The sequence below is a fragment of the Notamacropus eugenii genome, chromosome 1 (genome assembly GCF_028372415.1).
Source record: "Notamacropus eugenii isolate mMacEug1 chromosome 1, mMacEug1.pri_v2, whole genome shotgun sequence".
NCBI lineage: Eukaryota > Metazoa > Chordata > Mammalia > Diprotodontia > Macropodidae > Notamacropus > Notamacropus eugenii.
In genome coordinates, this window is record NC_092872.1 from 393933399 (window position 1) to 394005487 (window position 72089).

Sequence of the window (72089 nt, forward strand, 5' to 3'; positions counted from 1 at the left end):
TTGTGAGCATCAAATGAGATAGCACATTTAAAGTAATTTGAAAATTTTAAAGTACTATGAAATTGCTAGCTATTATTATTAATGATTTACATGTAAGATATGTCTGTATAACTACTTCTATCTATAATTATATATTCAATCCTCAGCATTTGCATATTTAACTTTTGTGACTTCAAGCATTTAGGTGATTTTGTTAGTAACCTCATTTAAAAAATTTTCTTTTGCATTGGCAACTGTGCACACTGGCAGCTACCAGCAATGTGTGAAAAAGAGAGAGAGAGAGACAAGAACGCATGGAAGTTTGTTCAGTGGCTGGTATAGCCATGAACAGTATTGGATGTAATGTTGAGACCTTGCCAATTTTTGTCTCTTTGGACAGCAGTGATTAAAAGTCCCAGCAATCTTTCTCTTGGTTTTCAGAGGGTGGCCAATGTAGAGAGGTTTGTAGCAGTATGGTCTGTTGTATAATGCCCTCACACTGCCTTCTGACAATGAAAGGTAAGATTCAGGTTAAAAAATAGTTTTAGTTTTCAGGATTTTATTTGTTGCTTAGTATTTATGGTACTGTAGATTTCATGTGCTATAGAAAGTGAATATTGTCTGAATTAAATTTTTTGAAATATTATTAGAAAGTCACAGAATTTTAGGGAATCCCTAGCAAGAAAAATATTTTGCATGTTACCAAATTTTATGTTGCACACTGTATTTTATGAGTTAGTTCATGGTTACAATGTTAGGAAAAGAGAATAATATCAAAATTGATATTTTCTTGTAAAGAATCCTGTATCCTCCAGATACCATTGCATTTTCTATGACTATTTGAATCTTTCCTAAAACAAAGAACTACAAACTCTGGGGAAACAGAATCTCAAAATAGGAGGGACTTCCATGATACACTAGTGCGTTGGTTCTCACACTTTTTGGTCTTAGGAAACATTTACACTTTTAAAAATTATTGAAGAGGTAAAAAACCTTTTGTTTATGTGAGTTCTAGTTATCGTTATTTACTGTATTAAACCTTTCAAACTGATAAAATTTAAAATATCTACTTATTAATTCATTAAAATAATAAACTCATTATATATTATTTTTTTAAAATGAAAAACAACTATATTTCCAAAGGAAAAATTATGAAAAGAGTGGCATTGTTTATACATTTCTGCTAATCACTTCAATGCCTGTCTTACTAGAAGACAGATGGATTTTCATATCTGTTTCTATGTTCAATTTATGTTTTGTGATGTTATTTTGTTTTAAGTATATTATGAAAATCTGTACTCACAGTGATATGTCCTTAGCGAATGGGCTATTTTATTAGTATTTCAGATAATTATGGATATTCTTCTTTTAAACTATGCCAAAAACCTATATTTATCTTTTTGAAATAATACCAACATTCAACAAGAAATAATTTCTTAAAGATTAGCTACAATGTGGAGTCTGAAACTATGTTAATAAACTTTTTATAATTTCATTAAGAATAATTGATCTGCCTTGCACTCTAAAAGGTTTTCATTCATATACATTTTGCAACATCTTATAGTGGTTGTTTATTAAATGCTGCTCACTGAATTGGGTAATTTTTTTCAAATGTGTACATGTTTCATTCTACAAAATCAAAAAATTAAATTTGTCATTATCACCACTGACTTCATCAGAAAGTATTTAAAGATGGGGACGTCATTAAACTCAGAATGATAGATAACACACTTTGCAAAATTCTGATTTTGGCATGAAAGTTCAAATTTTTTATCACTGAAAAAATCTGGCAGTTGTTTCCCTTAAAATGACTATTTTACTTCATTTTTGAAAATGTATGCAAAATACCAAAGTCAAAACAACCAGAGTCTGTCAATTGTTCTTTCAGGTAAAAATAATATTCTATAAAAAAAAACCCAAAACACTCTAGTGAAGCTTCCAACTCAAGCAATTAAACAAGTTCTTTTACTGGAGACAAACATCATGCTTCAATGAGCTGCAGAATGCTTTATCCTTACTTCTCACTTCATCATGCAGAATATTAAAAAATGTGTTTGCAGAAGTCAAGATTTATTTTTAAAAAAGTTGCTTTATCAAGGATATGTTTAAAGTAAAACTGGCATTTATATATTTGTTCATGTATTTATCTTTTTGTTTACTTGTTACAAATGCATGATAGTAAAGTGTAAAATTACTACTAGTATAATGAGGGACAGTTACCTTCATTTGTGCTAGCGTTGCAATATTTTTACTAACCATTGCCAATGTAAATGTCAGCATGGTTCCTCCACCTCTCCTCAGGATAAACCATGATATTCCAAATGGTATTCAACATCGAATACTTCAGCACTCCTTCTGTTTGGCACTAGGCTTTCACATGAAAGGAGATCTTCCTTGGATGATTAGGTAGCGCTGATACTAAACAATTACAAGAAAAATAGTAAGCCCAACCACATATGTAGATTTATTGGGCAGAAGTACAACTCTACAAATGGAATATTAATTCACTCTTCACATGTGTAGTCAGATCTTTAATTCACAGGTCATGTAGACTCTCAAAAAACTCCACTGTATGCAAGTGAGTGAATGAGAGCCAAAAAGTCAAGTAACACCTTAATATTACTATGAAAATAGTTCGGAACTTGCAATCTCCTGTAAAGTTTGTCCTGGACTTTGAGAACCACTGCTCTCATCCCACTCATATCTGACACATTCTATCTATAACAGCCTCAGCAAGAGACTGCTCAACCTCTACTTGAAGATTTCCGGGGAAAAGGAACCTACTGTCTTCTCAAATATCCTGTTCCACTTGTGTTTACAATTTACTTAGTGTCTATTTTCATTTCTAGGTACTTTACTGAACATTTTTCTCTGTATTTTTCAAAGGTTTGGAAGTTGTTGTTTATATGGCTATAGTCAATGAATATTCTGTTCTTTTGGTTGTGCTTTCTTTATCCTGTATCACTTAATATGGCTTCTCCTTTTTTCTTTATGTTCTTCATAATTGCCACTCTGGAAACAGAATATTCCATTATGTTTATATACAACGCTTTAATTATCTGTCCCCTAATTGCCAAATGTATAGTTTTCAGAGATTTTTTTATGTCACAAATAATACTGCTAGAAATAGTTTTCTATAGATTAGGTAAATGTAGGTCTTTTGTATTCCCCAGTCAATAATATTCTTAGTGTATAATCTTAAGGAATCTAAACTTTAATTCAATTCAGTAAACATTTATTAATCATATACTATGTTCCAGGTACTATGTTAAGTGCTGAGGATACAACAAGAAGACCTCAAGGAACTTGCAGTCCAGTGGGGGTAGGGGACAACATGCTAGCAAATATATACAAAGCAGATGTCTACAGAATAAATAGAAAATAATTAGCAGAGATAAGGATTGAGGTAAGCACTGAAATTAAGAGGATTTAGGGGAAGTCTCCCTCCTACAGGAAGATGGTACTTAAAAAAAGTCAGTAAGGTAAGTAGTTGGAGTGGAGGAAGATGGGCATTCTGAGCATGGAGGAAAGCCAGAGAGAATGCTCAGAGCCTAGAGATGGAGTATCTTACTCATGGAGCAGTTAGGAGGCAATGCTACTGGATCTAACAGTGCTTGTTGGACGTGTAAGATGTAAGAAGAGTGGAAGAGCAGTTGAAGAATACACAGAGTAGGACCATATTGAATGTGTGAATTTTGAGGCTGTTGAGAAATCAAATTTCAAGATACCTGAAGAAGGCAAAGATGACCAAATGACTGGAAGAAATTATGACTAATTTTAAAACTGGATAAAAATAGTGATCAAGAGAACATTAACTAAAAAGTATATTTAAAAAGAGGACATTGATGCTTCCTGACTCATATAACTGTTTCTTGACTACCATAAAATATTTATTAAAATCATCTATAGTCAAATTGAACATATTCTTTTTTTAGCTTTTATTTAGTATTTTATTTTTTGCCAGTTGCATATAAAACAATTTTAACATCATTCTTAAAATTTTGCATTCCAAATTCTCTCCCTTCCTCCCTCCCCACTGCCTCATTAAGAAGGCAAGAAATTTGATAGAGGTTGTACATGTGTAGTTATGCAAAACATGTCCATAATAGCCATGTTGTGAAAGAAAACACAAATAAAAACAACCTAAAGTAAAAAAAAAAAGTGTACTTCAATCTGTGTTCAGACACCATCAGTTCTTTCTCTGGGAATGAGCACCACTTTTTATCATAAGTCCTTCAGAGTTGTCTTGGATCATTGTATTGTTGAGAATAGCCAAATTATTCGCAATTGGTCATATTACAATATTGCTGTTACATTCTATACAGTACATTTCACTTTGCATTTGCCCATGAAAGTCTTTCCAGGCTTTTCTGAGAGCATCTTCCTCATCATTTCTTATACTACAGTAGTATTCCATCCTAATCACATACTACAATTTGTTCAGCTATTCCCCAGTTGATGGATTACCCTTAAATTTCTAATTCTTTATCTCCAGAAAAAAGTTTCTATAAATAAAAAAGGACATTTAGGTCCTTTTTCTTTTTTTCATAAATCTCTTTTGGGATACAGACCTAGTTGTTGTATTGCTGGGTCAAAGGGCATGCATTGTTTTTATAGCCCTTTGAGTATAGTTTCAAATTACTCTACAGAATGGATGAATCTGTTCACAACACCACCAAAAGTGCATTAAAGTTTCATTTTTCCCATATCCCCTCCAACATTTATCATTTACCTTTTCTGTCCTATTAACCAGTCTAAGATGTATGAAGTATTACCTCAGAATTGTTTGAATTTACTTTTTTTCAATTAATAGTGAGTTAGAGTATTTTTCATATGGCCATAGATAGCTTTGATTACTTCATCTGAAAACTGATCATCTTTTGATGATTTTTCAACTTAGGAATGGCTCTTATTTTTTATAAATTTGATTCTGTTCTCCATATGTTGGAGAAATTAGACCTTTATCAGAGAAACTTGCTTCAAAATTTTTTTTCACAGTAATTATTACTAACTGTATTTCCCTGCATCCTATTACCATCCCCATTTATTCTATTTTCTCTCCTTTCACCCTGTCTCTCCTCAAAAGTATTTTACTTCTAACTACCCCTTCTCCCAATCTACCATCCCTTCTAGTAGTTCTTCCCTTTCTCTTATCCCCTCCCTCTCCTATTTTCTTGTAAGTTAAGATAAAATTCTATTCTCAATTAAGTGTGTATGTTATTTCTTCTTTGAGCCAATTTTGATGAGAGTGCGGTTCACTCACTCCTCCTCACCTTCCCTCTCTTTCCCTCCATAGTAAAAAAGCTTTCTCTTGCCTCTTTTATGAAATAATTTGCCTCATTCCACCTCTCCCTTTCTCTTTCTCCCAGCACATTCCACTCTCCCCCCTTAATTTTATTTTATATAATATCCTTTCACATTCCACTCAGACCTGTGCCCTCTATCTATACTCTTTCTAAGTACCATAATAATAAAAAGGTCATATGAAGTACATTATCATTTTTTCCATGTGAGAATGTAAATAGTTTAAAATTATAAAGTCCCATTTGATTTCTCTTTCCTGTTTACCTTTTTATACTTCTATTGTAGCTTGTAGTCAAATATCTCTCCTTTACCTGGGAACTCTGGAATTTGGTTATAATATTCCTCAGATTTTTCATCTTGGGATCTCTTTCAGAGATTCCAAATCTCTCACCCTAGTGCAACAAACCTTTCCTGCCAACCTTCCAAGTTGTCTTGGGCTGGAAATTTGTTTCACACTGTCATTTTATGCATTTGCATCTCTAGAATTTGTTTGGGATCATTTTTAAAAGGTATTTGGAAGGGTTTGAGGATAGCTCAGATGAGTCACTGTTTTTACTGTGCCATTGGTTCCACTCCATGTGTATCTTTCTGAACATATTCTTAAAATATTAATCAACTTTTTCCATACACTTTTTAGGTACCAAGATTCTGAAGTTGTTTCTTCTCTGTTAGAACATTAGCCTTTCATCATTACGTGGCTGCTTTCTGTTTCTCAAATGAATTTACCTTACTCTTCTATCTAGACATATTCATATGTGAAATTTTTCATTCAGTTATGGTCTTTTCATCAGAAATTCTCTCTTCTATTAGAGTTCCATTTGCCCTCCACCCCCATAATTTTATACTCAACTTTGCAGAACATAGTTATTCTTCGTTATAAGACTGTCTATTTTACTTTCTGGAATATTGTATTCCAAGATCTCTTCTAGTTTTTAGTAAAAGCTTTCAGCTTCTTCTGTTATCCTAACTATGAATGCTTAATATTTGAGTTATTCTTTATTGATACTTGTGTTTTTTTTTGTCTGTTTGTTTTCCCTTTGACTTGGTAGCTCAGGATTTGGCTATGACATTCCTGGGACTTTTGCTTTTGAGATTTCTTCCAGGAGGCACATGATAGACTCTACCTTTATTTTTTCTGCTTTTAATAGATGTGGGAAGTTTTCATTTATGAATTTTTTAATATAGTAGTTATATTTTTTAAATAATGGTTTTCATGGAGTCTAATTATTCTTAAATTATTTCCCTTTCACCTGTTCTCTGTGTCAGTTTTTATATGCAATTATCTTATTTTTTCCCATATATTTAAAACTCTTGTTTTTCTATAATATTATTCTCTCATAAGGTAATTGATTTCTTGTTGAAGATAATTTTATTAATATATTCTTCATATTTCCCCATATATCTCTGTACCTTCCCATTGCCAGAGAATATCCCTTAATGTTACAAAATTAAATTACATTATAAAAATAACAAAAGCAAAATTGATCAATGAACTGGAATAATCTAAAAACATATGGCCTCATTGAAGAGATGTGAAATGATGCCTTTGCAAGGCAGCAGGATAAGGTGTGGTTTTATATATTTTCTTTAGAATCTTGTTCTTTGCAATTTTTCAACTTTTATTTTCAATTATGTTACGGTTGTTTTTTCTGTTTTCATTGTTGTTGTATATAATGTTTTCTTGCTCTACTTCATTTATATCAGGTAATGTAAGTGTTTTTCTGTATTTATCGTAATTGTTCTTATAGTACAACATTCATGTGACACAGTGTGTTTAGTCATTCCCCAATTGATGGACATATATTTTATTTCCAGTTATTTGATAACATACATGTGTTGCTATAACTATTTTGTTGCAAATCTTTGTTAATGACCTCTTTGAGTCAGTAGAATCTCTGGGCCAAAAAGATTGGTATTTTGGCTACTTTGTTTTCATAAATTCAAATTTCTTCCCAGTACCTTAGTTAATTCACAATTCTACCAACAATGCATTACCATGTTTTTATTTCCACAGCCACTGTAATATTGACCATTCCCACATTTTGTCATTGCTGGATTCCTTGGAGAATTTTTTTTATTTGAGGTGCACACTTAGAATTCTTAGAATCAGTGGAACAAATTTCAAATTTTGGTGTGATATTTATTGCCCATGACCTTGGACAAGTCATTTGATCTCCTTGGACCTCAGATCCTACATCTATAAAATGAGGCTAGAAGACTATGTATACATACATACGTATATGTATAAATATATGTTCTAAATATATCATATTGATTGCCTTCTCAGTGGGTTATGGAGGACCTGGGAGAAAAGAGAAAATTTTGAACTAAAATGTTAAAAAAATGAATGCTAAATAGTTTGCAAGTATAAAAAAAAATCTAAATATATAGTCATAATGTAGCAGGGTTTTGAGGAGATAGATAAGGTTCTCAGATTCTAGTTGCATAAGTCTCTGGGAAATGCAATCTCAAAGACAGTGCTGAGTCTCTCGCCATTTTGTAAAAGACTAAGAAATTCTTAAAGGAGGCTAGATAGGGACTTACATCAAGGTTTGGAAGATAGATAGCTAGAGTTAGAGATTTTGGAGGTATAGAAGATCTCCAGCAGGTGGAGGAGCTAAGTCAACCTGTCGCAGCTGCTACTATAACAACCCCCTCTTGCATCTGCAGAGGATAGATTTTGTCTTCATTGTGGAAAAATAGGTGAATGTGAATTTGGACTGAGTGCTGGGCAGCATTGCATTTAATTTTATTGAATACCAGAGTGATAAAGTAGAGAAAGGCAGCCAGCTGTGGCTGATGTCAAGTTTGACCAGACCAAATGGTCCATGACAGCAAGCACCTAAATCTCTCAATGCTAGAATGTAGGACACATCTAATCAGTAGTGAACTTCCTCCTTCGCCATTCATATAGAAAGTGAAGTGTCATTTTTTTCTTTCCTCTGTTCCTATTCAAGAATATGGATGACTAATCCAGATGTTTCTGTTCTTTAAAGTTTTTACTTGCTGTTTTATTTGTACCAAAGCCGACTGATTTGAAGTAAAGGATTGATTCTAACTTCTTGGTTGTGTACTTCATATTCTGTGAAAAGAAAGGCAGGGAGAAGGCAGGTAGATAGGCAAGTTATAAACATATAGATAGACAAAAAAGGATAGAATTTTGAAATCTCAGTACAAACTTTCATGCTTGTATATTGATTGGAAGCGATGAGTTAAAAGAGAATCCTTTTGCTATGAATTATCATATTTTATAGACTTCTCAAAGAAGAGTGGAAGAATGATTTATATCTAGAATTTTTATTTCCTTAGGTGGAAAGTAAGCTGATTACCATTGATGATGTAATAAGAAGGGTGATATTGTGTCATTCTGCCTTCTTCTACATTTTACCTATATATGCAAACAGAATTATTTCTATAGAGAGATAGGTACATCTGAAGATTATTTCTAGAGAGTAGATGGGGTGAAAGGAGAAAAAGGAGTGGGTGGAAAAAAGTCTTAGCATGCCTACAATCCAAGAATGAGGGCCCAAGAAAAAAGTAAATATCCTTTCCCTTTCACCTCCAAACCAGTTTCAACCTCAACTGACAACTATCTTAACAATGAATTATATTTTCACATGCTCTTTTTGCACTGAATCTCCAGAATCCATGTTTTTTGTACCTGGGAAGTTAATTTGTCATCTCTGAACTCCTAGCTGGGAGCTGAACTGTCTTGAGTGGTAACTGAGTTCAAACCTAGGCTGACCAGATCATCTCGTTGCCATCTTCCTGGTAGTGTACTCATACCTTACACCCTTCAACTGATGTCTGAGAGTACTAAACAAATCAATAGCACCATTATTTATGGAGGGAGCATGTCAATTGAATGACCTATAGAACAACTCACCAGTCCTTTGAACTTCTAAGCCAAAACCTTTTCCTTGGCTACAACTTCTCCATGTTTTCTCCCCCTTTAAATTGTAAAGTCCATCATTTCAAGGACTGTCTTCTTTTTAGTTTTTGTATTCCCAGAACTGAGAATAGTGTCTAATACATCAGTATTTAATAAATGGTTTTTCATTCATTCATTGGTTCATTTATTGTATAAAGATTTTTTTCTCCTGAAAAAAATTTGACCTGCAAATATGTTGTCACCACCTCACTCTTTTGATTCACCAGTCTTTCATCCTGGGGCATTAGAGTAGTCGATTTACAAAAGACTTGACAAAACTAATAGAAAAATCTCAGTTAAGAATCAAACCCAATGACCTTGTGATGGAATTGTCATATAATCAGTCTGGTGATCTGTCCACAAAGGTTTTACATTTTACTTACCTTCTAATTTGACCTTTCTGAGTCTACCCTAGTGACCCTTAGTCTAGTAGTTTAATCATTCAAAGATGTAGCTCCTTTAGATTAACATTTAACTTTCATACTTCATGAGTTATATATTTCACTGTTAAATGTTACTGTTCTTAACAAAGGATATAGATTAGTTGAGACTTTAAAATCTTTTAAAAATGCTAAATCTTGGCATATGAAATACACAATTTAAACAATCAATTTTCACATCTGAATGTATAAGCCCAGGAAGAAACATTCTGGCAAACTCTGTATAAATATGATTTTAAAATATCTCCAGTTTTTCATGCAATGCCATCTGTTGAAAGGCTCTGGGAATGGAACTGTAATCTCTAATTGCAAGTGTAGGGATTAAAAAGGTTACATATGAAATGTGCTGAGACCCAGCTAACAATTCCAGAAGAAGTAGAAAGAAAAAAAATCTGTATCTGCAGGTTTTTGCTGGCATGGATGTTTTCTGCAAATGATTACCTGGCATCAGATTTTCATGGTCAGAAGTAAAGCAGAGGTGGAAAAAATCCCCAAATCTCACTTTGGCTTGAACTGTCTGGGTATTGTCTAAACTCCAGCTGACTTTGGCTGTATAAGCACAGCTGGGATGGGATATGGTACCACATTAGCTCTCATTTTCTAGCCACAGAGACTATTATTTCAGCTGACTATTCTTTTTCTTTATTTTAATTTTAAAATGTGTCATTGCCAAATAGGCCCCTGGCATGTTTTCAATTGGGTTGGAAAGCAAAACAAAACCCCAAACCACAATTAAAAGAAGAAAACAAAACAAAACAAAAAGAATATTGTATCCTTATCACTGATAGAATGTGAATCTTAAATTAGGATGGAATTTTATGAAATTTTCTTGTGATTTTCAGTACCAGTAAATTTAAGAAATCTTCTTGATTTTTAAAATCACAATATGACATGATATTATGATACAGACTAGGACAGTGGAGGGTGGAATTGGAGGTGTCTGGACCTGGAATCAGATGACCTGGGTTTAAGTTCCAGTAATGATGTGAGTGAAGATGAGTCACTCATTTTCTCTGATTCTTTTTTATTAATTTATTCTAAACTTAAATATAAAAAATTTAAATGCACAATAAGAAAAGAAAAAAGAAGAATATTATAAACTTAAATACAAATTAGGAAAAGAAAAAATCATTGCTATGTACACAGTAGAACATGAGAAAATATTCAAAATATAAATCATTTAATTTCTACTTCAAGAAAATCTATATAATAAATACTATACATTGTGTTTTGAGCTATTTGTCTTTTCTTTGCTTCCCTGTAAGTTTTCTTTCGTTCTTTGTGTGCACTTTTTACTTTGTTCTTTTTTCCTCCTTCTCCCAGTACCCCCAAGAAGGTACAATTAAGTGTTGTTGTATTTATACACATGTACATATACATATATACATACACAAATGCATACAAAGATATATACATGCATGTACACATACACACCTGCACTTACATACACATAGATAGAATTAGATATCTATAATCATGCTCATATGTAGACATATACATTCATATGCATCTATGTAAGACTGTACTATAATTATTTCTCCTTTGTTTCTCTGAGGGTAGATAGCCTCTTCCTTCATGAGTCCGAATATTTTCATACTTTAACTAAGCCCACCAATTCATCATTTTCTATACCAAATCAATATTCCATTCCCCTATTATTTTAAATAGTCTAAAACAGTACTGATTATATTTTTCTCTTTTTTATTAATTTATTTTAAACTTAAAAACAATAAGAAAAGAAAAAGAAACAAATTTAAATACTAAAATTTAAATAGAAAATAAGAAAAGAAAAAAAAGCATTGTCATGTGAACAGCAGAACATGAGAGGATTTAAGTTATACAACAGTAAATTTCTTTTTCTAGAAAACCTATATAATAAATACTACACATTGTGTTTCAAGCTACCATCTTTTCTTTCCTTCCTTGTAAGTTTTCTTTCGTTCTCTGCTGTGTACTTTTTACTTTGCTTTCTTTTTTCCCCTTCCCCCAAGAAGGCTACAATTAAATGCAGATATATTTGTGTGTATGTATATATAAGTATGTATGTATATATGTGTATATATGTACATCCATATACACACACATATATACATACACACATGTACTTGCATACACATAAATCTACATTTATACATCTACAGTTATACTTTTATATAGATATATAATTTCATATATATCTATGTAAAGCCGTACTAAACCTATTTGTCCTCTATTTCTCTGAGGGTGAATAATATCTTCTTTCATAGGTCCAAGTCTTTCTGTTTTTCTTTTTTCTAATTCCATCAACTCATTGTTTCCTATACCACAGCAATATTTTAACTTTATACTGTTTAGTTATTTTAAATAGTATACAACAATATTGATGAATATGGCTGACATATTTTTCCTATTTTTCTTCTGATTAAATCTATTTTAGCTTTACCTTTGTTTGAAATCATGATTACTACCTCTGCTTTTTTTCCCTAATAAATTGTACTCCGGATCTTTATTTTGTTTGTATCTCCTATTTCCTATCCCTCTTGACTCTCTACTTTACTTCTACCTGCTACCTTGCCCTCCTGTTTCTTAACCTATCTCCCCACCAAGGATCCCTCCCTCATGCTCCCTCATAAAATCCCTCCCTTGTCCTCTCCCCCCATTCCCTAGTCCTTTTATTCTTTTTCCAAATTTAGAAGACTTTTATGCTCTTCTAGATATATATGTATTGTTCCCTCTTTAACCTATTTCCAAAGAAAGTAGGGTTCCAGAACTACCAGTTCTTCTCCCTCATCCAATTCCTGTGTCAGTTTTTCCTCTCACACCTCATTTGCATAAGAAATTCCTCTTTTTATATTTTCCTAGATGGTTTACCTGGTGCAGTGGATAGAGCACCAGTGCAGGTGCTGAGGACATGAGTTAAAATCTCACCTCAGGCACTTGACACTCATTCACTGTGTGATATTGGGCAAGTCACTTAACCCCACTTGCCTCATCCTGGGTCATCTCCAGTCATCCTGATGAATATCTGGTCACTGGATTCAGCTGACTCTGGAGGAGAAGTGAGGCTGGTGACCTACACAGCCCTCCCTCACTCAAAACAAGGTCAAGTGCAAGTCATGTCATTATTTCTCTGATGGCATGGTCTTCTTTGGCAACGAAGGATGAACACACACACACAGACACATACACACATATCATATCATATTCAACTCTACTCCAATCCTTTAAACTATGCAATTACTAATAACAATCTTAGGCATATTATTTACATTTCCTTATAGGAAACAAAAAAAGTAAACAGTCTGTCCTTATTGTAATTAATCTTTGATGTTTACCTTATGTTTCTCTTGGATCTTGTATGTCAAATTTTCTATTGATTTCAGGTCATTTTGCAACAAAATCCTGAAAGTCTGACTTTGTTCTTCAATATATAGTGTTTCAAGAATTGTGATCTTTTAGTGTAGCTACTACTAGGTATTGCATGATTATGGCTCTAATTTTGGCTCTGTCATATTTGAGTTATTTTTTCTTGTTGCTTATAATATTTTCCCTTTGAGCTGAGGGTTTCAGAATTTGATTATAAGTTTCCTGAAGATTTTCCTTGTAGGATCTGTTTCAGGTGGGGATCAATGGAATTTTTTCTATTTCTACTTTCCCCTCTTCTTCTAAATCTTCAAGACAATTTTCTGAAATTATTTCTTGGATTATTATATCAAGATTCCTTTTTTTATTGTAGCTTTCAGGTAGTCCAATTATTCTTGTTGCTTTTTTATAAGATGATTCATTTTTTCTTCTATTTTTTCATTCTTTATATTTTGTTTTATTATTTATTGGTCTCTTATAACTTCACTGGCTTGCCTTTGCCCAATTTTAATTTTCAAGGAGTCATTTTCCTCCTTAAGATTCTGAATCTCCTTTTCTAGTTTGTTGACTTTCTTTTCATAATCTTTTTCTTTATCTTGGATTGTTCTTATTTAAATTTTTTCTCAATCTCATTTGATTTTTAAAGTTATACAAATTCTTTTTGGGCAGGTGACCATTTGATGTTACTCTTTGTGATAAAAAAGTCTCTTTTTTTGCTTCAATATTCTTTTCTGAAGATGGTCCCCAGTCTTCTCTATTACCGTAATGACTTTCTTTGGTTGGATTCTTTCTCCATTGCATAAGCATTTAAAAAAATTATAGGAATTTATTTTTGTAATCATCTCTAGTCCTAGAGTATGGGGGATGGTATCTCTGGCCTCAGTTTTTCCTTCAGTTCTCCTCTGTGACCTGGGACAGAAAACAGGAACTCTGCTCTCCTGTAGGTATCCATAGTAAGAAGCATCCCTGCCCCACTGCTTGTGTACTCACTGGGAGTGTGCTGGCTTTTTCTTGCCCAGGGCTGTGTCACAGCAGCACAGCTGGGTCTGGTGATCCCTTATCAGCAGATATTCCCTCAATTTCCCCTGCTCAGATGCCCAACTCTTCACACTGTTCTGGAGGTGGAAATTCCTGGGGCTAAGATTAAGGCAATCTCTCAACCTAGCTAACCGTAGGGCTTCCCATTTGCTGTTTCTGGGGAACTAGAGTGGAGGTGTTTATTCTTCACAGGGACAAAACCTCAGTCCTGGGATTTTTCTTCAGATTGTCTCAGGAAAACCACCATTCTGTCCCAACTCTTGTTTGTTGTTGTTGTTGTTGTTGTTGTTGTTTTTTTTTTTTTTTTTTACTGCTCTTCATTCTCCCTGAGGCACTGTGGGGGAAATTTGGAGAGACTGGGATTTTTTGACCTACTCCTCCATCTTCCCAGAATCCTCTGATTCTTACCTCCTTTATCTGTAAAATTAAAATAATAACATCCATAATGTCTACTTTTTAGGTTTGTAGGGAAAGCATTTTTTTAACTTTTAAGTTTTAGTAAGTATGAGCTCTCATTACTGTTAGATAAATATAATGGATTTTCAGCTGGCCTCCCCAGATTATTTAGCTTTATGTTGTACTCTTTCCCAATGCAGATCCATAGGCCAGCCCTTTTCCTTTCTATATGCCATGCTTCTTTTCCCCTTTCTTTTGAGTCTTTATTCCCTGTGCCTTTTTTGACCTCATGTTGAATTTTCTCTCTTCTTTGCTAACCCAAATCCCATATTTCCTTTCCATTCCATGAAGCCTCTGTGAATAGTCAGACCCTATTATATTTTCCCCTTTCTTGAATTCTTATAGCATTCTAATCTGTATCATCCAATCTTATTTTGCTTGATTATCATTGCATTTGTAAGGGACCTTTGTCCTCCCTTCCCACCTCATGAGACTTCAGTACCCATATCTGTGGACAGCACAGGGGCCAAACGCAAGATCCACTCCTTTACAGCCCTACCACCTGCCATGCAGAAAGTTATATTTAAGGGACTTCTACCTGAGGAGAAAACATTACAGGAAATCAAAGTAACAAGCAGTGACAAGATTGTGGTGGTTGGACCTACAATCAATGATGTTTTAGCAGTAAACATATCCAAAGACACAACACAGCAAGGAGCAAAAGCTGGAAATACTAAGAAGGAGCTACTTTGTAGGCAAAGGCAGCACAGAAAAGTGTTAGATAAAGGGAAACCTGAAGATGTGAAATATGTTAGGGGTGCCCAGAAATGACTGCCAACAGTATCTTTATCAGTCATGCACAAAAAAGACAGGAGGGAAATGTGAGACTCACCTTTAAATTAGAACAAGATTGGTTGTGTATTGTCACTAACGAGTAAACTGAAAAATTACCCATGAACTTCATTAAAAATGTGGTCAATGAACCTATTGAAAGACATAAAGATTGCCACATGATAGCATTTCAGCTGGGTCTCATCAAAGCCTCTTCCTATTGGTTTCCAACTCAATATATGGACGCAATCAAAGACTGCGCTGGAAAAATGACAATATTTTTGAAACCACTTTCACCTCTGACACAGGAGACTGACCCAAAGTGAAGGATATTGCTGGAACAGGCCTATGTCATACCTGGATTTCATAGTCCTGAAACTTTTATTATTTGATATCTGAGGCAACATTAACTGAAACCAGAGGGGTTGTACTTTCACCATTAGTTTGCTTGTAATTTAAAATTGCAAAATCTCTTCCCTTCAGTCAGCTTCAAACCATATTTAAAGTGAATATGGTGGAAATCAAAAAATCTTAATTCAGAAAAAATAAACACAAAACAACAAAACTCTTAAATTCTAAAACTCTCTCCCAAGTGAGTGAGTACTTCTGGAAAATTCATTTTTAGAAACTTCTAATAAAATTGACCTTTCCCTCAAGTCCCTCTGGGAAATGTAGTCCAGAGAGAGTGTCCTTACCTATCCAGATAGTCTACCCAAAATCTTCCTGAGAGACAGGTGACTTTTCCATATTTTATAGTTCTTTAGTTGTTTCATATATGCACAGTCTCTCCAAACAAACTGAAAATCCTGGAGTTCTGGTAAAATTACTTCTATTTGTTTTGTTTCTCTGCCTCCCATCTCCCCTGTCTAAAATGACAGCAGACATATAGTAGGTGTTTCATCAAAAATTAACTGAACAAATGAATGATTGAATAAATACAAATGAACCTCATTTCACACAATACTATGTTTTTGAAAACTGGGTTTTTAAATTGAATATCTTTAAATCAAATTATATTTTAAATGTAAGAGGGAAGCCCATTACAGTGAGATAAATTAGGTAAATTGCTGGAGATGGCTGATTAAAAAAAGTCTGGTCACTTTTTAGAGAGTGAAAATTTATCACACAAAGGTGAACGATTCTTCAGTTTACCATTTAATTATTCTGGAGATGACTGATTAAAATTCTGTTATTTACCATTTAAAGTTTGGATTGCATTTTTTGAATCAGCCATGCAGCTGGACCACTTCATCCAGGTGTGCATCCAGTTGCAGGTACTGACTGAGACCTTCCACTAGGACACGAGTAGGCAGGGCAATGACTGGCTCAGTTTTGAGGAGTAACTCATCATGACTTTCTCACAGATTTTGTGACCTCAGCACAATTCATGAGTTTTCCTTAGGGGCAAAGCTGGAGGAGATGCCTGGACTTAGAGATCCAGGAACCTTGAAGAACCTTCTCACTCCCCACTAAACTGGAAACAGTAGGAGGATTTCTTCCCTCTCCTCTCCCTTATCTCGCCATTGCCCCCAATAGAAAGTAGAACTTCTCTTTATTTGAGTGGTAGCATTGCCAGAAAAAGAGTCTTAGAAACTGATTGTAACTGTCATATTGAGGACATGGGGAAGAGTGACTACCCCTGTAGGACCACGGCCCCAGAGAAGGATGGAGACCTGATCCTTCAGCCAGCAGAGATGTGATTACCCTCACCAGTGGGCTCACCTCCAGGCCAGGGAAATAGGCTCAGTTCTTTGGCTCAAGATTTCAAGAGACTTGGTCAGCTCAGGCCTTTGTATGCAGGACAGGCTTGTGGCCTTTACTGATGGCCTACGTCATTGCTAGCTTGATAACTATTTATCTTCTCATTTCCTTGTATGTCATTTTACATTGGACAGACCTGGATTTTCTGAAGATGAAACAGAGACCAGGGCAGGGCAGGGCATTTCCCACTGGACCCTTCATTGCCTAGTAGCATGCTGTGCTCATGCTATGCCCATGCTGCTTAGGTGTCCAGGGGTAGGAGCTCTTCAGCATATCCCATATCACCTGCTGTTAACAATGCATCTCTATACTGTTTTTAGTCTGTAAGGGCCAAAAGTCCAGTAACATATAAGCTTCGATAAAGGGGTACTGCTTGAGAAGCACACACACACACACACACACACACACACACACACACACACACACACACACAAGCTGGCTAATTTTAAAAAAATCTGGTCACTTTTTAGAGAGTGAAAATTTATCACACAAAAGTGAATGATTCTTCAGTGTACCATTTAATTATTCTGGACATGACTGATTAAAATTCTGTAATTTACCATTTAAAGTTCGCATTAAAGTAGGGTTTCTTAAAGTAGGTCAGTCCTCTACATAAGCAAACAGATGTCAAAACAGTCTGTTTTCTCTATTGGAATCTGGCCTTCTTAGTATTCTACCTGTTTAATTTGGTCTTCCTTAGCAAATATGAATGACTACTCCTTTTCCAAATCAATAAAGTGAATGAATCATAGGAGCCAATTTAGTATATAAAGTGAGTTGTTTTTAAGACTACCCTGCTATTTTTGTTGATGTTTCATAAGCTTATATCACAAATACTGAAGCTCTACAATATTCCCATCCCTTCATACCCAAATGCCTTTCATGTGGATATTAAAATGATTTTTGCAGTGTATTGCTATATTCCCTTTCTCCACCAGGATTCCTTCTCACCTTGGGGCTGTCTAAGCAAGTCACGTTGCTTATTTTGCAAGGGGAAATTTAAAATTAATTCATAAAGCATTTATAGTTTGAGCTCCTACTCTTCTCCAAGGAAATCAGAGATTCATTAGTGTGAGAGAGTCGAGTAAAAAGCTAAACAGCAGAAGTCACCCTTGAAAGAATTACTTGACTCTTTAAAACAAAACAACCACAAAAAAAGACTTCATCTTCTCTGGATGTATTCAAGCAACAGTGCCCTGAATTTGAAGGGTTACTGAAGCACCCTAATTTTTATTGCCACAGTACTTCCTCCTCTTCCAGATCTAATCACTATTGTTAAAGCTTTGACCTAGCTATTATATGCCTGAGGTTGACATGAGAGATGAGGAGAGTACAGCAGACTGTCAAAACTAGCTGTCAGTGGATAGGTGGGGTGTGAAATTGTAGTAATAACTGGAATATCTTCTGTGCATGTTCGACATTTTGGGTGAATTTGGCTGGGCAGCATCCTCCCAGGCCTGCCTTGTGACAGGACTTTCTATCAGTTTCTTGCCCCTGTCTTTCATCAGAATACCTCTTCTATTAGAAAAAAAGTTTGCAGAGGAAATGCAAAGTCATACAGGAATGGCGATGAGGACAGGAATAGAGAAAGGGGAGTGTATGAACTTGTGATTTCAGTCATAGAAAAGGAAAAGGTAATCTGCACAGTCATGTGACTGTATGTTGAGTGTTGAAAGGTCATGTTAAAGGATTGTTTTCCTGGGGCTCTTAGGAATTGTTAGAGGTCTTTGAACAGGGGAAAAAATGTGGAGGGGTAGGGGTGGATATTGAAATGTATAAAGAGTCAAGTGTGGTCACGATAAGGAAAGGGATCAAGAGTAAGGAGGAAAGAACCCTAGTGTTAATCAATCAGCAGGGTGTGAAGCTCTACCTCAAAAAAAAAGAATCTTTTCTACTCATCTATGGAAATGTGAATGAATATCTTCTGGAAAGATCTGTGACATACAAATGCTCACAGTGGAAAAAAAGCCATGGTATGTAGTCATAGAACTTGAGTCTATTTCCCCAGAGAGAAAATAAGGGTGTATGGGATGGGGGGGTGTCTAGAAGGGTGGAAGAAGATAAATCATATGACCTCTGAGGGTACTTCTATGGACCTCCATGAACACACACACACACAACACACACACACATGCACACGCCTCTTCCCCATCACACAAACACAAGCTTATTTTTTTTCTCTCCAAGAGTATAGGACACTATTTGAAGATTCAAGTGTCACAGAGATGATTAGGTGACCTGAGTTGGCAATATCGCAACTACATAAAGCTTGTAAAAAAATGTTTCTGCAGATATATTTCATGTATCTGTGGCTAAGAGAGGGCAAAAATTGCTGTCAACTATTTCTCAAGGGAAGAATGGAGAAAGAGACTTATTGAAAGACTCCTCTCTCAGTTTTTCAAATAGTTTGTTGTTGGTATATACATACTCATACACATATAAACACAAATGCACACAGATGAACTCATGTGTGTTTACATATACTTTCACATATATACATGCAGGCATGTGCATGAATTATTATATGTATACTTTGCACAATTAGGCAATACACCTAGATGCACTGCAGTGCATATAATATACACATACATATGTGCATATATGCACATATATGTATACACATGAGTATGCATTTTCACAGTGTAGATATGCACACAGATGTTAGGTGCCACAGCTGATGGAGTGTTGTACCTGTAATCAGGGAAACGCATATTCTTAAGTTCAACTCTAGCTTCAGACATTTACCAGCTGTGTGACTCTAGGGAAGTCACTTAAACCTATTTGCCTCAGTTTCCTCTGTAAAATGAGCTGGAGATGGAAATGGCTAAGCATTTTAGTACCTTTGCCAAGAAAATCCCAAATGGGGTCATGAAGAGTCAGACAAGACTGAAGCACAGGAGCATATATGCATAAACTCAATATGTATATATATGTATATATACACACAAACATAATGTACATATACATATATATACTTGTGTACACACATATGCGCAATGCACATATATGCCTATACTTATGTGTATGTGCACATGCACACACTGTAATATAATTTATATTTCTATTTCCGTTTTCAGAATGTTTGATGCCTTCCAGCTATTCCTGTTTATCAGGAGGCAATCTGCCTAGAATTAATCTGATTTCATTGGCATCTTGTTGACAGACTTCAAAGGGCTGGGAAGGATGTCCTAATCTTTGGTTATGCAAATCTCCCCGTTTCTCTATTTCTTTAAAGCAAACTGCAGAACAGATGATAATGCTGCTCTCCTCTCTCACATCAACAATTCTTTTGACAGATAAATTTGAATGCTAATATTTCATGAATACAATTTTAGGGAGGAGGTCTTGTAAGGTATTGAGATGTATTACTGAAACACATCTTCACAGTAGTAAAAAAAAAAAGCAACAACTTTTTCTGCCCCCTTGAACCATTTTCACAGAAAGAAATGTCTCCTTTGTTTCATGAAAGAAACAACATTTTAAAGTATAAATTATCAAACTCATTCAGGTGTTGAAATATTTTCCTGAATTAGGGACCAAGTTATTCTTCAGGTCTTATTTTGATTGTCAGGGAGAAAGGAGATGTTTTGTATGGAGAAAGGCAGGGGTGTGCCTCTGTGTAGTGAATGGAGCACAAGTTCGGCAGTTAAAAAGGCTTTACAAAGGGGCTGTTGACCTTCAGAGTTGCTTAATTCACTCTAGTATATTTGTAACCAGCTATGAATGAAATTTAGACATCCATTTAAAAAAAAAAAAAAAGGTCTGTTTGGGTTGTGAAGGGCAGGCATAAGGTATTTTTAACTATTAAGTATATGTTTTTATTGTTTTATGTGTTAGATGGTCTGCATCACAACTCCTTGAATGTTTAATCATTTTCATGGGAGCTGGGAATCTCCACCCACTGAGAGAATTCAGCTGCACTGAAAGGGCTCACACTGGATGGTGGAGATGGAATGCTTCTAAATGATCACCTGTCTACTCTTTTTATCCTCAGAAGTATGGCTAGGTCTCAGCCTAGCAAGGCAATATTGGACAGTAGAAAAATCATTTAATTTCTCTGAGTCTCAGATTCTTCATCTATAAAATGAGAGAGTTGGACTGAATGACCTTTAAGGTCCCTACCAGCTATAAATATATGATCCTCTAGTCTTAGGGTTTGAATAAGAAATGGTAGGAAGGAAGTTGGAGCATGTGTCATTGGGGCCACTAATAATTATCTAGGTTATCTGAACTCCGATAACTTAGGAGGAAAGAATGAGACCGACGACTCTGTGTAGCTCTGCCTCATTTAATTCCAATACATGCACAAGTCAAGGCATCACCCTCATGGTTTTGTTAGTGCTCTTTGAGAATAAAGGATGAACTGCAGGAGGGTTATCTAAAGTAAAGAGTATGTAAAAAGAGTAGAAAGGTAGCCTAGACTGTGGAGGACTATGTATGTCTGGTTGAGAAGTTTCAGTTTTATTCTATAGGTATTAATGAGCCATCGAAAGGTTTTGAACAAAGATATTACATATGAGTATAAGGAAGATTAACCTGGGTTCAGGTGAAAGGTAATGAGGACTGACTAAAGTGGTGACAATGGGAAAGTAAAGGAAGGGAGAGATGGGAAAGATATTTCAGAGTAGCAGTAGACAAAATTTGGTAGTTGATTGGATATGGACAAGAAAGAGTCCAAGCGAAGACCAAAGATTTAATCTTGGATAATTGGGTCATTGGAACAATTGGCATATTAATAATTCATTTTCTAGACCTTATAAAGCAACTGAGGCTTTAGCTAATTAATGAAATAATTTTAGTATTTTTTAATATTTTAGTATAATTATATAATATTAATTTATTAAGGTATTTATTGAATTAAATATTTAATTAAATTAAATTAATTAATTTAAATTTAATAGAATTTGAGTAACTTGCTCTGAAGTGAATACTCCTGAGCCAAGATTTGATCTCATCTCTTTCCAGACCTCAAAAGTGAACATTCTCACCGTCATGCAGAAGTATTAAGAGGCAGAACAAATTTGAAGGGGGAAGTGGATACAGGTGTTCAGGTGTTTAAGTACTTCAAAAAAAAATTCTTAGCTCAGGTTCTTGTGGAATCTATGACCCTGAAATGAAACAGTTCATATTGACTCCCCAAAACCGTCAATGAAGTATTTGTCATTCAACTCATTGCTTAACTTAGTAAAATACATATACACATCAGATTTTGTACCTGTGTGTATATAATAAGGAAACAGAGACAGAGACATAGAGAAAGAAAGAGAGGGAGAGAAACAGAGGGGAGGAGGAGAAAAGAGTAAGGGAGAGGGGAGGACAGAACGAGAGAGAGAGAGACAGAGAGACAGAGACAGAGAGACAGAGACAGAGAGAGAGAGAGAGAGAGAGAGAGAGAGAGAGAGAGAGAGAGAGAGAGAGAGAGAGAGAGAGAGACTTTATTTTTTTTAAAAGGCCATTTCCCTCAGTGTCCTGAAATTTTTTGATACTTTTGATTTTCAGTCATCCATGTTGTTTTCTTCAGGGAAGCCAAAAGAATAGTGAGACTGAGTGGGTGGTGGCAAGATATTGGGTAGTGAAGTAAAACATGTCTGTCTTCTCTCTTTAAAAGCAGTGGAGAAACACCTCCTTCCCAGCCTCCTGGGAAAGTGGAATGTGCATTGTTGGCCAGCCTAGAGAAGAAATTTTTCTTATTGCTTAAGTTTGGATACTTGATATGAGATATCTTTTTACCCCTTTTATCAAATGCATCACTATCCTTATTTATAAAGTTTTCTCATGTAACAGTGGGAGGCTCAAATTAGCTTAAGGGACAACAGAAGATAAGTTTTCATTTTAAAAATATGCTAGTGAGGTGTTCTTCTTTGTCAGTGATAAGGAGATGATACTATCAGTTCCCAGTGAACAAACCCAGATAAATGATTTACCGTTTCTAAGGCGGAGGGAAAGGGGGAACAGGTGTCAGCTACTTGCTTGTTGGAGGACTGACCTTGAATGCTATCTCTTATTCTCAAAGGAATCTCTGCTTTTCATTTCTCTCAATGAGTGCTGGCTGTACCTTAGAGAACTCTTTAAAAAGAATATCAATAAAGATGCTTTGCATTTATAAACATCACGGGAGTTCCAGTTCTATTATCTTTGGCTTTCCATATCTTCTAGGTATTCTTGGCAATAACAACAAAGTTAAAACCTTATAAAAATGAAAGGAGCCCTTTGATGGAAAAGTTACCTTTTTTTTGCCCTATATAAAAGTTGTGTCCCTCTCTACCCTTCCCCTCCCTACCCCTCTCCACTTGATGATATGCATTACACATATTGAACTGGATCTCTTGGGGGCTAGAGTTTATATTAGCCTTTTGTAGAGATAGCCCAGAGCATTATCAAATACTTCCTGAGTAAATGATAGGTATGGGATTGTTTGTTGGCCTGGGTGGGTTTCATAATATCGTTTTTTCCTCAGGAGTAGAAGATAAATTTGTGTAGACTGAGTCATATGGACACACACACATTTTACAAAGATTTCATATTCATATATGAAACTATATAGTTAAGAGAGAGTTGTAACTAGCAATTTTGTCACCTGGAGCTAGCTTCACTATATATTTCCTCAGCAAGCAGCATGACTTACAGCCTCATATTAACTTTACAGAGGGCACTACTGACAGGGAGGGAGGAAGGGAGAAAAAAGACGTTTGGACACTGTGAAGCTGTAAAGAGGGTGTTGGTGGCAGGGATGCATACTGCTGGGGTAGCAAGGAGCATGGCAAAACTTGGCCAGGCAGGGGAGGACTTTAATATGTGGGATCTAGTAGCTTTCCATTCTGACTAATTTTTCTTGCTAACTATGAGCTATTTTTTTCCTTTTCTCCTAAATTAGTGCAAACATCATGACAACATCATGTAAATTTCAAGATCCTGGGACAAAGCCCCAGTTACTCTGCCCTGATTATGGCTACTCTATAAGCTTCTTCAGGACAGAAATTGTCTTTTGTAGTCTCAGCATTTAGCAGGGTACATAGTACATAGCGTGCCATGACATACAATTAATATTTATGGATTGATTGTGAGTATCATGTGGTTACTGATGTACAGAGACAATGATTTAGGCAAAGTCTTCAGAACAGAAGTTATCATTTCCTTTCCCTGTTATAATTTCCTCTTAGTCAATGTAAAATCACGGACTGCTCTATCTATAAGGGACATTATAGATCATCTATTCTAATTTCCTCATTTTATAAGTGAGGAAAATGAGACTACGACAAGCTATGAGGCTTGCTCAAGGTCAGTTAGGAAGTAGCAAATATAAGAATTGAGTCTATGTTATCTGTCTCCTCAACCAATATGTTCCACCACACTGCCTCATGTTTTGTCAGCCAAAGCTGGGATGTCGGTAGGGAATGGGTGCTACCATGGATAGTGACCAATCTACACTTTTATCCTCAATATTCAAATATGTGCATACTCAGCTTTTCCTAGAGTGTAATAGAAATCGACTTGAAGATGAGATCTGGGTTTGAATCCTGGCTGTAGTACGTACTGTGAACAGTATGCATGAGCAGTTATCTTCTTTGACAGTCGGTTTGTCTGTAAAATAAAGACAATGATTCTTTTATTCTTCTCCCTATAGGATTATTATGATTATTTGTAAAACTTCAAGTGCAATACAAATGTGAGTTTATATTGTTGTTGTGGTTATAGCTTCTGTTTGACCTTTCTTTTTGAGAGGAAAAGATGGGATAGAGGGCAGAAATCATAGTTGGACACCCTTTTAAATCTCTTCATCTTCTCCCCTCACTCTCCCCATATTCCTCACTGTCCCAAGGCCTGGTAACTGAAAGAGTACTTTAATTGGAATACCTATAATTCTTAAATTCACTTCTGGGGTCTTTGGAATTCTGACTGTCAGCATTTAAGCACAAACACACACTATGCATATATAAATACATACATACATATATGCATATATGGAAAATGAATCTTGAATTATTTATACTAATGACCCCTACCCAGGACCTACTTTGTCACATTTGGTTCCATCACCTTTGGTTTCTTATAACCTATGAGATTTGGTATCATTTATAACCATAGCAGTGATAATTAATAAAAATAACCCTTTTGTTTTCTAGTATTGTTTCTTTCCCCCTCCAGTAGAATTCTAATTGATTTCTGCAATATACCCTTGGTCTTTGCCAATGCAATTTATCACTGTTCACACCTTCTCTTATACGATGGTTCTTTCTTTTGGACTGCATGTCCAGGCAAATTTTCTTTTGACTCTACCAACACAATAATTCGCACAATACCAATGAGTGAGCAACTGTATATTTAGTTATTATTTCACATTAAAAATACTAAGAGCCCAAAGGAAATTACAAGCAATTCAACTGTTATGAATTATCATTAACTATTTGTAATGCCTTTTATAATGACTGAATGGGTGCCCCAGGTGGGGGAAACTTTGAAGAAAAATATGCTTTTAAAAACAATTCCCTCTATAAATCATGTGCCTGGTTATTATTATTTTTAATTCTTACCTATTATAAAAAAAGGCATTTACATGAGAAAACAGTATTTGTTTCCTGGGAATTTATGGGCTCTTGGTTTTCATTTCTCATCTGAAGTTATAATCCTCAGTTTGTGGTATTATAATCTTTTTTCCTCAGTAACTAATTATGATATCATAGGCAGAGCATTATGACTAGAGGTGAGTAATAATGAACCAAAGTAGATGAACAATTCAATAAATACCAAAGATCTTATGTGATATTCATGTAAATGTGACCTACACAAAATGAGACTGAAAAATGATTCAAAATAGGAAAGTAGTCTTTTAATGATATATATCAGGAACCTGCTGATTGAGATAAGCACAAGGAGTGGGGAGGAGTGTTCTTACTGTGCTCTGCTCATGTAAAGGAGTGCCAGGGCCTCTTGCCAATCTCTATGCTTTCATATGGAGGGGAAGAGAAAGAACACAAACTCATCTCACAAATGGGTGATGATATCCCAGTATTCTCTGAGCCCTACAAAATCCAAAGGGAAACTAATCTATAGAGAAGGCCAGACTTCATGATTTGTACTGTCATGCTTATGACTGAAGGGTATGAAACCTTGGGGGAAGCTGAACATTTATCCTAGCATTCTTTTGATGGAAGATTCTCCACGTCAGCCAGGTCTAAGTAGGGACCAAATATAAGTATGTTATCTCATCTGGAGAGCTGGCCTCCAAGACCTGGGTTCAAGTCCTGCCTCTAATACATATTGGTTGTGTACTGGTGGACAAGTCACTTATCCCCTCAGTGCCTGCAGGCCACTTTCAAGAATGAGTAATTCAATGGCAGAGTGGATAGAATACTAGACTTGAAATGAAGAAAGAATGAGTTCAATTCCCACCTTGGACAGTTACCAGTTGTGAGATCCTGGGCAAGTAATTCACTTAAACTCTCTCCACCTCAGTTTCTTTGCTTGAAAAATGAGGATAATTATAGCACCTACCTCAAAAGGTTGCTGTGAGGACCAAATGTGATAACATTGTATAATGTGCTCTGCAAAAGTTAGAGCTTTATAGAAATCCTAGCTATTATTATTATAATTTTCAAAGAAAGTATAGATTTGTCATAGTAAAAGTTCCTCAGTGGGAGCTCCTTATACTGATAAAATAATAGATCTAATAAAAAGTGGGAGGGGGGTGCAGAGATTATGAAATAAAGGAATGGAAATCTTTTCTTCCCTCTTTAATCAAGAAGATATATTTCTAATGCCCACCAACACTTGAACAGAAGACAAGCTTATTTGTATTATGCCTTCTCATACAGGAGTCCAAATAACCCAATAACAATATATATAGGATGAAAACACCCCAAAGAATAGGTTCTTGTCATGTATCTCTGTATCTACTAAGGAAAAGGCAGGTTGGTATAATTCTTTAATGAACTGACTCACTAATTTAAAACTTACAGTGTTGCATTCCTGTGTAGCTTGTTAGGGCAATATCTTTTGAGTGGGCACAGAAATCATTCAGGAGTTTCTGTTATCTTCTGGGGGTGGATGCTATCAACAAAATGCCATCTTCAAACAGAAACTCCTGAGGAGCTCACAATCTATTGGTGATCCTTCTTCTATTTGACCTCACCATAGGAAAGTGGCAGACAACTTTATATCAACAATCAGAAAATTATTGATCAAAGTTATTTATCTTATCAATGAATCTTATTTCATCTTAATATTTGCACAGGAAACTTTTTAAGGGGGTTATTTTGTCACAAAAGATATCTGCTAGACATTTTATTTGTCAGGAGCAGATACTGTTTCATGCACATTCTTGCATCACCCACAGCATTTCATATAGTGTCTTGAATATAGTAGGTGTTCAATACATTTGCTGAATGAAAACTAAGCAGAGATTGCTGGGAAGAATGATTTTAGTCATTTAAGAATTTTTGGACATAAATGAGTGTCAAGAAATAGGAAGAACCCAGAATTAGTCAAAATCCAAAATTTCCATTGGATATTCTCATAATTTTTATCCTCTTAATCATCCATCTATTATGTATTGCTAGAAGGAAAGATAACTGTTGTTGGGTTTCTGTGGCAAGATAGATCATGATGAATTGGTTGGATAAAACTCATGTCATTGTTAATTTCTTAAGATAAAAATAAAATTATTATTCATATTTTATTATATTCTCAGTGAAGACCATTATAGTAAATTCATTTCATTTATGATGGCCAAGACATTGATATGTTTTTAGGAATGAAATTGGATTATGGAATAAAGTAGATCACTTTGTAAAACTGTAATGCTTTTAAAAAGACAGACTTTCAAAAGTCATTGCAAATACATGTTAATAAAAAAAAAGTGGATCCATGAGAAACTAAATGGATTTTCATGGACATTTATGGTAGTTTCTATTTAAAAAAAATATGCAGTCACATAAGTTTTGATTACAATTTCAATTGAGTTCAACATGACATTCATTAAGCACTTCCATTTAACTAGAAAGAGGTGTTGGGTAGAAATTTGTATTCGACTAGTAATATAGTCATATATACGTGTAAACAAATGTAAAGCATATTCAAAGTTATATATAAAGTGATTTAAAGAGAGAGAACTCTAATGTCTAAAGGTAATTGCATCAATGGAGGAGATACTACCTTAGTTATTCTTTGAAAAGAGCTAGCAAATTGGAGAGGTGGAGGACAAGTGAGAATGCTGGGTTGCCCAATCATCCAGTTCCTGTTGGGTCCCCAGTGGACAGCTCCTACTACTGCACATAGAGGTTGTTTATCCTTCATTCCTGAAGAGGACCAGCTTCATACAAAACACTGTGTTAAGCACTGAAAGAAAAGAGAAAAAAGCAAAATAACCTCTGCTATTAGAAAGACCACCTTCCAGTAGGGGTAGAAAGTACAAATATCAGGTTAAGTTATGTCAGATGGAAAAACCAAGTGACACATAGGATGTAATGGTGATGTTGATAATAATTCATCTTTAATGTCTTTTTCCATTAATAATCCATACCTATTTCTGATGTTGAACACCTTGACAATGCCACTTAGTATGGGAAGTAGAAAATAGAATTTTGGAGAATAAAAATATTGTATTGTTTTCCCATACTAAACAGAAGAGACATTTCTTGATTGAATAGTAAGATTACTCAGCCTGCTTAGTAAGTATATTTCTGCAATGGGAAAAGGATGATTGATTACACTATGATAGCATGATAAGAATATCCACTAGGATTCTGTATTCACCAAGCAACCTTCTGATCTTCATTTATTTTCCTAAGTATTGGGAAACAAATGTGCAGGGGTGCCAGCCCACCTTGGCACTTATTTCTGCATTATAAATTAATAAATTATAATCCTTGCTCATAAATTAGTCATTTGTGGGTTTCATTGGTGTGGATCTATTTACCAGACCCCTAGTTATTCCTGAGTGAGTTGATAAAAATAAGCTTCTGGACCAATAAGGGCAGAAATTTACACCCTAGAGCAGAAGATAATTGCCACAACTTCCAATAAGCCTTCTTCACACACATCACCTTAGCTGGAATAGATTTCCTTTGTAAAAACTGGAGACTTAGTTTTAGGCAATTTTAGCACTGTATTCAAATAATCTACAGAGTAGCCTCCGGAACTATGTAGAGCAAAAAAGTAAGGCCTATCTTGTTTAATATGCTGGGAGCTCTAGTCAAGATAATTTTCAAAAGACCTGTGAGTTTCTACTATCTATATTTCCCCTCAACTCTCTATAAAGCATATGTTCTTTTAAATATTTAAGACACTGATTAAAATGCATTTATTCACTGTTTAGTAATAACATATTTTGGCACAGAAAATATTAATTAGCTATACGTATATCCCATTTAGAGAGCTTGTTTACTTGATGCAAAGTCTGGACATGAGACATCATTGGTCTGAATGTCCCCTCACACCATTCCCATGATCATTAAAGAATAAGAACAAGAATAAAAAGAGAAATTGAGCAGCACTAGCCTCAAATAAGTCTAAATGCCATAGCTAGAATCATTCCAGGGAGATATCAACAGGGCTGGCTTTTTTGCAATGAGATGGATCTTTGGAGGTCAGGGTCTATTGTCAGTGTTTGATTGGAAAATCAGTGCTTTACATAGATTTGCTGTTGGCCTAGATTGATTCAACCCTGACCTTCCTCAAAGGAAAAAGATAGCACTCCTTCAGAGAGTGTCTGCTCCTTTGCGACTAGAAAAAATGTATAACCTCCAAATGTCCCTTATACTGTAAATATTCAAAAACAAAATGATTTAAGCATCAGCCAATTATGTTTTTCTCTTATGGATATATTATTGAAATGACCCCAAAAAGGTTAGAAAAGTACATTACATGACTTGAAATTGATTTTTCCATTAAATATATTTATCCCCCCAAAATCTTAAAAGGGGAAATTCAGAATTTAATTTATATTATATGGAAAACAATAACTGAAACTCAGATTTCCCTGTTTATTTACATGGACTTATGAAGAAATTTGTTCACAGCAACCAATATGTTAAATGATGGAAATATTATTATTATTAATTATTATCCTCAATTTACTGGCAAAGAATGAAGACTCAGAGTTTATGTCACTTGCCAGTGATCAGGAAGCTAGGGAATGTTAGAACTAAAACTTGAGCTCTTAAATCTAAGACAAGTGTCCTTCCTAACCACAATACAAACACCTTATGTTTGCTTTATCTTGGATGCATTTCAGGATTTGGAATGCACTTCAGAGTTTCACTTAATTTCACTTTATTTCAACCTTTTCAAAAGTTGAAGCTACTTAGATATTGCATCAGGTCAGGAAATGTTTTCTTGAATTTTATAAACTGGTTGAAAGCAACTGTATTTTCTACTGCAATTAAGAATATAGAAGGGGGAAAGCTGGAGTCTATTATTATACTCACATACATGCAACACTTTCATCATTGTAAAATGGTTTTGAACTTTGTTAGAAGAATTTTCCTTATGAAAAGAGAAACATCATTAGTATGTAGCTTGATAAAATGAAATTGACCAAAGGCAAGCTTCCTACTGAGAAGCAAAAACACAGTAGATTTTGAAACTACAATGTCAAAAACATTCCCTTCCCCCCGGCCCCTATTAATCTGTAGTAGATGTTGATGTAGGCATATGTTTTGTTTTTTTTTTTAACATGCACTGATATCTTAGCCTCATTAGCTAAGAAAAAGATGTCATGCAGAGTGCTGTGGCATATGTTAGATTAGTCATTAAAAAAACCTTCAAAAACCAAAATAAAGCTCACCATTGTTGGGCTACATCTCATTACATTTTTTTTTATTTCACATTTTACTTTGTAGTCAGAAATTGACCTATACGATGAGTAGAAAGTCATTAGTGTCTTTACTGTGAATATGCAGAAATAAAATCTAATCTTACTTAGATGACATCATTATTCTTAGTTTACATGTTAGTGTCATTATGTATGTCCATTAATTGTCAATAAGAAAGGAATTAAATTTAATTAACAAGAAACTTTGTACTTTAAGAGATATTAACCATTATAGGATAATAATGGCATCATTTTATCTGCCTTGTTGCTACTGGCAATTGTAGTGGATAATATCGCTATAAACGTGTTTTCTTTAACTTTCAAAAATTACTGCTTGAGAGAAACATATGCAAGAGTATGTACTGAAGGGAATGGAGAGTTAACAAGATAATACAGGAAATTTTTTAGAGAATTAAAATAGGAATTCTACCAAGAACTTTTTCAGAGGTCAGAATCATCCTACATTATGTTCAGCAATACAATGCAGCCAATATTTATGAAGTATTTAACACATGCAAGGCATTGGAGTAGGTACTGAGGGAAGTAAAAAAAAAAAACTTATTTTAATAATTTATTTTTATTCTGAATGAGAAACAATTTACATCTCATACTTATTGCTTTTTAAAAATATATAATACATTCTATACATTGTTTTTAAAATGTCCTGTTTGACTGTTCTTCCTACTGAATTTTCTGTGTAGGTAGAAACATGATACAATAGCTCTCTATTATTTTTCTCAAATCTTTGCCACGATAAGATCTGGTCCATGGGTTTAAGAAACTTTTGGTTAATTAAGTTGTTCTGTAAGACACAAAAGCAAATAATATTGCTCAATATTACATGGTAAGAGAATGTTAGCCTGGAGCCCATTACTACCTGAGTATAGGGGGGAAATAAACAAAGGTTTCATGTCCGCATACCCTTTGATCCAACAGTACCACTGCTAGGTCTATATTGCACATGTCCAAAAAAAAAAAAAAAAAAGAGAAGGGAGGAGAGGACCTATTTATACAAAACTGTTTATAGGAGTATATTTTTGTGGTGGTATATGATTGTAATGGAATATTATCATGTTGTAAGAAATGTCAAGCAGGATGAGTTCAGAAAAACCTGAAAAAACTTACATGAATTGACGCATAGTGAAATGAACAGAGCCAGGACAATACTGTACACAGTAACAGCAGCATTGTTCGATGAAGAACTGTGAATGACTTAGCTATTAGGATCCAAGACAATCCCAAAGGACTAATGATGAAGGATACTATCTGCTTCTAGAGAAAGAAGTGATATTGATTGAATACACACTGAAGCATGCTATTTTTCACTTTTTAAATTTTATTCATATCTTCTTATACAAAATGACTGATATGGAAATGTTTCACATGATTGCACATGTATAACCTATATCTGATTGCTTAGCATTTCAGGGAGGGGGAGAAGATGGGAGGGAAGGGGAAATGGATAGACTTTGGAACTCAAAACTTTATATAAAAATGCTAAAAAAAATTTAAAAAGGAAAGGGTTAATGGAAAAATGAGCAAATGCTTATTTGAGCTGTTTTAAAGGTTATACAAGAATTCAACAATCCACTTTAGTATCCTGGTATTTAGACATTGTTAAGTGGTCTTGTTGTATGATCTGGCTCCTCTATAATACTAATAAAAATAACTTGAGCTTACATTTATATCAATCAGGCTTTGGAATTTTCAAAGCATGTACATCATAATTACTTAGAGAAGTAAATAGAGAAAGTGTGATTATCCCCATTTTACAGATTAGGAAATTGAGACTCAGAAAAATGAAGAATCTTGCTTAGAGTTATGCATCTAGTAAGTATCAGAAATGGCTTTTAAACTCAGATCTTCCAACTCTCAGAACAGATTCTTTCCATTCTATTCACTCCTCTTCTGTTTTATAAAGTAATTGAGGATGAGGTTGATATATTTTCCCCCTTTAAGCCTAATATAGGAGGAGCTCAGTAAGATCCTTTCTGCGAGTAACTGAAGTTCAATATATGCCAAGTGATTTCATCATAAGCAAACTAGTCTTTTGATGAATTGGGGCTATGGAAAAATGAAGAGAAAATCTAACTGACTTTAGAAAAGTAAATTGCCATTCAACAGAATGGAACTTTGACCAAATCAGAATATGTATTTCCCATGGTCTTATTTTCTTCTTCACATTTATTTTACACATAAATTTGGGAGTCAGAAGTATCAGATAGGAATCAATATAAAGAAATATATCACCACATTTGTCTATATCTTAGAAAGAATTCTTTTTTCCAACTTCTTCTGAATTACCTTCATGGTATTTAAAATGAAAATTGCAATTGACATTTCAGTGGTGAAGGTGTATGTGGTGAAAGGACAATGGTAACTCAAAAAAAGTGTTACTTAGGGATTGAATTATCCATCAATCAGATTTTGTTAAATGCCTACCATGTTACAAGCACTGTGCTTAACACTGGAGACACAAAGACAAAAATAATGGTGTTCCTGACTTCAAAGAGCTTGTGTCCTATGACCCTAAACCACATTGAAACTACAAAGTGCTTTCACCTTCTCCAATACTATTAAATTTTTAAAGAATATTTTCTTGAGGGGAGGAACCAAGATGTCAGAGTAAAAGCTAGAGCTTGCTAGAGCTTTCCCCCCAAACCTAGCCAAATACCTGTAAAAATGACCTGTAAAAAAATTCTGGAACTGCAGAACCCACAGAATGACTGAGGGAAGCAAATCTCCAGCCCAAGACATACTGGAAGGTCAATGGGAAGCACCTTTTCCACCAGTCTGGGAGCAGAGTCCAGGGCCACACCAGAACAGATGGGATCCTAGCAGGCCTTGGGGGCACTGAATCACTGACACCTGTGGTGGTTTCCAGACTTCATGACTGCAAAATGCTGAGGACAAATTGGAAGGGTGGTGGAAAAAACCTGTCAGACCTGTGTGAGAGTGGAGTGGTCTGGCCTCAGATCTAGGGCAGTGGAGGGTGAGGAGGCAGTCATAGCAGCAGCAGCAGAGGCAGCAGGGGCAGAGGCAGTATCTGTTTCTAGAGCTCTAGGCCCACAGATTGTGGGGGGAATCAAGTGGCTGACAGTAGACTCCCACTCCCACTACCTTGACAAAGAGCTCAAAAGTTAATGACTGAGGAAATAAGCAAAAACCAGAAAAAGAATCAGACTGTAAAATCTTACTTTGGTGACAAGGAAGATCAAAACATATAAATAGAAGACAACAAAATCAAAGCTCCTACATCCAAAGCTTCCAAAAAAATATGAATTGATCTCAAGTCATGGAAGAGCCCAGAAAGGATTTTGAAAACCAAGTAAGAGAAGTAGAGTAAATATTGGGAAGAGAAATGAAAGTGATGCAAAAAAATCATGAAGACTGAGTCAACTGATTGCTAAAAGGGACCCAAAAAATACTGAACAAAATAATACCTTAAAAAATAGACTGACCCAAATGGCAAAAGAGATTCAAAAAGGCAATGAAGAGAAGAATGACTTCAAAAGTAGAATTGGTCAGATGGAAAAGGAGGTCAAAAGCTTACTAAAGTAAATAATTAATTGAAGATTAGATTGGAGCAAATGGAAGCTAATAACTCTATGAAAAATTAAGAAATTATAAACCATATCCAAAAGAATGAAAAAATAGAAGACAAGGTGAGATATCTCATTGGAAAAACAAATGACCTGGAAAATAGGTCCAGGAGAGACAATTAAAAAAATTATGGGACTACCTGAAAGCCATAATCAAAAAAAGAGCCTAGCCATCAAATTTCAAGAAATTATCTGGAAAGCCACCCTGATACTCTAGAACCAGAAGGTAAAATATATATTGAAAGAATCCACTGACTGCCTCCTGAAAGAGTACTCAAAAGGAAAACTCTTAGAAATGTTGCAGCCAAATTCCAGAGCTCCCAGGTCAAGGAGAAAATATTGCAAGCAGTCAGAAAGAAACAATTCAAGTATTGTGGAAACACAATCAGGATAACACAAGATCTAGCACCTTCTACACTAAGGGATCAGAGGGCTTGGAATATGATATTCCCGAAGTCAAAGGATCTAGGATTAAAACCAAGAATCACCTACTCAGTAAAACTGAGTATAATACTTCAGGGCAAAAATGATCATTCACTGAAATAGAATACTTTCAACTATTCTGGATAAAAGGGCCAGAGCTGAATAGAAAATTTGACTTTCAAACACAAGAATCAAGAGAAGTATGAAAAAGTAAACAGGAAAGAGAAATCATAATGGACTTACTAAAGGTGAATTGTTTACACTGCTACATGGAAAGATAATATTTGTAACTTGAGACTTTTTTCAGTATTAGGGTAGTTGCAGGGATTATATATAGAGACAGAGGTCACAGGGTGAGTTGAATAGGAAGGGATGTTATCTAAAAATAAAAGCAAGGGGTAAGAGGAATATATTGGGAGGAAAAAGAGAGAAATAGAATGTGGTACATTTTCTCTCACATAAGAGGCAAGAAAAAGCTTTTTCAATGGGGGGGGGTTGTGAGAGGGAAAGAGTGAACCTTACTCTCATTGGATTTGGCTTAAGAAGGGATAACTTGCACACTCAATTTGGTGTGAAAATCTTACACTACAGGAAAATAGGGAGGAAAGGGTAAGTAGGGAGTGAGGGTGATAGAAGGAAAGGCCAATGGGAGGAGGTGGTAATTCAAAGTAAATACTTTTGAGGAGAAACAGGATCAAAAGAGAGAATATAATAAATGAGGAGCAGCATAGGATGAAAGAAAATATAGTCAAAGTTTCACAACATGGCTCTTATGAAAGTGTTTTGCATGACTACACATGTGTAACCTATATCGAATTGCTTGCCTTCTCAATGGGGGTGGGTAGAGAGGGAGAAAGGGAGTGAAGTTGGAACTCAAAGTTTTAAAAAATGAATGTTAAAAGATTTTTTTCCATGCAACTGAGAAATAAGACATATAGGCAATGGGATATAGAAATCTATCGTGCTCTACAAGAAAATAGAGGGTAAGGGGATGAGAGAAGAGAGAGGTGTGATAGAAGAGAGGGGAAAGGGTAACACACTGCCTTGGCATGGGAGGAGAGGAGAGATGGGGACAAAATTTGGAACTCAAAATTTTGTGGAAGTGAATGTTGAAAATTAAAAATAAATTAATGAATAAAATAAATAAATTTTAAAAAAATTTTCTTGTGGAATGATTATGCTTTTAAATGATCAAGCAAATGAAACAACCAAGTTTACTTCTCCCAATTAACAATTTCATTTCAACTCAATCATCTCATCACTCTATGTACTGGGAAGAACAGTAATTGGATTTAAGTAATAAATGTCTTTGAAGTAAAAATGCAAAAACTAAGTAGGTATTCATCATGTGACTTTACTGGGACTCTGCCTCTGATGGACAGCTATCAGTGTGTTATTTTACGAATTTGCATCAGTAAAGAGAAAATCAAACCAGTTTATTTCTCATCATCCATGCGAGACAATAGATTTCCAATCCCAGAATGGCACTTCAAAATTGAATTTATCAATTAACAAACATTTATTAAATGCTTGTGTATCAGGAACGAAGAAAACAAGCATTTATTAAATGCCTGTGACATTTCAGCAACTGTGTTAAATGTTTTACAAATATTATCTCATTTGATCCTCAGAACAACTCTGGGAGGTAGGTGCTATTATGATTTCCATTTTAAAGTTGAAGAAACTGAGGCAACTAGAGGTTAAATAACTTGTCCAGGGTGACCCAGGTAGTAAGTGACTGATGTTGGATTTGAATATAATTTTTTTCTGATTCTAGGCCAAAGCTCTATCCATTTTTCCACCTAGGTGCTGAGGATACAAAGGTAAAAATTTAAGAACTTTTACCTTAAAACCTTACATTCTATTGATATAAATCACATGTAAATGCATAAATAAATGTAAAATAAATCAAAAGTAAGTAAAAAGTATTTAAAAGAGTGGAACTAGCTAAAAGAGGGAAAGGTCCCTTATAAAAAGTTATCCTTAAATCGAGCTTCATAGGAAGGCAGATTTGTAAGAGATAATCTTAATAAGAATATCTACCCATATTAGGAATATCTATACGATATGAGGGATATCACAGACAAAGGCTTGTCCACTTTTCCAGGGAAAGAGAATCATTGTCTATCTGAAAATGATATAATTTGTTCTGCAGTGTTTCAGATATATTAATTTTTTTTTCAAATATTCTTAAGTACAGGCCTATTGAGAAGTAATTCATGGAAATGTATTCTACTCTACTCTACTTCCATACTCTTTGGCTGGTTGTGATACTGAAATGAAAAAGAAAAAGAACCAAGGAAGATTTAGAAACACAGAAAAGCACTACTCTGTCACTTCCCTGATCCCCTTATATCAATCGTGGCCTTCTCATCTCCACACCTTCTAGCCAAGAATCATATGAAATGGTTTTATGTGTTCTCACTATAGTTTTCTTGGCAGGTGTCAGCACTTTATCCTTAAGTAGCACCTTTCCTCTACAAATCCTTTAGCTAAGAAATGATTATTAGATAATTAAACAGTATATCATAGACCATTTGCTAGAAAACAGTCAACAATGGGAGTACTTAATCACTCCTAGAGAATATTTAGTTTAAATTTTGAATAAGGAACTGGTGGAATTTCAAGGATCTACTTTGGAAATGCTAGCTAAGATTGACTGGATGATATTATTGAAATGAACAGCCCACACCGATGAAATCACTATTTTGGAACACCTCTGTTCAGTCAATTCGGAATCAAAGCTATGTTTTTGAGAATTGCATAAGTACTAGCTATTTTTTTGTTGTTTTTCAAGATGGTCTGGAATATTGTTATGTACTTGACCTCCCTCTGTAATTTTTCACACAATGATAAAAGAGAATTTATATTCGTTCTGTAGTAAACACTGATATTGATGGAAAACCCACCAATCTTTTTTCTCATACTACTGTTTTCTTTTTCCTCCCTTTCAATTGTTTGTACCACTCTCACCCCCAACTAAAGACATTTGGATTTAGGATTATAGACATCCTATCAGAAAAAAAAAAGACATTTTTTCTCTCTACCAGTGAATTATAGCACAGCAGGGAGACATTTTAGAGTGACACAAACAGAAGAAAGATTCTTCCATATGGTTTTGCTGTAAGGCAATACAATAAATGGACCTCACATTAATAACAAAACAAACAAAACAAAACCCAACTCTCTCTCTCTCTCTTTCTCTCTCTCTCTCTCTCTCTCCTTTTAAAAATCTTCCAAAACAGATAAATAAAAAAAGAACTTGTCCACTAGTTTGAGGATATATAGAATAGAATATTATACTAGAAAGGGCATAGGATCTGCAATTCATAGGACCTATGTTCAATTTCCAATTCTCCCACGTACAGCCTTTGTGATCTTGGACAAGTCACTTGATATTTTCCTTGGCCGTAAAATAAAGAAATGGCCTCTAATGTCCTTCCAGCTCTAAAACTAGGAGGTTGTATATGAGTACTCTGTACTTCTTGTGTTGGTGTCTTACTTCTCCTTTAAAGGTACTCAGAAAAGATTTCTTTACCTAGACCCGAACTTGGTCTCATTTATCCTCTATGCATGGGGGTAGGTTTTGTTTTGTTTTGTTTTTGGTCTGAGCAATCTGATCTGATCTAATCCATTCTGTCTTCTTATATTGAAATTAACAAGCCATATACCCTGAGGCATAGGCCCTATCTACAACAGTGAAGCATAAATGAACTTGAACATGAGGTCAATCAACTGCACAGAATACATCACACAGTTATTCCAAGTCTCACGCTGGGACAATAATTGCCCCTTGTTCTGTCATTAGAGCTCCCCTACAAGTCATTATTTTGAGTCAGCAGAGCTGTGGGGAGTATTCAGTCTGATGGTTAGTATAAAGTTGAATTGATAACATAAATATCTCCCAGCACAAAAATACAAGGAGCAGGTATTTAGATTAGATCTAATAAAGTATGCAGCTGTTCAGTCTCTTTATGAATCCCAACTAAAACAATAATCACAACTTTCAATATGAGTTCTCCTTCAGCAGGCCTGTGAAAAAGAGTGAGTTTGTTTGAAATGAATGGGTGTATGTCCTGTTAGAGTATGCCAATGTGCTCTTGACATAGATTTTTGCCTGGCAAAGGCCAAAGTCATTCAAGTACCCTGGGAGTTTTGCTTTAGTCAGCATCATGTAAAATTGCTTCGTAAAAAGAATACATCACTTATTCATTTGTTTGGTGGAGGTATTTTGTGAGTGTAATGTTGGGGAAATAGACTAAGCCAGCAGCCTCAAGCAAATATGAGAAAGATCACCTTTCTCAGAGAAAGGAGTAGTTCAGATTCTCAGCTCAAGAGACTGCTGGTAGTAGAATTCAGACAGGGCTCTATAGAGGAATTGTTTTTCACATAGATCTTCTTCCCCTGCCTCGCCCCCTCTTACCCCCACCCCCACCCCCCGGGAAGGATACAGAGTGAGGAAGGGGAAAATTAGGAATGTCAAGATAGCTAATACAAATCTGCTTTTTAATAATCACCAAAATTACTTAGAAAAGTTGACTGGGATCCCAATTTCATTAGAAAAATATAACATTCTTCTACTTTTTCTTTGCCCTGGTCCTGGAAAGAATATCCTTCAGTTCACAAGCTTTATCTCATATAACACTGTGAATTTATGCCCTATTTCGCTCTAAGAGCCTTTTTACGTACCTATGAATCAATGCACAATATAACAATTGTGCAAAAGTTAGTCATCCTGTTTTTAGCAACTACTTTTATAGTAATGAAGCTGAAAACAGGAATGGTATAGTTCTTTGGATTTTAGGGTCAATAGTGCTTAATGAGTTATTGTTATGATTATCATCTATTCAGTCCTGTTTGATTTCATTTTTAGGTTTAGTTTTAAAAAATTCAGAACTGAGCAACAATAATTGCTGAACAAAAATCTAGACATTGCTGCCCATGTAAAACTCAGAATAAATGATGAGATCTTTGGGGCTCTTGACACAAGGTGGCCTGCTCTCAAATTCATCCTAAGTCAGGAAAGTGTGTACTTTGCTTAGGAATGCTCAGCGAGACTGCAATTGGAACTTATTTGTGCCTTAAGACTAGTTACACATAACAGAATTTCTATGATGTCTCATTAAGTTCCCCAAATAAATGTGGGGTTAGGTTTCATCCTGACTGGAAAAGAGATGGAATAAAAAAGAATTGAATTAGGTAGATAAAGTAGGTTATGTTGTTCTTTCCCCAAAGAAGAAAACACTGAAACCTAAAATGACAACTAATTAAATTATAATACAAGCTCTAAGAAAGAATTAAATCAGAGTCAACCCCAAAATCATAATGAGAAAGGTTTTAGTTCTTTAAGTTAAATTCCTTTCCCCATTATAACTCCATTGTATTGGGCTATTGCAAGTGTTATGAATGAATTAGGAAAAAAAAAAACAACAACATTCTGATATTCTGTGTAAGTCTCATCCTTCTACACAATATATACAAGCTTTTGTTGTTCAGCAGTAAAGGACTCACTCCTTGAACTCTGTTTGAAAATAATTAAACCAACAAACAAAAAGTAACACCAGTGAAATGTGATGTAGTTTAAAGGCGTACCATTTCAGTAAAATCTGTGAATGGCTTTCATTTTATATTTTTCATTTTAAAAACATAGACAAGGACACCTTACAGAAATCTCCTTGTGGGTTCTTAGTAAAATTCCAATTATGCCATCGGCTGTACGTTGGAGAGGAAGGATGAGATGAATTTGAAGATGACAATTTTTGTGTCCTTGGATAGATTCTTTTAAAAAAATCATAGAATCATAGGTTTTTATCATTGGAAGAGGTCTTCAAGGTCATCCTGTATAGTCCCTTCATTTTGCGAAGAAGTAAACTGAGATTTAGAAAGCAAAAACAATCAAATTAAATGTACTTTTTACTCCCCCTTTTACTCCTCCTTTTTGTCTCTTTACCCAGAGGTGTAACTAGTATGGAGTGAATAAGGATTTGGCCCAGGATGCCAACATAGGATGTACTGCTTCCCTCAGAATAGCAAACTCCTCTGTGATTCTACCCTTTCGACCTTCCCCATTGCAAATAAATTTTCCCCAGGCTTATACACTCTGTCCCGGCCCCACTCAAGTGTTATGATTAAGAGAAATTTCTTTAAAACAACTGTAAGAGTATGCTTTGTTTCTTCTTAATTGAATATACCCAGGCAATCATTTACCTTCTTAGAAAAGGAAATGATTTTTGTCTCATTATGGGCTTACTCATTAGGGTCTTGGTAAAGAAGGCTTTCCTCCTTATACTTCTAGTTTCATAACCATTTTTGACCTTGATTCCTTTTTTGCCACTCACATTGACGTATTTTACAAGTACTGCCATTCATGAGGTAGCCCATATTTCGCCTTGCCTCATACTGCTGTTGACTCACCCTTTTGTGCAAGTGTCACTTGCTTACTGATGATTTGATCTTTCATTTCTTCCTCCTACCAGTTTCCCAACCAGTTTTTTTAATTAAAAAAATAATTTCAGGGTGTTACCTACAATGGAGAAATCTGAGTTGATGGAGCTCTAAAGAAAAATTATCACACCTATAGGGAAAGAAATATGAAGTTCTTATTAGTGCTAAAACGCAAATAAAGAAAAACTGATGTAAATTTGAAGATGCCACCAGATTGTTTGTAATGATTTAACTGTAAACATCTATTTTTTTTTTGTAGAAAATTCCTGGTCACTAAAAATGGGAATTGAAGAACTGTCTTTGGAATTCTTTGTTACTCTTTCAACTCAGGAACATATAATTATCTCTCTCTCTTCTGTCTCTCTCTGTCTCTCTGTCTGTCTGTCTGTCTGTCTCTCTCTCTCTCTCTGAGTATATAGTCTTAAAACATTACTAAAAGTCCTGAGAGGTTAACTGACTTCTTACGAAAGTTACACAGCTAGAATCAAGTTCTGCTGGCTCTAAATCTGATCCTTTATCCAATATACCAGAATGCTTTTCAGAAACATCACTAGAAATCCCTTTATATGATTGCTATATTTTGGAATTATGTGTTTAATTTTAAAAATCACATAACCTTGGGAAGTTTTGAGCTCCAGAATCTTGACAATCTGAAATTTTGCTTTTCCTTCTAAATGGAAGCAAAAGAGTTCCTGAAATTACCTAGTGTCATAAAGTGTGGTAAATAACCAATTACAATAATTTCTAATTAATTAACATAGTTCTTTTACAAAATTTATTTTAACATTTTAAGACTGGCTTTTAAGTAATCTTTTCCTCCTTGCCATGTCAATTACATTCTTAACAGTGTCTACTTCCTGCCATGTCAATTATATTCTTGAGTGTTCACAGTCCATCTCCCATTCTGATCTTGTCTTTCATTTCTTTACTTTAAAATAGGAAAGACACATTGAAATTGGCTGTAGGGAATGGACACCTGGTTCTTTCTTTCCTCAAGGCTGAGACAGTTTACTACCATATATTTTTCATTTAACAAAATCCCCAATAGGGAAAAAAAACCCCTTTACTCTCTGATTTCTGACAGTGTCCCACTGACACTTTCTATTTATTATGAAGTGACAGATGATAGAATTGAAAGAGCCTTCCTTTAGTCCTATCCTCTGGCTTCATGCCATAAACTTTATCTAATCTTTTCGAACAGACACCAGGGATTTGTCTCCCTCCACATCAGTAGATACAGTGTTTCAATGTAGCTTTTTATGTTCACTCCATAGATCTTCCATCATGGATCTGGTCTTTTGTGGAAGATTGGAGAGAATGTGCAAACCTCACATAGTCCTGATGATTACAACACTCTTTTGACTCTTTTTGAGACTTGAAACAAAGGTTGTCCATGTCTAAATCTAAATCATCTGATACCTCATATGAATTTGATTGTGTGCATGCATCTAGGATGTAGCTGAACTTTTGGAGATTCATATGCTTTACCTTTCTATGCCTATAGGAAATTTTAGGAATTGATGGCTTCCATTCAGATAAGAAAACAGATTTAAAGAACGTCATCATTTGGAGCTCAAAACATCTTAGGGTCACTTTTTTTCTTAAAATATATGTGTGGTGCTACTCTAACCTAGCTCTTGTATACTATCCCTATAGAATTTTGTGGAGTACCATCAGTACCACACTTGAGTGGTTAGCCAATCAAAACAGAAAATACTGAAAAGATCAAAATAATATTTTGCACATCTATGATTTACATCTGAAACTTAGGGAGAATGTCAGGGAGAACATCTGCATTTATCTATTCTAGTAGTAGAGTTTATAGAGGCAATGGAAAGTGGCGTAAACACAGCCTTCAAACTCAGATCTGATGATGGTCAATAGTTAGACATCTTGAAAATGTGGAGATGAAATTACCCTGAGTCCTTTTATGTCAAGAAAAACTCCGCAAATGTAATTAAGGTGGCAGCAGCATTTGAGGCTCCAATTGAAGGATTTGTTCAAGTTGGGAGCTGTCAATAACTCATTTTTTGAGACTTAAATTTGTCAGGGTCACAAGTAAAGGAAATTGGTGTTCTGGGGAAACTGTACTCTGCTTTCTTATGCCTTGGATCATTGCATTGTCTTTTTGCTTTGCTCTGAAGACTTAAAACTGGATATTTTTATATGCTAGTGAATGTTTTTCTATGTCAAGTTATTAGGGGGAAAAAGACTGAATGCAGCCCATATAGAGAACTGAGAATCTTCTACATTTTCTTTCAATCCTTTGTGTGCACGATGAGCTAGAATAACCTCACTGAACTGAATTATCCCTCCATGGTATGGTTCAGTGAATATCATTATATTTCAGCACAGCTTGAGTGATTTTTAATGCCAAAAACATCAGCAAGAAATACAAATGTTACAAAAATATTGAAACAATACCATAAAAAAGCCCAGGATCATAAATACTTTACTTTGCAAGGTCTCAGAGGTCAACATAGCAATACCATGGAAAATTAAAATGCTCTCTGTGTGAATGCCTTTGGAAAAAAAAGAAGAACACAGGGTAGTTTACTCTCAAAATGCAGAATCCTATTCTCTGAGTCTATTTTTAGCTGATTAACAATAAAAACTATTTTCCCGTCAGTCAGGACTGATGAAGTTATTCATCTGTGATTGTTCAGCATGTTTCCTTGTTTGGCATTAAACACAATTTAATTAAAAGTGAATTATAGATTGTGGAAAACAGAAAAGGCTTTTGTATGAGTTATGTTCTTCCTCACACAAAGAAACATGGAGTGCAGCCAGAAGTCAGCTAAAGGTTTGATGCTTGAAATATCAAAAATTCTCACCTAAGACCACGAGCGTGTGACTAGCTTTGAACCTGGATAACTTATCCTCCTCAAGTGAGTGTTCTTTCAATGTGCATAACTCAGGGGTATATACAGTGAGATGGGGGGAGAGGAAAACCACAAAATGGAATACATGATCTGTGTGAAAGGATAGGAAAGAACTGTTCTTTATCTATCCAACATTGCCAAGGTACCTACTATCTGCTAATGGATCTGTCTGTCTATTATGGGTCAAATCTTCCCATCCATCACTTCCCTGTGTGTCTTTCTCAGCTACAATTTAAACCAATATATCAACTGAGGAAGAAAAATGCACCCTGGTATTTCTGATGTCTAGAGGTGGCCGGTATGCTCAGAAATAACACACATGAGAGGAGGAAGGCTTTTGTTTTCTCTCTGTCAAGCCCTTCTTTCAAAACACCTGAAATCTTTTGACAGCCTTTTCTGAGGCTAAGTGTGTTGCAAAAGGGATACATAATGCCCTGAAGCACTTATTTGTGAAACTCTTATTTCCTGTAGTCCATATGAATTAAATAAAATGTAAATGAGCCCTGCACCCATGATTTCAAAAGAGACTGGGTTCATAGTATCCATCTAAGCAACTGGAAATTAAAAAAAATATCAAACAGAAAAAGGCAGCTAGTGTTTGGGGGAGTTAGAGGTCTTGGATTTGAATCCTGAGGCTACTACTTACTACCTGGTCTAGTAACTTTGACTCTCATTTGTAAAGTGGAGATATTAAATGAGATCATAGGACCATCAATTTAAAGTTGGAAAGAACTTTTAAGGGCTTTCTGCCCCTACCTCATAATTTTACAGATGTTCTTTAAGATTATATGAATTGTTCTTTCTATGTCCCATGGAAAAGGAAAGGGTTTTAATTAATCAAGTTTTTCCCCCAAACAATTGGTTTCATGTAGATGTATGCCAATTATATAGATAACAGTCTTCAAATGTCATTTCAATGGAACATCAGAATTAAGATTTTTTTCTTCTGTTTTATATCTCACCTAGTATGCTTGCTCAAATGTTCAGGAGGTGTTGCCAGGGACTAAATAGCAGTTTACACTTATCTAATGTCATTGCTTCATTCTTGGCATCTTTGAATGAGCTATTTAACATTTTAGGAATTCTCTTTTTTACAGAAGAAAGTATCATTATGGCAATATTGCTTAGAATATTCTTATATTCATTACCAAAAATATAAGCAGTGTGGTATAGGAGAGGGAGGATTGCATTTAGACTTAGGAATGACAAGTTCCGGTCCCAGTTCTAGCACCTACTAGTGAAGCCTCTGTGGTCAGTTTACTTTACCTTTTCAACCATAGTTTCTTCATCTATAAATGGGAATAACAGTACTTGAATGGTCATCCTACAGGGTTGTTATGGTAAAAGGACCTTATAAGTATCAAAATCCTCTAATGATAGACTTCCACCAACATGCAAGATTGCTAATAAAACAGCTTATAAATTAAAAAACAACAACTGAATGCAAGGCTGGCTTGTACAGTTGTAATACTTCCTAGGCAGTCTGGTTTCCTCCATCATCTCCTTTCCACAATCTATCCTTACCATGGTTCCTAGGTAACATTTCTAATGCATGGGTCTCATCATGTGACTCTCTTGATCAATAATCTTTATCAATTAACAGAATCTTTGATTGAGATCTGGAAGGGCCCTCGGAGGGCTTACAGTCTAACTGCCTCATTTTAGAGATGAAGAAACTGAGGCACAAGGAAACTAAATGATTTGTCCAATGTTCCAAAGATTGCATTAGAGTCAGGATTTGAATCTGAAACCATGGTGCCTAGTTGTCTTTATCTGTCAATTAAAATAAACCTTTCTTAGCATAGTATTGAAAACCCCCCACCAATCTGACTCTGATTTATCACTGCAATTTTATTTGGCTTCCTTTCACAAACTGCAGTTTAGCCCAAACTGAGTTAACCTGAGCTTCTATTGCACTCCCCTGTCTCCCTGCCTTTTGCCATGTTACTTCTCCTTGCTAAAATTATCCTGCCAATCTATGCCTGATAGTATCTTTCTCATGCTTGGAAGCACAGTTCATGTGTCACCTCTTCCACGAAGTCTTCTCTGATTCTTCTAGGTAGAAGTGCTCCCTTATTTTATATCAATGTAAAATGCAATGCTAGTTACTCAAAATGGTGAAAAGGGATTGAAGAGTCACCTACATAAGATAGAGGACAATAACTAGTGGGAATAGTAAGGTCAAGTGAGAGTTTAGCTTTGATTGTCATGGAATTTTTTTTTTAGAATAGTAGAGATGTGGGTGCATTTGTAGGCAACAGGGAAGCAGCCAGTAGATAAGGATATAGTGAAGATTATTGAAATGTAGGGGGTGAGAGAAGAGATAATTTACTAGAGAATATGAAATAGAATGAGATCAAGGGTGCATATAGAGGGGGTATGACTTGGCAAGGAGAAGAGCTACCTCTTCGTGTAAGTTGAGTGAAAGAGGTTAAAGGGGGAAAACGTCTAAGTGAGATGAAATGTGGAAAAGGGGAGAAGAGGATGCTCTCAGAAAATGTTCTCATTTTTTTCCAGTGAATTTGAAGCAACACCAGCTGAGATATGAGTGTCAGGGGCAGTTATCATGTGATTGTTGAGCAGAGATGAAAAGGTATAGAACAGTTTTGTGGTGAGTGCAAGAATGAATCAATTAGGAAAATGTAAAGGATTGTCTTGCTTCAGTAAGACCTAATTTGAGATTACGTAACATACATTTGTAGTGGATCATGTCACCATGGTTTCATGATTTTCTCTAGCTCCATTCAGTAGCACATGAGTAGAATTGAAGGTAGCAGATAAGAGTATTAACAGATTCAAACTTGGCAAGGTACTATTATCATTTAGGATAAGAAAGTAAGGGACTTGAGTGTTGAGGATAAGTAAAGTTATACTGGTTTACTAAGGGGTAGGGATGGGGAAGAGAAGAGAATGTAGTTCATGCAGGGTGAATAGCCTTAGAAATAACTCAGAGGTGGTAGGATTGGGGTTGATTTTGAGGGTGAAGAACAGGTATATAGAGCCATAAAACATAAAGAAAGCTAGAATAATAAACAAATTGGATAAAGCAATTTCTTCCTTGATTCTTTGGGGTTAAACTTGTTCACTATATTCACACAGCAATGCAGCATTGAGTTTTATTTTTTGTTATTTTGTTGGTAGTAGTGATGCGTGTGTGTGTGTGTGTTTGTGTGTGTGGTGTGGTCATATTGTTTGTTTTGTTCTCCTTTCTCTTCTTACTCCACTCGACATTAGTTCCTGTAAGGCTCTTTTCCATGCTTCTCTATATTCCTGATTTTCATAGTTTGTGATGGTGCAGTAAAATTCTAATACATTCATTTACCACAACTTGTTTAGCCATTCCCCAATTGATGGAGATTTCCTTTTATTATAGTTGTTTGTTACTACAAAAAGATACTGTTTTGAATATTTTGATCTATTTGAAAGTTTTCTTCTTGTCTTTTATCTCCTTAGAGTATATGCCTGGCAATATGATCTGTAGGTCAAATAATATGGACATTTTAGTCACTTTTTTTAGCATAATTCCTAATTGTTTTCCAGAATGATCAAACTGGAATTCCAATCCATGCCATGTGACTCCAAATCCGTTTCATTTTCCCATGTATCTCACTGAAAATTTGCCAATACATACTTCCCCCCCTCCATTATTTTAGACTCTTTAGTGGCAAGTAAAATCATCTTACTCATTTATCTAAATATAGTAAATCAGGATGAAGCTAGGTGATGCAGTGAATAGACATCTGGGCCTGGAGTCAGGAAGACTAAGTTTTGTTCAAATATGGAATCAGATACCAACTATCTGTGTGACCCTGAACCAGTCATTTATGTGTATTTGCTTCAGTTTTCTCATCTGTAAAAAGAGCTGGAGAAGGAAATGCATAGCAATTTCAGTATCTTTGCCAAGAAAACCCAAAATGGGGTAACAAAGAATCAGATGCATCTGAAAATGACTGAACAACAAGTAAATCAGAGACAATCCTGTGACTATGGTAGAATGAGAATTAATCGAGAGGTTACATGTTTTTGTTCAGTTGTTGAGTCTTCCTCACTCCAGGCCTGACATGCTATCTGCTGTGCCACCTTGCTGCCCATCCATGTATGTATCATTCAAATAAACAGAAAGAAGTACTTCTCCCTGCCTCAATATAGCAAAGGCAGTAAATACATCAAGAACACAATTGAAAGAATGTATAAAGAATTTTATTGCTAAAGGAAAAAAAAGATCAGCTCACGGTTCCTTTCATTTTAATATTTACATTTGTAACATCAACTCATTCTTCCCTCTGTCACAAACTACCTGTAGCCTGGAGTTAGTCACCCCACGTTTTTAGAGGCTATAATCTTAGACATCATCTCTTGAAGTTAGACATTTGGCAATGTAATGGTGCATCCTACCAATTAATCAACAAACATTTATTAAGTGCCTACTATGTACTAGGCTCTGTGCTAAGCACTCTATTCTCAGGAAGGGTTGATGCTGGGGAATTAGACCTGTTTTCAGGAATCAGTGAGAAGCTAGATAGAGGTAGGAATATGGAAGAAGAGAGATAAGGAAGGAAAGACAATAGGAATACTTTGATACTTACAACCTTTCCAAGATTGTTATAACGGATGGAGCTCACCTTGTGCAGTAACTAGGTGGTTTGGGTTTAATATTAGAATTAAATGACATCCCTAATAGGTTATGAAACAGTTAACAAATGGAGATTTAATTAACCACTGCATAGACAGGTATTTTAGAAGAACATGACAGCAATTAGAATGTGTAGATGAAGTTCCTCTCACATCTGATTAACAGGGAAGAGTGAATTGACTCATATGACCTTGGGGCATCTGCCAATTCTGATAGGCCTCAACTTCAGTAATTCATATAGATAGACCTTTTGTGCCCTTAGATGACCAGGAAATGAAATAAATTTGGACAGAGGCCATCAAGGAGCTGCTTCAAGAGATGCATGTGAACCTTAGCCCATAGGCCAATCAAGTCTCAGGAACAGCTTTGCCAGCTTTCAAGGGAAAGCAAAAACAAAAACAAGAACATACACACAACAACAAAAACAGTAGCTTAGCCCATGTAGTCAATAGAAGGGAAAAATTGGTAGGTAGTCATCTGATACCTCCTCTCACTAACGTCCTAAGGGATCAGACTAGTCTGATAGGTAATATGTTCTGTGTTCTTCAGCTTTTCTGTTTTAATATCTCTCTTTATAGCTAGGTCGTCTATCCATTTTGGCTTCAACTTGATTAATGGTATAAGATATTGGTCTATGCTCAATTTCTGCCAGAATACTTTTCAGCTTTCACAACAATTTTTTTTTTACTAAATAATGAATTTCTATCCCTAACACTTGTCTTTACACTTGTTAAACACAAGGATACAATAGCCATATTCTGCTATAAATTATATATATGCTCTGTTCCACTGATTTGCCTCTCTATTTCTTAGACAGCATGAGAGAGTTTTAATAATTACTGCCTTCTAATGTAGTTTAAGATCAGGTACTGCTTTTCCTCTTTCCTTTACATTTTTTTCATCAGTTTCTTTGATATTCTTGACCCTTTGTTTTTCTAAATGAATTTTGTTATTATTTTTTCTAACTCAGTAAAAAATGTTAATTTAATTGAGATGGCATTGAATATATATGAATTAGTTTAGGTTAAATTGTCATTTTTATTATACTGGCCCTGTCTACCCATGAACAATCAATATTTCTACAATTATTTAAATGTTATTTCATTTGTATAAAATATTTTTTATAATCTGATTCATATATTTGATATAATTACATGTTGCAGAAATCGACCAAGTAGAGCATTAAAAAAAACCCTATGAAACAAATGCAAAAAAGTAAACACGTTCTGTACCGACCAGAGTACAATAAAAATTAAAATTCATAAAGGGCTATTTAAACCAACTGGAAAATAAATGTCTTAATATTTAAGAATTGGTAGATCAAAGAACAAATGATAGAATAACAATTAGCTAATTGAAATTTGAAGGATGCAGCCAAAACAGTCCTTAAGGAAAAAATGTTTTAACCATCAAAAGGGGAAAGAAAAGATCTATGAATTAGATACACTGCTAAAATAAACCTAGAAAACCACCAAATTTTAAAAATTCAATTAGATAATAAAATAAATAATTGCTTTTCCAAAAGCAGGTTCTTGTAGAGGAACTCAACAATTGAATGAGCCTGTAACAGTAGTGGAAGTGCCAGCATGAGAAGATTACCAGAGTAGAGGTAAAGAGAGGTAAAATTCAGGGAGTCATGGGTTGGTCTGGGTTTGAAGTGAGGATGGCTAATAGGCGTAATTCTTCAAATAGAGCATCATGCAGAGAAATTCACTGGTCAAAGCATGAGAATCTCACAGGGCAAGGTGGGGAAGCAATCCAGGGAGTTGTCGGAATGGTTGAGATTAAAGTGAACATAGTTGTCATTGATGCTTCCTCAAACATAGGCTCCAGAGAAGTACTCATTAATTGAAGGTAGATGGAGAAAAGGGTTTTGACATGAGCTATATTGATTGGGGCAGTCTGGAACCAGCAGAACAAGTTTCTAAGTTAATATCACACTTCTTGATACTACTCTCTACTAAGGGGCAAGAAATGGCCGGGATCACTGGCATGCACAGTTTGAAAAAGTGTTAAACAGGGGAACATAAGTCCAAAGGAAGAATGATGTGACATCAAAAGAGATCAATCATTATGAGAGAAGAGGCAAAAACAGAACTGTTATTCCCTGGATTCAAGTTATTGAGCACTCTCCAGGCACCTCACTAGTTTCTTCAAGTATTAACACTTCTGAGTATATAAAAGAAGAGCCTTAAAATAAAGCAATAAAAATAAAAACAAAAACAGATGATGATGGAGAGGGAGAAATGAGATTAAAAGAGGGAGCATTAATCACACTAACAGCTCAGATAATTAGAAGTGAGAACAAAGCTTATGTTCCCCAAATGATAGGAGGGCTATAAAATAAGAAGGAAAGATCATGCCAGCACAAAGCGTATGAAGTAGAAATCAGATTCTAGAACATTTTAGAAGAGAAAAGTAATAGGAAAAAGAATAGAATGAAAACATTTCTTAGAGAGGGATGTTAAACAATATTTAAAAATAATTTAACACATTAGTTGTTTTTCTTTGAATCACAAAATTTCAGCATCCTTCTTCTATTCACAAATTATAAAAAAGTAAAAATTTAATATTTTTTCTTCCTCAACTGCATTAAAAATTTTTAACATTTGTTTTTAAAGTTTTTGAGTTCTAAATTATTTTCCCCTCCCTGTTTTTGAAAAGGCAAAAATTTTATATAGGCAGTTGCGCAAAATATATTTCCATATTCATCATGTTGTAAAAGAAAAGACAAAAATAAAAGGAGAATAAAGTAAAAAAAAAAAGTATGCTTCTATCTGCATTTGGATTCCATCAGTACTTTCTTTGCAAATGGATAGCATTTTTCATTACAAGTCTTTCAGAATTGTCTTGGGTCACTGTATTACTTAGAATAGCTAAGTAATAATAATAATAATAATAAGTAATAGCACAATTGGTCATTGTACAGTATTGCTGTTAATGTGTACAGTGTTCTGATTCTCCTCATTTCACTTTGCAACTGTTCATTTAAGGCTTTCCAGATTTTTTTTAGAGCATCCTGCTAATGATTTCTTATGTTACAATAGTATTCCATCACAATCATGTACCACAACTTGCCCGGTCATTCCTTAGTATGATGAACATCCCCTCCATTTCCAATTATTTGCCACCACTAAAAGTGTTACTATAAATATTTTTGTGCACATAGATCCTTTTCTCTTTTTTGTTTTTATGTCTTTGGAATATAGACCTAGTGATGGTGTTACTGGGAAAAAGGGTCGTCTTTTGGGTATAGTTCCAAATTGCTTGCCACAATGATTGAATCAATTCAAGACTCCACTGACAATGCATTAGTGTCTCATTTTTTTCCACATCCCCTCCAACATCTGTCATTTTTCTTTTCTAAAATACAAGCCAGTCTGATAGGTGTGGGGTGGTACTTTGGAGTTGTTTTAATTTGTCTTTCTTTAATCAATAGTGATTTAGAGCATTTTAAAAATGACCAAAGATAGTTTTGATCATTTCCCTTGAAAACTGCCTGTTTGTACCCCTTGACCATTTATCAAATAAGGAATGTCTCTTCTTTTTATAAATCTGACTTAATTCTCTATATATTTGATAAAAATGAGGCCTTTATCAGAGAAACTTGCCATGTATTTTTTCAGTTATGATTCTTGTGTTTTCCCCCTTATCTTACCTTCCTCATTTATCTTACTCTCTCTCTTTCTCCTTATACCCTCTCCATAATCAAAAATGTTTTGCTTCTGATTATTGCCTCCCCCCCCAATCTTCTTTCCATCTATCATCCATCCCCTCATCCCTTCTCTTATCCTCTTTCCTTCCTACTTTTCTGTAGGGTAATATAAATTTCTGTACCAAGTAAGTGTTTATGTTATTCCCACTTCGAACCAATTTCAAAGAGAGTAAGTTTTAAGTGTGCACCTAGTAGCATCCCCCTTCCCCATTTTATCCTCCACCACAAAAGCTTTTGTGCTTCTATTATTTGAAATAGTTTACCCCATTGTATTTCTCCCTTTCCCCTTCTCACAGTACGTTTTTCTTTCTCACCTTTTAGGTTTCTTTTTAGTTATTATCCCATATATTCAACTCACCTGTCCACATATATTCCTTCTAAAGTTCTTAAGAGTTACAAGAGTTATCTTCCCATTTGGAATGCAAACAGTTTAATTTTACTGAATCTTTTATGATTTTTCTTGTCTGTTTGCCTTTTTATACTTCTTTATTTTTGTATTTGAAAGTCATAGTTTTCTATTCAGTTCTGGTCTTTTCATCAGGTTCAAGAGCCTGCATTTCACTGAATATCCATTTTTATACTGAAGCATTGTACTCCATTTTGCTGGATAAGTGATTTTTGGTTGTAATCCTGTCTCCCCTGCCCTTCATATCATATTCCAAGCCCTCTGAGTCTTTAACGTAGAAACTCTGGCATTTTATGGTATCCTGATTGTGGCTCCATGATATTTGAATTTTTTCTTTCTGACTGCTTGCAATACTTTCTCCCTGACCTGGGAGATCTGAAATTTGACTATGATATTCCTAGGAGTTTTCACTTTGGGACTCTTTCAGGAACTGTTCAGTGGATTCTTCAAATTTCTATTTTGCCCTCTGGTTCCAGAGTATCAGGGCAATTTTCCTTGATAATTTCTTGGAAGATGATGTCTAGGCTCTTTTTTGATCATGGCTCTCAGGTAGTAGAATAATTCTTAAATCATCTCTTTTTGAAATATCTACCAGGACGTTTGTTTTTTTCAGTGAGACATTTCACATTTTCTTCTTTTGATTTTGTTTTGTGGTTTCTTGACATATCATTTGCCTAATTACATTTTTTAAGAAATTACTTTCTTCAGAGAAATTTTGCATTTCTTTTTTCATTTGGACAATTCTGCTTTTTAAGATTTTCTTTTCTTTGGTGAATACCTCTTCTTTCATGTGGCCAATTCTGCTTTTTAAGGAGTTCTTCTCTTCAGTGAATTTTTGTATACAGTTTTTCATTTGTCCAATTGTGCTATTTAAGGAGTTTTTCATTTAAGTGGGTTTTTGTGTCTCTTTTACCATTTGCCCTGTTATGTTTTTAAGGTGTTTTCTTAAGTATTTTTGAACTGTTGACCCTTTTTTTTCCACAATTTTCTTGCATCAGTCTCATTTCCCATTTTTTCCTCTATCTCTTTAATTTTTAAAAATACTTTTTTGATCTCTTCAATGAATTATTTCTTGGCCTGAAACCAATTCACTTTTTTCTGTGAGGCTTTAGATGTAATTATTTTGACTTTGTTGGCTATTTTTTCAGAGTTTGTATTTTGTTCCATGTGACCATAGTAGCTTTCTATGATCAGACTCTTTTTTGTTGTTGTTTACTCATTTTCTAATTTTTGACTTTTAACTCTGTGTTAAAGTGGGGTTCTCCTGGGATTGAGTAGGCACTGTCCCAAGCCTCAGGCCTTTAATTTATATTGCTCTGAGTCAGTTCTGGGAGTATGTAAGTTTTTAGCTCTTCCAAGGTCATATGATCGAAGGAGAGGTATGGTCACTGTTTTCTTGGACTATGCTTTGATCTGTGAGTGTCCACAAATGCTCTTTTCCTCCTTGGAGCTGTGATCAGGATCCCTCCTCCCCTGTGGCTATAGACTCCGCTATGCTAATTCTCATTTTCCTGAGTCTGAGACCAAGAAGTATGAGCTTGAATCATGTATGGGAAATGCAACATTGTCTTGAACCCAGTGATAACAAATGGTCCCCTCTAATCTCCTTTTGATCAATTGTCTAATCCCTTTACAATCTGTGAGCTGAGAGCTCTAGAATCAGCTATTGCTACTGCTGATCTGGTTGCTGCCAAGACCTGCTATTGGTTTGCTGTGGCAAGTCCTGTGGTCTGGGCTGGATTTTACTCCACTCAAACCAGGGTATGGCAGACCTTTCTTGCTGACTTCCTAAGTTGTCATGGGCTTGGAAAATTATTTCACCTATCTTTTTGTAGGTTCTGCTGTTCCAGAATTCATTTTGAGTCATTATTTACAAATTTTTGAAGGGGAATTTAGGAAAGCTCAGGTGACTTCTGACTTTTCTCAGCCATCTTGGATCTGCCCCTCACTAATGGTTTTTAAAGAAAAAAAGCAGAAAATATCAGCAAAACCAATCAATGGATTAAATAGATCTATGACATCTATCCATATCATCATTTCTGACATTTACTTGCCTCCTTGTTACTTTTGCTCCTTTCTCAAGGAGTACAGGACTTGGACCATAGTATTTCTCTTCCTCAAACCCCTACACTCATATTTGGAAATATCTATACAAATTGCTGTTCCCTATCAACTTTGACAGCTGTGGTTTATCAACCTCCAACTTACATGATCTACCATCTTTATTCTTACTTCACTGTGCCACCTCTAGATTTTGAATTCTTTAATGATGACTTGCACTTGACTTTGTTTTGAGTGAGGGAGGGCTGTTCAGGTCACCAGCCTCTCTTCTCCTCCAGAATGATCTGAGTCTAGTGACCAGATATTCATCAGGATGACTGGAGATGACCTAGGATGAGGCAGTTGGAGTTAAGTGACTTGCCCAAGGTCACACAGCTAGTGAGTGTCAAGTGTCTGAGGTGAGATTTGAACTCAGGTCCTCCTGACTCTTGCACTAGTGCTCTATCTGCTGCACCACCTAGCTGCCATTCGTTAATAATAATCTCATGTCTTTCCATTCATCTTCACTGTAAGAATGAATGGTTCCTCTTTGTTGCAGTTGACTATCTCTAATCTGTCCTCATTTTCCTCCCTTAAATCATGACCTTTTTAGCTTGACTAATTCACCTATATATGCCTTATGTTATGTATCTACATGCCATGTCACTCATGTCACTCTTAAACCCTGAGTCACCTACATGTACTCCACAGGAGCTAATGGTCCAGAGGAAATCCCATCACACTGCAAATTCATGTTATTGTTAAGCCATGTTCAATTCTTTGTGACCCCATTTAGGCTTTTTTTGATAAAGATCCTGGACTGGTTTGTCATTTCCTTCTCCAGCTTATTGGACAGATGAGAAAACTGAGACAAACAGAGTTAAGTGACTTGCCCAGGGTCACACAGATAGTAAATGCCTGAAGTCCTAACTCCCAGCCTCACACTCTATCCATTGAGTTACCTAGCTGCCCTCAAATTCATATTATTTAATCTCAATTGGCTCTTTATTGGTGTATACCAATCCTTTTATTCTCACTGGATTGACTAGCCCACTCCCCTTAACTGTTGTTCCAGACTTCTTCACTCCTCAAGTTCCTAGAGCCATGCCAACTCCCTTTCTCAAGGCAAACAACTTCTCTTACCATTTCAAAGAAAATCCATCTAATATATCTTGAACTCCCTCATCCCCTCTTTCTCATACTTCAGAACTCCTCTACAGGTTTATAATTCTTCTCCTTCACTTCTGTGTCTGAGGAAGAGGCGGTCTTCTCCTGTATGTGCCTTTGGTCCTGTCTTTTCCCTTCTCCTCCAATAGCCCACTCCTTCAATAGATCCTTTTCTTTATTCCTGAGTGCCCAGCTAGCTCCTCCTCTCCTGTCTGCCTTCCCCTACCTTTCCTTCTCTTCTCCAAAGGAAGGCAAATTGGGATGGCCAAAAGATGCCCAGTTGACTTGGGTTTTACTGGCTAGTTTCCTTGCCTTTCCTACCATGTCCTTTCCTTTCCTGTCCTGTCCTGCCCTATCCTGTCCTGTCCTTCCCTGTCTTTTCTTTTCCTAAAACCTTAAACTTACTGCATTCTGAAGCTGGGACACCAATGGGCCCCTGCCTAAAGGCTCTTCTGGAAACTGCTGGCTTTAGAGTCATTATATATATATATATATATATATATATATATATATATATATATATATATATATATATATATATATATATATATATATATATTGCTCTTTCCCTCCCTGCCTAATGTCTTTCTTTTTCTTCATCTCATTAAAGGGACCATGCCCTGGCTACTTCTTAAACAGGCCTATTCAATGAACGGGCATTACCTCACCCTAAGTGAGTATCTGAATAGACCTTGGTCTAAGGGGACCAAGGTCTCCCAGTGCATGCTGGGTCATCTCCAGGCATCCTGAGGAATATCAGGTCACTCAATTCAGATGGCTCTGGAGGAGAAGTGAGGCTGGTGACCTGCACAGCCCTCCCTCACTCAAAACAAAGTCAAGTACAAGGCATGTCATTATTTCTCTGATAGCATGGTCTTTGGCAATGAAAGACGAACAGAAAAAGTCTGAAAACATATGTGATGATGCATACCTGTGAATTGCACTTCTCTGCAATGGAGCAGGTTAGAGGACGACTTTTGATTTCTTTGGGCTCATGCTTGTTCTTTGAAATTATGCAACTTTCACTTTTAAGGATTTCTGTTTGTTTTTACTATTCTTGTTGTTTTCCCATTTACATTCTGTGCAATCATGTATATTGTTTTCTTGGCTTTGCTTATTTCACTCTGTACAAATTTATGTAAGTCTTTAATAGTTATCTTTTATATTGTTATTACACAGTTTGATTAGCTATTGTCTAATCTATGGATTTCTACTTCTTTCTTCTTCCCTCCCCCCCTTCTTTACTTCTGTAAAAATTGCTGATATAAATATTTTGGCATATATAATGCACTTCTTTTTATTATTCTTTTTACTGCCTTCAGGTACAAACCTAGCTTTTGAATCATCGAGTCAAAGACTATGGCCAAATTAATTACTTTGTTTTCATTATTTCATATTGCTTTCTGAAATGGTGGTATTGATTTACAGCTTCATAAACAAAGCTCTAGTGTGCCTAACTTCTCACAGTTCCTCCAACATTGGCCATTCCCACCTTTTGTCATCTTTAACAATTTTCTGCATGTCAAATGAACCCTTAGGTTTGTTTTGATTTGTGCATCTCCTGTTTTTAGTGACTTAGACCATTCTTTAATATGGTTATTACATAAATTTCAATTCTTTTGAGAATTCTTTATTCATGTCCTTTGTCCACTTATCTATTTGGTTCTCATTTATTATTGTTTGTATATCTTGCATAACAAACTCTTACCTGAGAAATTAGGTAAAAATATTTATCCCTCCCCCCATTTAACCACTTCCCTCCTTAACTTAGGTGTAATAATGTTGTTTGAGCTAAAGCTTGTAATCAAATTGATATATTTGATCTTATGTAATTATCTCTATTGTGTGGGCAAGAATACACATTTTTCAGATTGTCATGAAAAGAATGTGATTTACTTCTCTTTTAATTTTAATGATATCCTTATTAGCATTAAGGTAATATATCTATTTTGAATTTATTATGGAATATGAAGTAAGATGTTAGCCTAAATCCATTTTTTTACAGATTATTCTTTAATTTTTGCAGCAGTTTTTATCAAATAGGGACTCATTTCTAAGTAGTTTAGGTTTTGGATTTATCAAATCTCAGTTTATTGAGTTTCATTGTTTCTGGTTATGTCTTATCTAGTATGTTCCATTGATTTAGTTCTCTATTTTTTTAAACAGCAACAAATGGTTTTGATGGCTTATGCTTTATGACATAGTTTGAGATTTTCAGATGCTTACCACTCTTCATCTGAACTTGTTTTTGTAATAATTTCCCTTGATATTCTCTTGTTTCTTCAAACAAATTTTGTTATTGTATTATTAAATTCTACAAAGTATCTTTTTGGTAGTTTGATTGGTATAGCATTAAATCTATCAATTAACTTTGGTAGTTATTGTCATTTTCATTTTATTAGCATGACTCAGCCACAGCTACTGAATTTTCCTTCATGTGCTTATATTGTCCGCTATTTCTTTAAACGTCACTTCAAAGTTGAATCTATGCAAACTTTTTGTGTGCTTTGGTAGAATGATCCCCAAGTATTTCATGCATTATTTAATTAATCTGAAGGGAATTTCCTTTCTATGTGTGCATATTTGCATCTACATGATGCAGAGGATAGAGTACTGGGGCCAGGATCAGAAAAACCAGAGTTCGCATATGACCTCAAACATTTACTAGCTGTGTGTTCCTGAGCAAGTCACTTAAATTCTGCCTGCTTAAATTTCCTTTATTATAAAATAGGAATAATAATAATAGCAACTCCTTCCACAAAGTTACTGTAAAAATTAAATAAGAGAAAATTTGTAAATCACTAACTACTGTTCTTAGAATATAGTAGGCTACGCATTCTTATTTCTTTTACTTTCCCCCATTTTTCCTTGTTATGTAGAAATGCTTTTGAAGGTTTATTTTGTGACCTAGAATTTTTCTGATATAATCAGTGATTTTCCCTTCACCCAAGCATTTTCTCATAATATCATGTCATTAGTAAATGGGGACAGTCTTATCTCCACTCTACTTAGCTTTATGCATTTCTTTTTCTTGTCATATCACTCAGTATAATTTCTGGAATTATACAAAATATTAGAAGGGAGAACAAACATGTTTGATTTATTCCTATATTTATTGGTAAAATTTCTTTTAAATTTTCATTGCATACAGTGCTTGCTTTTGGTTTTAGATACTTTTTGTGATATTAAAAAAGGTCCTTCTATAACTGTAATGTGAGAAACAAAAATCATATGATTATCCCAATAGATGCAGAAAAACTTTTTTGGCAAAGTACTATACAGATTCATATTAAAAACACTAGAAAGCATAGAAATAAATGAAACTTTCATGGATAAGTAGCATCTATGTAAAATCATCAGCCAGAATTATCTATAATGGCGATAAGCTAGAAGCCTTGCCACAAAGATAAGGAATGAAGAAAGTATGTCTGTTATTATCACTATTATTCAATATTATACTAGAAATGTTAGTTACAGCAGTAAGAGAAGAAAATGAAATTGAAGGAATCAGAAGAGGCAACAAGGAAGCAAAGTTATCACTCTTTGCAGATGATATGATGGCCTACTTAGAGAGCCTAGGGTATCAACTGAAAAATCAGGTGAAACAATTCATAATTTCAGCAAAGCTGCAAGATACAAAACAAATGCAAAAATCATTAGCATTTCTGTATGTTGTCAACAATATCTTGAAGGAAGAGATAGAAAAAGAAATTCCATATAAAATAATTGCAGACAATATGAAATACTTGGGATTCTATCTGTCCAGACAAACTCAGGAACTATATGAACACAATTACAAACACTTTTCACACAAACCAAACCAGATAAGAACAACTGGAGAAACATTAATTGCTTAGGGATACGCTGAGCCAATATAATAAAAATAACAATCCTACCTAAATTGACTTATTGAGTTCTATGATAATCAAAGTACCAAAATTTTCTTTTATAGAACTAAAAAAAAAAAATCATAGTAAAATTCATCTAGCAAAACAAAAGTTCAAGAATATAAAGAGAGGTGAAGGGAAGTGGCCTAGTAGTACCAGATTTCAAAATGTATTGTGTTCATCCTTCATTTTTGAAGATCATAACATCAGAGAAACATTCCTTTCTTTCCTCCTTCCCTCCCTCCCTTCCTCCCTCCTTCTTTGTCTTTGCCAAAACCTAGAACACAGTGCACTCTGAAACCCATAAGTTGCACAATAGTAGATCGCTGCCCAAATTCCACTTGAGGGCTCTTGTCAGGATACTCTTGGTTTCAGAATGATTATCAATAGCAACTGTTGCTCTTTCCTCCCAGCTCCATTTACTTATTTTTTTTGCTTTCTTTTGCTCATTAAAGAGGCCATTACCTCATTACCTCACCCTAAGTAAGTACGTGAATAGGCCAAGGTCTCCCAGTGCATCCTGGGCCTTCTCCAGTCATCCTGATGAATATCTAGTCACTGGATCCAGATAGCCCAGGAGGGGAAGTCAGGCTGGTGACCTTGCCCAACCTTCCCTCACTCAAAACAAAGTCAAACGCAAGTCAAGTCATCATTTCTCTGATGGCATGGTCTTCTTTGAAAATGAAGAACAAGCATAGACCTGTGAGTAGCCCGAGCTTCCCTGCTGGGTAACTCAGCTTTTCTGCTCCCTTCTGTTGCCCCTACCCTTCTTCTTCTCCTCTCCAAAGAAAGGTAAATTTGGATGGCTGGAGAACACCCAGTTAACTTGGGTTTTACGAGCCAGAATCTTCCTTCCTTCCTTCCTTCCTTCCTTCCTTCCTTCCTTCCTTCCTTCCTTCCTTCCTTCCTTCCTTCCTTCCTTCCTTCCTTCCTTCCTTCCTTCCTTCCTTCCTTCCTTCCTTGTCTTTGCCAAAACCTTAAATGCACTACACTCTGAAGCTCATACACTGCATAACAATAGGTCCCTGCCCAAACTCTACTTCAGAAGTCTTTTCAGCACACTCCTGACTTCAGAATGATTATCAATATTGACTTTTTTTTCCCTTTCTCTTGCTCATTAAAGAGACCATTCCCTGTTTACTTCTTAAAGATATCTACTCACTCAAAATGTGTTTAAAGTGATAATCACCAAAATAATCTGGTACTGACTAAGAAATAGAGTGGTGGATCAGTGGAATAGATGAGATGTTCAATTATAGTAAATGACCATAGTAAACTAGTGTTTTATAAACCTGAAGATCTAAGCTTTGGGGGCAAAATCTCACAATTTGCCAAAAACTGTGGGTCAAACTGGAAAGCAATTTGGTAGAGAGTAGGTATAGGCCCAGATATCACATCAAGTAATGCAAGGTCAAAAAGGGCATGTTTTTTAGACATGAGGCATAATATAAGCAAATTAAGGGAGCATAGAGCATTTTACTTGTCAGATGTATAGATAAGGGAAGAATTTATAACCAAACTAGAGATAGAGAGGATCAAAGGAAGCAAAATAGATACTTTTCATTACATCAGTAATGAGATGAAACAAATGTAGTCACAATTAAAAAGAAAGTAGAAAACTGGGGAATTTTTTTTTGGGGGGCATTTCTCTTATAAGAATATAAGCAATTCTTATAAGGATATGAGCAATTCTCCAATTGATAATTGATCAAAAATATGAATGAGTAGTTTTCAGAAGAAGAAATCAAAGCTATTTATAGGTGCCACCACTTTCTCTTCTGTCATTCTCTTCTTAACCCCTTATAACCTGACTTCCAAATTCATCATTCCAGTGAAATTGCTTTCTTCAAAGTAACAAATTATCTCTTTTATTTCTTTTTCTTTTATTATGAATCTGACTGTCACCAACAAACACGATCATTATGCAGGGAAGAAAGAAATATGGCACTTTAAATGGGTGTCCAGAGAGATTAAGGTGGCTTGCCACTGGGCACACAGGTATTGATTTCAAATGCAATGGTCATTTCCTGGCACCAAGCTGGAGCTAACACAGATGCAGCTCTGTCATTAATTAGGACTACCAAAGATGAAAAATTGAGGAAGAAATTGGTTCCAGATCAAATCTCAAAAATTACTATCTTTTTATGTCCTCTTTATCATAACAATTTAGAACTATTCATGTACACAGACCAGGAATTCAGTCCCGATTCTGTGACTCATTAACTATATGACAATTTCTTTGTGTTTCCTTTTCCACATTTGTAAAGTCAGGATAATAAAACTCATGTGGTCTATCTCACAGTATAAATTTTGAAACAAATTGAGGTTATATATGCTTAGCTTATTTGATAGATCAAGGGTCATATCCAGATATTCCCTTTTTGAAAAAAAATATTTTTAAAAACTGAGTTTAAAATTCTCTACCTCCCACCTGCCCCATTCCATCATTGAGAAGGCAAGAATTGTTTTAAAACATATTTCCATCTAAGTAATAGCACAAAATGCAAAAAAAAAAAGAATAGGGTAGAAAATTATGCTTCAATCTGCATTCAGATTCTATTAGTTCTTTTTCTGCAAATGGTGCCATTTTCACCATAAGTCCCTCAGAATTTCGTGGGTCATTGTATTGCTGTGGAGTTAAGTTATCCGTAGTTGATCACTGTATAATATTGTTGTTACTGTATACACTGTTCTCCTTATTCAGTTCACTTCACTTTGCATCAGTTCGTATGAGTTGCCTCAGGTTTTTCTGAAACCAACCTGCTTGGTATTTCCTATAAAACAATAATATTCCATCATAATCGTAGACCATAACTTGTTCAGAAATACCTGAATTGAAGTGTATCCTCTAAATTTCCAATTCTTTGACACCACAGAAAGAGCCGCTATAAATATTTTTGTCCAAGTCAAGACATCACCTTGGGATGTCATTAGTCCTCTTAATAAATTGTATCAATAAGCACCCCAACATACACAGGTGGGCTTACTATAAGAGATTCTTAGATTTGCATTCATAAAAGGAAAGCAAGGGGTTAACCATCACTTTAATCAAGCACAGGTATCAGAGAAAATCAAATCAAAATCAAAATTTCAGGGAAATCAAAAATAAATTAGCAGACAGTTCTTTCAAAGTGTCTGACCATTACATACATACATGTCTGACTATCACATACAGTTACCAGAGAGGGAAGCATCAACTTTTGGATTTTAGTAGGGGGAGGAGGTGGGACTTCTTAAACGCTTCCCAGAATCTCTCTGGCCAAAGAAACACTTCTAGTTAGCCCCAAAGTAAAACCTCACCCTCAGAGTATTTCTACATTTTTTAGAGTCAGAAGGCATAACCCTCTGACCCGATAACTCAATAGAAAAAACAAAAGGTACTTGGGGACCCTCCTACAAAACAATTCCCCTTGTCAAGCTTCCCACAATGGACAGATTCATCAATAGGTGGGAAAGATCCTCCCCAATCACATTATCCAATCAGAGACACTTTTAGTAAAACAAAACCAGCAAAAGATCTAAATTTGATTGCTATTACATAAATGAAGGATGAGTAACAGACAGCAGTGATGGAAAGATCCAGCATGAGTTCTTTTCAAGACACAGGCATGCTTGTAGTCAATAGGTAAGGAACCAGTAGAAGGAGAGATTGAAATAAGTGATATATTAGGGGTGGCAGAGAAAACAAAATTTTTGGAGATAGAATAGATGGGATCACCTGGGCAGGTAGAGGGGCTTGGTAACCATTATGGCCACTTCTTAATGTATGACAGGGATAAAGGAGGATATAATGGCAGAAGGCCATTGTGCTATAAGATGAAGGAGAGGGGAGAAGAAGAATCTTATGGTAAACAGACTCAATTTTTTTCTGTGAAATATAAGGCAAGGTTCTCAACTGAGAGGCTCAGGAGAAGAGGTACCATTAGAAGTTTGAGAAGGGATTAAAAAAAGTCTGGAAAAGCAGCTATGAAGAATGGGATAGTGAGTTGATAAAGGAGACATAGTAGAATTGCCTAGTAACACTGAGGTTTGTAACAAATTTGTAGTGGATCCAATCAGAACAGTTGCATGATTTTCCCTACTTTTGTTTAGGTTGGCAATGCAAAATTGGTGATATAATAAGAGGGCTAGGGATTCAAAAGAAGGAAAGTATAGAGTTTAACTGATTCCCCAAGACATCAAGAAGGAAGGAAAAGAGAGTGGCTTGTGCAGGGGTGATAACCTGTGAAAGAACTTAGAAGTCAAGGGATTGAAGGTCATAGTATTGGCAAAAAACAGAACTTGTAAAGGGAAGGCAGAGGAGGAGGTGGAAAGCCAAAGACTGTGTTCAGGGAGGGAGATTTTGGAATTCTTGAATATGGATATGGTGCATCTGTATGATGGCAAGATCAAAGATATGACCATTTTGATATATGACTGAGATGAAGTGTAGGAGTAGGCCATGGGAAGTAAATTGAAGAAGTGAGTGGTTAGAGTATTTGAGAGTCAACATGTAGTAAGTATGTTGGCGTTTCCAAGTATGAAGGCAGGAGTTGTGGAGGAGTGGAACTGAACTCATCAAGGAAAGAAGGGGAATGTTCCTTGAGGAAGGAAACAGATATCTATAGACAACTACTAGACTTTGGATTTGGTGGTATTTTTTAATGTCCTGAACTTTAAAAGAGGGCAGGTTACTGAGTGATGCGGGCAAGGGGAGAACCTGGAAGTGGCAATGGGGAACAAAGTATTCTAACTCTCTTACATTAACCAATAGTGGGATCACTGGATCAAAGAGTATGAACAGTTTAGCAATTTATTCACATAAGTTCACATTGTTTCCTCTTAACTATATCAGAGAAGAATTATCTTAATTTAGATTAATGTCAGCCTACCAGTAAGCATTTACTGAGTGCCTATTGGGTAACTAATATCTTGCTAAGCACTTGGAGGTTGCAGGCACCAGGGAACAGAATTAGGTAAGGTGCAAAAAGAGGATAAGTTTATAATCTAGTTGGAGAGTGTAGAAAAAAGTTCAATTATCATATAAAACCTCTAAATTACTTGTTTTCTCAGGGCCTTCCTGAAAAAGGAAGGCCTCCCCTAAGTACTTGCCTCTGGGATATAACAGATAATATTGAAGCATACTAAAACTATAAAGGTAACAGTTTTATAAGTACAATGAAACCCTGATCAATTATTCTATTGCAAAAGAAAGATTAAAAAGAGAGAAGATGTTTATATATCTGTTTCAGAAAAAAAGCCTGGTCATTTCCTAAACTGATAGGGCAGCTGACATTTTTACCTCTGAAATATATTCACTTTGATGCCTCTTAGGAAGATGTGAAAAGGGACTTTTATTCATTTTTTGGTGAGAAGTGAATTCTTCTTTTGGTACTATGGGAAACTGAGCATCATCTTTTGAAAAGAAACAAGCAGTTGGTTTGCACTCTCACCTCACTGCATGTAATAAGTAGAACACTGGGGAAATGCTGGATTATTGTGTACAGTCTTATGTGAAAAAGCAGAATATATTAATAACTATCTTTTAATTATGCAATGTTGATGAACAAACGGAGTTCAGCACCTGAACAGACAAGGTTCATTCCATTTGTGACTGGTGGCTAAGACTCATGAGTACTCAAAGGTGATGACAGTCATTGACTGGTGATCATTACTAATTTAATAAGCAGGCCTCAAAGCTCTTGCAGATACAAAGGAATCTGTCTTTACATGTGTAATATGCAGCATGTGTGAAATACTTAGTTTTGTTCTCTTTGAAACCTAGAGGACAGTTATTAAAATTTTATGGTGCAAATTAAAATTTAAGACTGAAATACCAGATCAAAAGCATCATCTTCCCCCCTCCCTCTCAATGCTATTAGGAAGAAGCCTTTTGGAATAGAGACACTCAATGTCTTAATGTCATGTCCTTCCCCACTGGATGGCTAGATTGGAGCTAATCAAAACTGACTGAAGAAACATATCTTTCCATATTTTTCCCCAAATGGGAGCAAGCTTTTATTTCTTTCTAATTTTTTGTGTCATTGTAGCCACACAGTAGAAAATGCCAGTGCAATGCCGTCATCACTGTATTATCTTTGGGCAAAGTACAGTTTAATTTGGGCACAGATGAAAATTTATGGAGATGAAACTTTTAGAGAAATAAAAGAAAACTAGGAGGGAGCCACTTTATTTCCATAGATAAAATGGTTTTGTGCATTACAAGGAGTCACATATGAATTCTCTTCTAGTATCACTTATTGGCAAGTAAAATTCTGTTTGAAATGGTGTATTACTGAAACATTCTACAGTGGCTAATAATAAATAGTAGGGAGAATTTTCAATAAGTAGGACTGAAATTTCTAAATGTCTGCTAATGTAGCCACACCCACATTTTTTTCATCTTAATGTGACACCATATAATGATCATAAAATATAGTTATGGAGGTTTTTTATGATTACAAAGCACTTTACATTATTCTTCCACATAATACCTGAAGGAAGTTGTTACAGAATGCTAATATTCCCTATTACAGATAAGGAAACTATCATTATTCCATCAAAAGCAAAGTATAAGCAAAGCTTAGAGAGATGCAGGATTTCTGGCTTAGTAAAAAGGCAGATTAAATTCAGATTTATGCTGATAGTAACAATCCAAAGTGCTTTTATGATTCCCTGGAAGCAATTTATGAACCAAAAACCTATGGTGCATCAGAACTACTCAGTGCTGATGGAGCCACATTGATTACTGATAAGGACATTATCCTAGAGAAATGGGCTGAACACTTCCATAGGGTTCTCAACAGACCATCATCAATCAATGCTGAGGCTATTGACCATTTACCTCAGGTTGAAGTCAATCCCTACTTAGCTGAACTTTCAACTGAAGAAGAGGTTTTTAGGGCCATTAGGCTCCTTTCATGTGGCAAAGCACCTGGTGCTGATTCTATTCCAGCTGAGATTCATAAGGCAGGGAGATCATTGCTCACACAAAAGCTGACTGAAATTTTCCAGGTTATATGGCAAGAGGAGGTTATCCCCCAGGAGTTCAAGGATGTCTCCATTGCCCATCTCTATAAAGGTAAAAGGAATAGATTATCCTGTGACAATCATGGGGCGGGGAGGTCTTTCTCTTAGTCATTGCTGGCAAAATTCTTGCTAGAGTCCTCTTTAATAGGCTGATTCTTCACCTGAAAGATGGTCATATACCTGAGAGCCAGTGTGGCTGAGGAACAGTCGATATGGTGTTTGCTGCCCAACAACTCCAGTGGAAATGCCAAGAGCAGAACAGAGCTCTGTACAGTGTTTGTAGATCTGACCAAGGCCTTTGACACTGTTAGTCATGAGGGCTAATGGAAAATTATGTCAAAATCTGGTTGGCTGGAAAAGTTCATCAGTATTGTACATCAATTTCATGATTTTCATGTTTGCCCGGGTTCTGGATAGTGGACAATGATCTCGTAACTTCCCAGTCACCAATGGAGTGAAACAGGGCTGTGTGCTTGCTCCCATGCTTTTTAGTATGATTTTTTTAGCCATGTTGTCAAATGCTTTCAGTGAGGATGAACACAGCATCAAGGTCAACTACCACACTGATGGTACATCCTTCAATTTGAAAAAGCTACAAGCCAAGACCAAAGTGGAGGGAGTGTTGGTGCAAGATTTTCTGCTTGCAGATGATTGTGCATTCAGTGTACCCTCTGAGGCTGAGATGCAACAAAGCATGGACCAATTCTCTGCTGCCTATGCTAATTTTGGCCTAATAATTAACACCAAGAAAACACAGATGCTCCATCAGCCACCACTGCACATGAAACCATCAGTTACAACAAATGGAGAAGTTTTGAATGCTGTAGATAAGGTCAATTACCTTGGTAGTGTTCTTTCCAGGGATGTACACATTGACAATGAAGTTGACACACACATTGCTAGAGCTAGCTCAGTGTTTGGGAGACTCCCAAGAAAAGTTTGGGAGAGAAGAGGTATCAGACTGACTACCAAATTGAAGGTCTATAGAGCCATTGTGCTGACCTCATTGTTGTATGCTTGTGAAACATGGACAGTCTACCAGTGCCATGCCAGGAAACTGAATCACTTCCATTTCAACTGTCTTAGGAAGATTCTGAGGATCACCTAGCAGGATAAAGTACCAGATACTGAAGTCCTTGCTTGAGCTGAACTGCCTAATATTTCAAACTATGCCTCGGAGAGGACAACTCCAATGGGCTGGCCACATTGTTCAAATAAAAAATGTATGCTTACCAAAAAGACTATTTTATGGAGAACTCACATGGGGCAGGTGATCATGTGGTGGTCAGAAGTGATACAAGGATCCTATCAAGATCTCTGTCAAGAACTTTGGATTTGACTATGCAACATGGGAGACACTGGCACAGGACTGCTCAGCGTGGTGTGTCCACATCAGAAAGGATGCTATGCTGTATGAGCAAAGCAGAATTGAGACAGCACAAAATCAACATAGGATGTGCAAATTTGGGGTATCTACCCCAAATATTCACACGGACTATCTATGCCCACCCTGTGGTAGAACATTCTGAGCTTTTTTGGGTCTAATCCGCCACAGTTGGATACATTGAAATTTCACTTTATCATGGTGATGTTATTTTGGTCCTCTTTGAGAATGAAGGACAACAACCAACCAACCAGAAAGTGACATATATAGGTATAGAAGTTCCAAGTTCAGTACATGTTTTTCTACCTACAGCCACAGCCCATGGCCAAGGACTATTTATTGGTTGGAAGAAAGACACCCTTAGTAGTCAGGCACCCAAGTGCAATGTACCAGAGATGTATGCAGAGTCATAGCAAAGTAATTGGAGAACATCTTTCTGAGGGTGATATGGTAGAATTGATCTGATTACAATTCCTAAGTTGGAAGGAGTATAGATGCTTGAAGAAGTTTTGATAATGAATCGAAGTTTGACTGGAGCCCTAGCATCAATGTAATGGGTCACTGCGGTGACCACTAATCAACACAGTTTGCATGTGAGGAGAGAAATCAGGAGGTTACAGGCACAAAAGAATTCACATTTTGTGAATTTGGTATCCAATCTTGGAAAGTATGAGAGGTGAAACAAAACCACAGCTACAACCACCTTCCATCTATCCTGTATGAGACCATATACTATTTATCTTCTCCACTAAAATGCAGAATTCTTGAAGGTTAGGACTGTCTTTACTTTTTAAAAATTTATATCCTAAACACTTAGCACAGTGCCTGGAGCATAGCAAATGCTTTATAAGTGCTTGTGGATTAATTTGTGATTTTTAACAATAGAAGACCAAAATTTGAGAATACCCGGGTTTCTTCCATAATGCCACAAGTGACAATAGGACCAATTACTGTTTCCAATTTAACTGAAATAATACTCCATTATCATTGCCTGCAACTTGTTGCCTCTCAGCATTGGTATATTTCTGAACGTTTCTAAGCACTGATTCACCAAATAAAATTTGAGAAGAAATAAGACCTTTCACAGTGACATAGATTATGGAATATTTAGTAGAATAGGAAGAACTAAATGTAATAATAATTAACTGTTGTAACAATACCCACATTGTTTGAGAAATAACAGCTCATTGCAAAGAAGAACCATTTTTACCTTCCAAACATTGTGGATCTTCAGTTCTTTTGTTATGAACTTGAGTTCAGTGAGAACCATATTGCTCATTGCATTTCGGATTGTCAACTACAGAAAGAACTTCGTTGATGGATTCATCACTGGAATCAAGTGAGGAATATACTGAATCTGCCATAAACATTATAATTACAGCATTTATGTTATTGAATTAATAATCTAAAAGCTCATGATCAGATCAATTGGATGATCTATTTCTTTAGAAGTTCTGAAATCTGTTCATCAGAAAGCAAGTCTCTTGAAAATTACCAGTAAGGATGTAAGTAAAGTTGGATTATTATGACAGCCATATTATAAATTGTAACAAAAAACACATAAAATAAAAAAAAAATAAAAATAACCCAGAAAAAAAAATAAGATAGTGGAAACAATCTGAAAAGTAAAAAAAAAAAATTCAGTTTGTAAATACATCATTCATAAGGTTTTATAAACATTTGATGAATTCTACTGATACTCCAAGAAGAAAAGACTAATACAGAAAAGAAATTACTTAATAGAAATAAATGTAGGAACATCTCTTATTCACAACTAAAGTATTGTGTTTAAGAATATGCACCATCTATTCCTTACTGGAAGAACTGCATGTTCCATTTCTTTCATCATTTAAACATATTTAGAATATTAAAGAAAACTGCTAGCAAAGAAACAGAAATCATAAAATAGAAAAGTTGGATATTTATCCAAACCTTTCTGAGTTTCAAATGTAAAAATGCATTTTTTTGCATCAATTGACATTCCAGGAACTTCTATTGTTTTTAGAATGGTCAGAGTCACAGACATTATACAGATACATATAATTTCCTCTATTTTAATAACTATTGTATCATATTATTCTGTTACTGAAAATGATAGCCACCAGGAACTGATTCTAAAAATTTCTTTTGAGTCATGAAAGAATGGCTTAATTACAGTAAGCATAGACTGTGACTTCCACAAAGGCAGGGGACTGATATCTTAGTTGAACTTTGTATCTCCCCTAATACCTAGCATAGTGCTTTGCTCATAAGTGCTTGTTGAATGGACAGATTACATCTAATTGAAACCGTAAGGAAAACATAATTAAAAATATTTCAGAGTTAAGAGCTTTTACCAGATTTAACCATCATTTTAGTGAAAGAACATAAATAAGCATGATCAAAAATGGTCAATGTGTCAAACAAATCATATGAAGTAAATCTTCCAACCTTCAAGTATTTGTTTTACTTCATGTAAAATTTATATGCTTCCATTTGTAGTAATACTGGTAACATTCATGCATATCAATGGATATAGATTATCTGTTATTTTTCCATCTTTGTCAGGTCTTACTCTTTGCTATAACTCTGGTTGATTGGTAACATAGGCATTAGTTAGTAAAATAATTAACTTAGTCTCATTCATCATAGTGTACTTGTATATGTGAGAAGGTGATTTTTAGTGCATGCTCCAAAACCAAGCAGGAGAACTAAGTGACCCAGGAATAACATGGACATGGAGTCAAGAAGGATCATCTTCCTAAGTTCACATCTATTGTCAGATACTAGCTGTGAGCCTCCACAAATCACTTAATCCTGTTTATCTCAGTTTCCTCATCTGTTAAATGAGTTAGAAGGAAAAGGTGAGACACTCCAGTTTCTTTGCCAAGGAAACCCCTGATGGGTCATGAAGAGTCATACATGACTGAAAAATAATTAACAACAACCAAGACCAATCAACTTTGTTGATTCTTGCAAGGATCTGTATAATCTTAAATGTCTTCCATAAACATACAATTCTTCTTTGCCCTGTCTACTTTGTCACATCCCTGAGAAAGACCAGTAGTGACAAAGGTCTAGAAGTGAAATTTCTTTGTAAAAGGAAGTCTGTAGTCAGTTAATACATGACATAATACTAGTCTATATGATTTACTAATAGGCTTTGTAAATTTTCTTTACTATTAGACTCCATTGAAAGATGCAGTTCTCAGAGATTTTATAGCTACTGCTTATCTATTTCTTTTGTCTGACAGTTTGCACTGAAATTACCTGTATGCCCAGTGAGACCTGTGGTCCTATCCCAACAGGCTTCACATGCAAAATAAAGCAATAGGAAAAATGGGGTTCAATTTAGAGAATTTTGCTTTATAAGATATTTTTAGACTGTACCTTGTCTGTATATTGAGAGATAAGCTTACTTCCTTTTCTGCCAAGGGTTTCCATAAAAACTGAAACAAAAGAGCATCTTTTAATAATTTTGTTTTTGCCTGATCAAAGTGCTCAAAGTTATTAACTTTCCTTTATATGGAAAGGTTTTCATATCACTCCAAACAGGACTGGAGCTTACTTCCAGTGGTGGTAAGGCTTGAAACCCCATGGCTTAACTCCTTTATATTATTTTTAAGGACTATAGAAATTGCTGGATTATCATCAAGAAAATGAAAACAATTTACAGAACTACTTTGC

General features: G+C 35.4%; 1 pseudogene; it reads left to right on the forward strand.

Moving 5' to 3' along the window:
* The first annotated feature begins 3571 nt into the window (after nt 1-3571).
* Nucleotides 3572-15587, forward strand: LOC140517901 (ubiquitin domain-containing protein UBFD1 pseudogene; annotated as a pseudogene).
* The last annotated feature ends 56502 nt before the right edge of the window (nt 15588-72089 follow it).